General features: G+C 37.4%; 1 protein-coding gene and 2 long non-coding RNA genes across 3 annotated transcripts in view; 2 read left to right on the top strand and 1 right to left on the bottom strand.

The window, feature by feature from the left end:
- Nucleotides 1–492: 492 nt before the first annotated feature.
- Nucleotides 493–2924, top strand: LOC141385835 (uncharacterized). Its single transcript, XR_012406916.1, has 3 exons — nucleotides 493–558; nucleotides 674–908; nucleotides 1064–2924. It is a non-coding gene; the product is annotated as an uncharacterized lncRNA (long non-coding RNA).
- A 33336-nt stretch (nucleotides 2925–36260) lies between these two features.
- On the bottom strand, nucleotides 36261–38328 carry LOC141385834 (uncharacterized). Its single transcript, XR_012406915.1, has 3 exons — nucleotides 37989–38328; nucleotides 36746–37729; nucleotides 36261–36695 (listed from the first exon to the last, which is right to left on the bottom strand). It is a non-coding gene; the product is annotated as an uncharacterized lncRNA (long non-coding RNA).
- A 33760-nt stretch (nucleotides 38329–72088) lies between these two features.
- Nucleotide 72089, top strand: part of ntmt1 (N-terminal Xaa-Pro-Lys N-methyltransferase 1) — a 46122-nt gene continuing 46121 nt past the window's right edge. The window contains exon 1 of the mRNA XM_073950093.1: nucleotide 72089. This exon is cut by the window's right edge and continues 128 nt beyond it. The gene's annotated coding sequence lies outside the window, so the exon portion shown is untranslated.

The raw sequence follows: 72089 nt of genomic DNA, 5'->3' as shown, positions 1-72089 counted from the left end.
AGCGGGACGGAGGGTGTGTCGCAAGTTGGGCAATACGACTAAAACAGTCATGGGGACTGCAGAAACACAGCACACTGTTCAGATTGATGCAGACATTGACTTTTACCACTCATGGCTTGTCCTCTCAAGTGGGGAAAAGACAATGCACAACGTTACCCACTGCTGTCAACCTGGGCCAAGTCATATCTCTGTCCCAGAAACCTCAGTCCCAAATGAGAGGGTTTTTTTTCTGTTTCAGGGGACATTGTACATGCCCAGAAATACCAGCTTTTACCAGATTATAGTTATATGATAATTTTCCTTAAAACCCATCTCTATCTAAGTGAGTGAGTGAGTGATTAAATGTTGAATGTGATGAGTTTTAAACAATACTAAATTGAAACTTTATTTTTTTACATGTTTTTTTGGTTAATTTTTTGTTATTAAAATTGAAAAATTGAAGTTCCTGTTTCAAAGCTTACAGATAGATGGCTAATTGGTATGTTATTGACACTTTTGGCACTTTTTTGAGGTATTTTCATTAGTTTTGTTTTTCCTGTAAATGATTCAATAAATACCGTACCGTGCCATTCATACCGAGGTATTACCGTACCATGAAATTCTGATACCGTTACATCCCTAGTGTCAAACGATGCGACAAAGTTGAGAATCCTTCAACTTAAAGCAAATAAAGGGCGACTTTCTTGAGCGACAGTCAATAGAAGCACCAGTAGAGCTCATGTGATCCTCTTTCAGCTCACTTAGAGGTTGGTTGTATTCATGCTGCATATACATACACAGACCTGCGTTTGCAGCAGGTCGCCACCCAGAGCAACAGGCAACAAAGTCGCTGCTAGTATGAATGAGACATTATCCAGACGATAACGACTACTGCCATTCTGATCCCAGCCTTGAAACTTAACTTACATGTAAGTAAACTCTCTGCCACTGTTAACTTCTATTTTCCGGCAAAACAATGCCACAGATATTGATTGTATTGGTTATATTATTTATAGTAACAATGTATATTTTAGAGAATTATCACGTAGTCTGACATGCACCTTCTTCTTTGTTATTCTTCAAGCCTACAACTTGTCTTTAGGTGTCAACCAAAGCTTCTGCAGTGTGGATCATAGGAAACTCTTGTGGAAAATCACTTGCCTCCTTTCAAAGTTTGCAGTTATCCACTGCACTGTCAGACTTAACATGGACATCAGGGACAGAGAGCTCCAAACATACGTGGTTAAACGTGTTGCCACATTGAAGCAGGCTTTGTTAGAACTACTTTTGTGAAGTATTTGCATTCTGTGTTTAAACAAAGCCTATAGAACACTCAAGACGTGTCACTCGTGTAATCTTGAATAGGGAAAAGTGTAACAGTTAAAATGGTGATTGAAGCCCTGTCTGCTAGTACAGGAGCCAATCATTGATTGATATAGACTGGTGATTCTAAGGGGGGAAAGCTCAGACCAGACGTGTGCTTTTATGAAAGTTTGGTGGTCAGCAAATGCACTGGAATCTCAGCGAATACTTGCTTCACAGACATAAGTAAATAAATATATCCACATAAAGCTTGAAATCTGTACTTTTAAAAGAACCAAGTGCACTTCAAAGCAAAAGTTTTCTGGTTTTGTAGTCTGTATGAAACGAACGTGAGGTACAGTACGTCCTGTCAAACGCACATCACATGACATCAATTACTTAAACGGCCACAAACTTGTAAACAAACAGTCGCTTTCGTTTTTGGAGGAGATTCGCCATCAAGACCAAGTTGGGAATTACCTCAGATAAGCAGCGCAGCCAGACAAAAGCATTATCCATAGGATGATAATGTGTAGAACGGCCATAAATGAGGTTGGTGTTGTGATCTCGTTCATTTAGAGTGCGCATCCTCAGAAACCCTGAAAATATGCAGATTTTGTTTTATTCAGACATTTAGAAATGAAATTTATGCCGAAGATGACCGCAGAGTGAAATGAATTGCCTTGAAGGGACTATAAAGTGTTTAAATCCAGTATTTTCTGTAACTGAAAGTGGCTGGTTATCAATGCTGTTAAAGTTCATTATCTTCATGGCTGAATTTATAGCTTTCTTGCTGCATTTTTGCACTGGCTTGTTCTTAAGGGCCAGGTTTGTGGTATCCTTTGGCAAATATATCTCTATCTGCAGTTTTTGGTTCAGTTTTCTATAGTAAATTGCTTTTTTTCAATGTTCCTCAAGATGATAAAATAGTTCCTCTGGTCATGATATATCTGTGGTGCTAACATACAGTGCTCAGCATAACTGAGTACACCCCATTTTGAAAATGAATATTTGTATTCAGATACAAGATAATACAATTAAATTCATGCAAAATGTTGAAAAAAAAATACAACCTACAAAAATGTAACTATGTTTTTAATTTTTGTGCTTCTCTTGATTTTTCTTCTTTTATAAAATTTGGATTTTAATATTTTTCTATAACATGTTAATTTGGGTGTACTAGTTTTTGGACCGTCATCGTAAATTATTTTGTTAGGTAAGCTCCAGATTTGGCTTCAGTACTCACTAATCTAATGTATATGCATGCACCAATGTAATATTTTATAGCTTCCTATTCAAAATATTATTTTAAAAGAGATTTGTGAGGGATGTACTTATATATGCTGAGCACTGTATGTCCTTGATCGTTATGTGATTAACTTGCGATTGTTTCATAATACCAGACAAATATTAATTACTACTAATGGTGTCATTGAATATAATTATCAGCTTAAACTGTTCGATGGCCAATTGATTGGAACATCGGTTATAAAGTGTGTTGTAGCTATGTGGGTCCTAACTTTTTCCCTGTTCCTGAATACCAAAATCTCATGTTATAAGGATGAAATCAGCAAATGATAGACTTAGACACTCTGTCAGAGTACTTAAATGTTTTTGAATAAAGAAAAATTAACCAGTTGTAGAAAACAAGCAGAGACGGTACACACTGCAGCACTTTATTTAAAATGCAGGCAAGAAGGAGCTATGAGGTTTTGCCAACAGTTTCAGGATCCAATGGAGTTACGAAATTTAGTCACATGCTCTTATAAAATACTTTTCATTGGTTAAATATTTGTATAAAACACAGGCTTGCGTAAAGAGTGAGCAGTAGCATTGATTTATGAAAAATAAATAAAAATGTCAAGAAATGGAGAAATATTAGTGAACGTGAATACCCGACGAAATGTCAGATCGATGAAATGGATGTGAGAAACTACTGTATAACAGATAGAGGACGTTCAGAAGAGTGAGAGAGGGGAGTCACGAAGGACATGGACAGCAAACGAGTGCAACTTAACCAGAGAAGAGATACAGAAACAGAAACAGAATGATACAAATACAGAGCGAATGAGAGACCGGAGTGAAAGAGAAAAAGCAACAGAATTGTAGAGAACAGAGAGTGATAACCCTGGCTCCTCTTCCATGACTGAGGAGGGAGCGGCCTCTGTGGGCTCCTGCTGTAACCATAGAAACGGTTGGAAGAGGAAGAGGAAGTGGCAGAAAATAGAAATGTGGCTTTGCTGAGCCCTGCAGTCCTGCAGCAGCGCTCTCCTCCCCGCACCAGAGAGAGAGAGAGAGAGAACGGATGAAACGAGGGACCGAGAACAGGCTAAATAATTGGAGGAAAGTAGGAGAGAGCGAAAAGTGAGAATTATAGTAGTTTAAGTCAAGAGAAGAGAAAAGAAATAAGATGAGACAAGCAAAGAAAAGAGACTAGAATAGAAATTACAAGGGTAAATGAGACAAGGTGAGTAGAAATGAGATGAGAACAGATAAAAAAAATAAACTAGAGTAGGGGAGGTGAAAGGTGGAGAGACTCGTGTTCGCAAACATATGATGGGAGAATAAAAAAGAAAGAGTAAAACAGACAGAGAGAGTGAAGGAGAAAGGAGTAATTGCAATGACCCTGGAGAAAACAGAGGAGAGGAAGAGGAGTGAATGTAGAGGAGACAGAAAGAGAGAGAGAGAGAGAGGGAGGGAGGGTGGAACGTTCCAGAGAAAGAAGGAGAAGAGCGAGTACACAGTGCAACCAAGAGGGAAAAGAGGGAAGGAGATAGTGAAGGACTGAGAAATGTTCAGGTTCTGGCTTTCTGAAATATAGAATTAAACATTGGTTCACCTTTGACCTGTGTGGCAATAATAATAGATAACATACTAATGAAAATGATCAGATAGAAAAAAAAAAAACAAGCAAACGTACAGTAATGAAGCTGACACATTTTCAGATGTACTTAAATAGTGGATTCTCTAACGGTCTTGCTTACAAATATATAGCATCATTTTAATACAACTGTTAGTCATGTTTGATACACTGTTGACCAAAAGATGTATATTTTAAAAGGACTGTGTTGTTCACAAATGCTTTGATTTGACAAAGAAACAATAAAGTTGTGAAGTATTGATCAATTTGAAAAACATGTTTGTTTTAAAGCTAGACTTTTGGCAGTCATTATTCCAGTTCTTGGTGTCACACTTTCTTTCTGGAATCATTTTTATATGCTGGTTTGTTTCTGAAGAAACAGGAACTCTTTTAGTTGCTGTTAGAAAGAGTTGTGCTGCTTGAAAGGTTTGTTCACCAGCAGTGGCAATGCTGATAAGGATCAAACTTCACCAATTGACAAAAGGGAAAATCTTGAGAAAAAATAGGCTCAGTTGGACACAACCAGATCTTCTCTGGCCAAACTTGTGCAAAGCTGCAGTCTAGGTGCCAAAGGCTGAACCTCAGTTGTGAAGGTGTGAGTAAGTCACCAGCGAGTGTTCAGACTGGCCCGAGGGATCAATGTGGAGACTCGTCTGTCACTGGTTTTTCAGGAATCAGTCTCACGCCTCCATGGCCACCACAGCATCTGCTCAGGATACGGGCCAGGTCCAAGATTATGGAGACCTCAGGATAAGGAGTAACAGACTAACATAAGAATAGATGCCGTTCAAATTATAATGTCTTTTTGGGAAGTGTTCCTGGCACATGTTGCCTTTATTCGTGCAGCCTAACAATCCTTTTGAGGATTTAGATTTCCAAAGCATTTGTGTTTTATGTGTATGTAAGTGCAAAGAGATGTGTCTTTAGTCTAAATTTAAACTGACAGAGTGTGTCTGCCTTCTGAACTGGGCTAGTAAGGCTGTTCCAGAGTTTAGGTGCCAGATATGAGAAAGATCTACCAACTACAATCGATTTTGATGTTCTAAGAATGATCATTCTAGGATTGTCCAGAATTGAATAAGCATAATGAACGCGTGGGGCTGAGCCTCATGTTGTCCCAACCTTCTAAAACTTTCATTAATCTTAAGAACCCAAATAAAAATATTTAAGATGAAATCCGAGAGCTCCCTCATCCCCAAAGCAAATGTCCTGAGATTTTTAACATCCAGAAAATTAACAAAAACCTGGTCAAAACAGACCATGTGAAAAGTGGTTCAACTGAAATCATACAAAGCTCCAAGACAAGAAAACTGTAAAAACAACTTTGTTCACCAATGTCTTCTCTTCCACCCAAAGTAACTGTTAAACCTGACCTGATGTGGAAAATAGAGATTTAGAGATAGAGATAGAGATTTTTTTTCGGTGTTTTTGGGACACAAATGTGTTTTGGAGTTTTGTATGATTACAATTGAACCACTGAAGTCTTGTCAAACAGAATGTTTAGACAATGTTTTGATTCATTTTCCCTCCTTGACTTTAAATATCTCAATATAGTTTCTAGTAATTTCCTTTTAAATATCTAAATTTGTATTGTGATGACAAATGGAGGTGGAAAATTAGTATTTTTGGGTGAGGCGACGTGGTGGCACAGTAGGTAGTGCTGTCGCCTCACAGCAAGAAAGTCGCTGGTTCGAGCCTCGGCTGGGTCAGTTGGCATTTCTGTGTGGAGTTTGCATGTTCTCCCTGTGTTAGAGTGGGTTTCCTCTGGGTGCTCCGGTTTCTACCACAAGTACAAAGACCTGTAGTACAGGTAAATTGGGTAAGCTAAAATTGGCCGCAGTGTACAGTATGTGTGTGAATGAGAGTGTATGGGTATTTCCCAGTGATGGATTGAAGCTTGAGCTGATCCGCTGCGCAAAAAAAAACATATGCTGGATAAGTTGACGGTTCATTCCGCTGGTGGCGACCATTGATTAATAATGGGACTAAGCCGAAAAAAAATTATTGCATGAATGAAAGAATTTTTGGGTGAACTATACCTTTAATATTTTCAAGGAAACATTTTTAAAGAATTTTTGACAAAGTTGAAATAGAAGACCTGTAATATTGTAAAATTAACTTCTGAACAATTTGATGCATTATTGCTGAACAAAACAGCGGATGCCCTTCCAGCCGCAACCCATCCCTGGGAAACATCCACACACACATTCACACACACACTCATACACTACAGACAATTTAGCCTTCCCAATTCACCTGTACCGCATGTCTTTGCACTGTGGGGGAAACCAGAGCACCCGGAGGAAACCCACGCGAAGGCAGGGAGAACATGCTAACTCCACACAGAAACGCCAACTGAGCTGAGGTTCGAACCAGCAACCTTCCTCCTGTGAGGTGACAGCACTACCTACTGCGCCACTGCCTCGCCAACAAAAGTATTATTTTCAATATTTTATGAGACTAGATGTTTTTAGGAAATGTAGCGAATCTACAGCTCAGCTGATAAAAGAGGTGAGCTTTATACCATTCACTCTACTTTCAAATTGATAATGCACAAAAGAATGCTGTCTGAATTCAGCAGTTCCCTTTTGATTGGCTGGCTTTGCACAGTTCCACAATCCACAATTTCCTTTTTTGAATGTTCATGAAGTTTATTTTTTTCTCCCAGTCTGGTTCATTGTGATGTAATCCATTTCAGATAAACCAACTTCTAAAAGCCATGTAATGTGAAATAAACAGTTTTGTTGCTTTACATGTAGGTCAGAGAGTCATTTCTTGTCTGAAGTCTGACTATGTAAGTTGTGAACTTTTTCTCACCCCTTATTTTCCACAGATATGGTGCTTGTGTCGATGCTGTTGCTCAGCCTGGAAAAATGGTCCATGTTTCTTCTGATTGGGTACGTAAACAATGGCTAACCTTACTAACTTGGACATAATTCATCTTGTTTTATACATGTAACGATACAAACCCCTTTAATCTTTTAATTTGCCACCTTTGTTTCATTGTAGACAGGCATTTTAAAGTTGTATTATCATATAAGTTATTCATGTGTGTAAAAATTTCTGTTAGATGGATAAAGAAAGCAAATGGACTGCAGTAGCTGTTCTGTGTGACAAAAAATATATACAGCTTGTCAATCATCTGGCATAGAATTGGTTTTAGAGAAGTTTAAGTAGACAAAATACATTTTTTGTTGATTAAATCTATGGTATGGTAACATATTTGGATAAATTGTAATGAATTAATTACCCTTTTCTCTAAAATGCCCAAACTATTTATTCAGCTTATTTATATTTCATTGTTATTATCGAATACTAAGCAAATGTCTAGATTGTGTACATTACAATTTATAAAGTTATATTTACTATGTCTTATCGTGGATGTATTATATGGGACTTAAGGGGTATTGCACAAAATTAGAATTAAGAACGCCAGGATAACAGAAAAAGTGCAGCTTGACCCTGTTTAATCAGGACATCCTGGCTTAGTCCATTGCACATTTGCTGATCCAGGTAGAGAAATTGTTTTAATGACTGATTTTAGGTTTGAACCGGTAATATAGACACAAATTCAACGGCTATGACAATATTTCCCATAAAGACACAAAAACATCTTCAATAGTTTTTCATTCAATAAAACATTTATAAAAATGTTTGCATTCTTTATAGCATACAACCTTCTTAATTATTTTAAGCAGACATATTTATTTACATAAATGAAAGATATTAATTGCCTATAAATTGTAAGTTATTACAACTGAAATGATTTACTTGAGAGCAGCGTTTCTCTCTTTGCTTTTTTATTTAGTTAACATTTTATAGTTCACTATAGTTCACCTAAATGAAACTTTACTCACTATTAACTCACTCTTAAGTGGTTTCAAACCTTTGGAAAAGTAGAAGAAAGCTGAAAACGTAACCATTTGCTTCCATACTAGGATAATAACTCAGCGGAATAATGCTGGCACATGTTTTACACAGCCGATGCGGTGAACTTCCACCCAGAAAAAAACGCACACAAATGGGGAGAACATGCAAACTCTTTTCTATGGTTATAGGTTTCCAGCCTTTTCAAAATATCTTCTTTTGTGTTCATTAAAATAATGAAAGTAAAATCTGTTTTGAAATAGCAAAGGATGAGTAAATGATTTCAGAAATATCCTTTTTGTTTAAACTATGCCTATAATACACATTATTTGGCAATTGCACTGCAAAAAAAAAAAACGCTTTTCTTACTTTGATTTTTTCACTTGTTTCTAGTTTAGGAGCCAAAATAATTCAAAATAATTTGCATTTGAATCGGATCATTTCTGTTCGTGTTAATATGTTTTAGTAGCCACAACAACCGAGACAATCTCTTTAAAAGAACGACTCACAAAGTGATATTTTGAAACAGTAGCTCAGTGGTTAGCACTGTTGCCCCACAGCAAGAAGGTTACTAGTTCGAGTCCTGGCTAGACCAGTTGGCATTTCTATGTGGAGTTTGCATGTTCTCCACATGTTGGCGTGGGTCTCCTCCGGTGCTTCAGTTCCGCCACATTCCAAAGACATGCACTATGGGTGAATTGAATGAACTGTGTAAATGAGAGTGTTGGGTTGCTGCTGGAAGGGCATCGCTGCGTAAAAACATATGGCGGAATACTTGGTGGTTCATTCCGCTGTGGTGACCCCTGATAAATAAGAAACTAAGCTGAAGAAAAATGAATAATTGAATGGGGTAAGCAAATCTTCAGTTTGAAATATTTTGCTTACCCTATTTGCATATTATTTTGCTTGTGTTAAGGAAAAAGTCACTTAACTTTATTACTTATTTCGGAAAACAAGACAATATTTTGAGCTCATCTAGAAAATGCTTCTTGATTTAAGAATTTGTAGATATTTGTATGACAAACAGAAAGAAAAGAAAGCTACTAAGTATAAGAAAAGCATTTTTGCAGTGTTGGTTTAAGTGAAAACTTAGCAAAACAGACATTTTGCTATAAGTTTGTGCGTATTTGTTCATTCAAGTGCTAGACCTGAAATGTAATTCCTTATGCTTTTAAAGGCAGCTCTTTTTATATTTTGTTTGTGAGAAAAAAATATGAAAAATATTCTTCAGTGAAATTAGCAGTGCTCAAAACTACTTTTTCTTCTTTGCAAGTTCACAGAAGGGGTCTGGATTGAGCAGCAGCTCTGTCACCCGCAACATGTATATAAGAGTGTGTGTGAAATCCAGTGCTAATCCAGGTTGCTTGTGTCCCATTGAGCTGCGTGTATGTTTGTCTGCTGGCTGGTTTGGCAGACTGATGTCTGGTCAGCTGTCTGGACACTTGGCCTGCACACAATCTTCAACACTGAGACACGTGGCTGTCAATGAGTGCTTTATCTCAGTGAGACAGTGTTGGGTGGTGACCACACGGGGGGTCTTATTGTGTAGACGTGTGCGTGTGCAAGCGATTGGAAAGGAGGGATTAAACAGCTGTGGTCAAAAGATGGATAGAGGGAGGTACCAGATTTAGCTTGGCAGATGGATAGACTGATGACCATTTTTTTCTTTCCTTTTGCCATTTCCCTTTCCTTTGTGGAGTTTCACTTTTCTGTTTCGCTTTCTAAGCAGTTTATGGAGAAAGATATTTTCATTTTCCTATTATATTTGGTGGGAGTATAAGTTAAAGAGTCTGAAAAAACATTCTGAGAAGACAAAAAAAAAAGTAATTTATGGCTAAAAATAAAAACGCTTTTTTTATATTTTGAAAACTTCAAAAATAAATTGTACTTGGTAACTTAAATTAAGTTATCACATCAATCTTAATGCAAGTTCTCATACATACGGTCAGATGTTCGTGGACCCTGGGTATTCAAAACAGAATTTATTCATATATGTGTTTTTGATCCAAAAAAACTTTTTTGATCCAAGCAAACAACAGACAAACTGTAAAAGCAGTAACATTGTGAAATATGTAAAATTTTACTTCTTTCTGATATTTTTTATTTTCTATCAGAAACCAGGACAGATTTGTTTTACAGAGTTTAACAAATAAAAAGTTCAATAGAGAGCATTGCTTTGAAATAGCAATTTTTTTTTTTTTAGCATTATGAATGTCGTTACTGTCACGTAATTTCCATGAGAATGAGGAAACAATGGTGTTGGTATGGCCCATGGTATGTCCATGTTCACATACAAGCCCAAATCAGAAAAAATTTGACAGTATGGAAAATTCTAATTAAAAAACAAAAGTGGTGATTTTCAAATTTACCTTGACTTATATTTCATTAAAGACAATACAACAAACATTATTTAATGCGTTCTTCGAACAATTTTTTTTGGATTGTTTTTCCTAAATAAACACACATTCCAATTTTGGTTCTTTCAACACATTTAAAAAAAAGTTGGAACAGTGAAGCATTTATCACTTTGTAATGTTGCCATTCCTTTCCATAACACTTAAAAGACGTTTAGGGACTGAGAACACCAGGTGATAAAGGGTTTCAGGTGTAATTTTGTCCCATTCTTTGACAGCGTCTTCGTTGTGGCATTTTGTGCTTCAAAATGTGCCACACATTCTCTGTTAGACACAGGTCGGGACTGCAGACAGGCCAGTCAAGTACAAGTATTCTCTTCCTCCACAGGCAGGATTTGTAATGTGTCTTCCTCCACAGCCAGTATTTGTAATGTGTGCAGAATGTGGTTTTGCATTGTCTTGTTGAAATATGCATGGGCGTATCTCTATGTACTGTTCAGCAATAATGGCGTCATCACAGAAATACGAGCTATCTTTGCCAAGGGCACTGACACAACTCCATACCATGACAGAACCTGGCTTTTGCACTGGTTGCTGGTAACTGTCTGGATGATCATTTTCTTCTTTGATCCAGAGCACATGGTGTCCATTTCTCCCAAAAATACCCAAAATACTGATTGATCTGACCACAGTACACATTTTCACTGTGGGATGGTTCATCCAAGATGCCTCTCAGCCCAGAGAATTTGATGGTGCTTCTGGACACTGTTATCATAGGGCTTCCTTTGGCACAGTACAGATTTAAGTGGCATTGGTGGATATAACTACATGTTGTGGTACTTGACAAAGGTTTGTCAAAGTAGTACCTGAGCTCATGTGGTGAAATCATTAATAGATGAATGACAGTTGTTGATGCAGTGCCACCTGAAGGATCGGAGATCACAGTAGTTCAGCTTAGGCTTCCACCCTTTATACACTGAAATTTCTCCAGATTTCTTGATTTCTTGCATATGTTGTACAATGTTGAAGCTGAAATATCCAAATGTCTTCCTATCTATCTTTGAAGAACATTGTTTTAAAACATTTCAATAATTTTCTCCTAAATTGTTGACAAACTGGCGATCCTTTTGTACCACATCCTTATTACAGTCAGCTGTTGACATCACCTGTTTCAATCACATGATTATTTAATCAATTTGCTAATCCGAAATTGCTCCTGTCCCAATTTTTTTGGAATGTGTTGTAGGTCTGAATGACAGGAAAGTATGTATATTTACTAGGGATGCACGATAAATCGGCGGCCATATCAGTATCAGCCGATAAATGCTATTTTTTAAGATTGTCACCACACACACACACACACACACGCTGATCAGACAAACTGTAAAAGCAGTAACATTGTGAAATATGTCAAATGTTACTTCTTTCTGATATTTTTTATTTTCTATCAGAAACCAGGACATATGTATCAGCCGATAAATGCTATTTTTAAGATTATCATTATCGGTTTGATGTCTAAATTAGGCCGATATCATTAAGCCGATAAATTACGTAATTGTTCAGAACTGTTTGCATAGCGCATGCATGGACAGAACTTGTTTAGACTTGTCCAGTGCACTACAATGGAGCTGTTCTCACACTGTTTATTCCTTCAGTGTCCGTCTTTACTTCATGTGGTATTACTGTGCATTAATAACTCAGTAAGTAACCATTTTCCTTTTCATTGTAGATATGTTTGATTGAGTGCCATTGTGTATTTTGCTTTAAATCGCCTTAGGAAAAATATTTCATGTGTAAACATAACAGCAGCGATGCACACGTGCTAAACAACTTGTTGGGTTGTTTGTAATCTAAAATTATTATTTGTTATTATCAATGCGTTGCTTGCCATGTCTTGTTGATGTAAGATTGTATTCAGTTTGGTCGGAATATTCATATTCATTATAACGAGCGTACATGAGGACTGTCACCGCACACACACACACACACACACACACACACTGATCTGACAGCCTTCACAGCAGCATGAGGGAGTGGTGCGCAGGTCACTGAATCCAGCACAGGGGCTCTCAACTCGCGTCAAGTCTGAAGAGTTATTGGTTATCGATATCGGCCAAAAATCCATATTGGTGCATCTCTAATATTTACAAACAAAATTTTTGAAATCAAGTTGACCAGACAAAACAAAATATTTTGTGTTCATATTGTCTGTAATGAAATCCAATTCACTGAAAATTTGGAAATCGTATACTTTCTTATTTTGTTTGTGTTTTCCATACTGTCCCAATTTTTTGGCCAAGCCAATTTGAGTTGCAGAAACTAAATCAAAACAAACATCATTTTGGCCTGTCTTTATCTTAAATGAAATTGCACCCATTCTTTGACTTCACTTGAACCCTTGTCAGAGAGTTCAGTGATATTTGGCTGCTTCTGTTTGTGTCCATTGAAAATGCAAGGATTCTGGTTTGATTTTGGCTTCATACGGCATTAACCTCAATTAATTTTAGCTATAATAAGTGTTTCATTCAATCACAAGACCAGCTTCCTGGAGTAAAAGCAAAGGCCTCCTTCATCTTAAGCTGTGGCTTCTTGAACTGGGCCGCAGAAGAGAGTTGCTGGGAAACCAGGCATACACAGCCAAATTGCTCCGTTTTGCCAGATGTCTTGCGGAGTGAATCATGTAGCACTGGTGTCTGAACCTCCCCCTGCACACGCGGAGGCACGAACACATGCACAGAGCTGCAGCTTCAACTTCATACGCTTCTGAGGCCCTTTCATTGTCTGTCATAGACTTGAGCTCCAACTCTTGCCAGAGGCTGTAGTGACACAATGGAGGCTCTGTTTTTTTAAAACCGAATTGCGTAGGGCACTGAATAAGTTCTGTGTCTCTCTTTACATACCTATTTCTCTCCGTTACTCTCATGAACACGCACAAGATAATCAATTACTTTTCCCCAGCTCCCCGTTGGCCTTCAAAGTGGATCTCTCTCAGTCAAGGAGATCTGCTTTTTAATGCCGGTGACCTTGTCTGGTGTCAAAGAGTATCTGGTCAAACAGATAGGCTGGCAGACAGACGGGTTTCCATGTAAAATATCCATTGTTTGATAAAATAACAGAACAAACAGTAATATTTCAAATAAATATTTATTGATGTCATTTCCAGCAGTCATTAATACAGGGTTTAGCGTGCATGACCCCTCGGAAGTCATCAAGGTTATAATCGTTTATCATTTTTTGTTAGTTTTAGTTGTTATTTTATTTTGACTTTTGTTTTAAAATTCATTTATATTTACATAATTTTTAGACGTAGATTTGCTAGTTATTTTTAGTTTTTATATTTTGAAATGGCTTAGTTTTAGTTTAGTTTTTATTAGTTTCAGTATTAGTTTAGTTTTTTTTTCTAAATAAGGGTATTTGATAGGTTCATATTAGGTCATATTGCATAATAAAACTCAACAAAATATAAAAAATTTTAAACATATTCAGAGGACAAATAAACACTACCATTTATTTCAAGTCAGAGGGGGGGTCAGGCATGTTAAAAAGTAAGTAGTTTGTGGATAAGTTCTTACTGGAAACGCAAATAATTTCAAATGATTCAGTTCGATTCGGTGAACTAGTTCAACCAGTTTACTTAGAAGTTCCGATTAAAAAGAACGATTCGTTCACGATCGCGATCACTAATACAGAATTAAATCCCATTATTGGGTCTAAATGTGTTAAAATATTAATTTTAAGTCTCTGTCTTTGATGTTGTCACCGTGCTGCTGTCATGTTCACTTGTTGTTTTTGTCGCGGGAGCAACAGTGAGAACTGGTTTGATCTGGCCAATGGCATCACAGACTTTGAGGTGGCTTACAGGTCAAACAACTGGCAGCGCGTAGTAAACAGATTTACTTTTAAAAGGCATACAGTAGGCTCATGTTTTAAGTACATTTACAAAGATGAAAACGAAGGATGTTTTTGCTATAATTTTAGTTACTTTCAGTTTTGTATCTACACAATAGTTTCATTTAGTTTTTTTTTTTTTTTTACTCTCGATTTTATTTTTATTTTAGTTACTGAAAATGATTTTAAATTGTAGTTTTTGTTTTTTGTTCATTTTCGTTACCTATAGTAACCTTGGAGATCATTCTAATATACTGTGTTGGAAACATTTCTTATTATTTCTTCGGTGCTGGAAACAGTTGTACTTCTTAAAAATTATGACAAACATGTTGATTGTAGCTCAATTCCTCCAATTACAAACAGTGAAATCCTTTTTAAAATACAATGAATCTCCACATAATCTCCTTGTGTTATTCTGTAATTCTTATGCCATGTCTATCTTATGCCATTATCTTATGCCAAGTTTGAGTAAATTGCTGATTAATTGGGTGTATTAATGTATTAAGTAATTAAATTAATGAAATTATTGAGTATTAAATAACTAAAATATAGTTACCATTAGACTGGTTGCCTAGTTTTCTGCAATGGCGACAATTGTAACACTGATTTCTTGGACTAAATTAAATGTTACAGTCTTGCTTTTGTTATTGCAAACATGTCAGCAGAATTATTTATTAGTGCACCATATTTGTGTTCTGTATAAAAATATAATTAGTGTATTTTACGTCATTTATGAATTACGTAAATTGTAAAACATTTACAATTGCCTTTAGTTTCCCCTATTTATTTGAAACAGAAATTTCATTACTTAATTTAGTATTAAGACTGCACGATATTGGAAAAATCAAACATTGCGATTTTGTATTCTGCAATATATATTGCAATATAAAAACAAGATGAATAAGTTGAATAACTATTTGGTAAGAATTGATAATTTTAGATTGATTGGGAAGATTCTGTAGGGAACTGTAAAAAATATAATAAACTGTTTATAAATGTAGATAAATACAATAAACAAAAGTCGAACTGTATTCAGGTAGAATAATCAAATGGAAAATAATACTACATTGTCTTCGTTTTATTAACAATTCAATAAAAGTAATCATTGTTAATTTGTTGTTAAGTTACAAACAGTACATTTTATTATGCCTGAATGCTTTTAAAACCCTCACAAAGTCACGTATACTCGTGATGTGACTATTGCGAATGCTAACATTTCATTGCTGAAACAATATGTTGTACAGTCCTATTTAGTATCATTAATATTTTATTGCATTTAAAAAAATAAATAAATAAATTAGGGTTTTCATTTGATGTTAACCATGTTCATTTTTATTTGAAAGTTTTAGTATTACTTGCTATGTTTGTCAATGTTCGTGGTTCATTATTATTATTAATTTTAAGTATTTGAAAATGTAAAATATAAAAGTTTTTAATTTTTAACATCAGATTATATAAACGGATAAATAATAAAAAAAATCTCTGCAACTAACAGAAAAAATAGTTATATATATTTTAATAAATTTAACATTTATCATACATAGCAGATATTGGGGTTAGTTAATATGCATGTGTGTAAGCGTTTGTTTTATGGTATAATCATACTATAATCAACTAACATGTATAGCTCTGAATTTTTTTTTAAATTCTGCCTTCATTAAGTATGGCTTAGAGTGAAATATTTTTTTTATTGTATACTATATGGGTCTGAGAACCTTTATTCCAAATTATGAATAAAATAAAAATATTGTCATTAAAGCTGTTTGTTTTTGTGTGTTTTATTCCACCATATATCAATTTACCTTTAAATTATAAAATGAACTTTAAATTGGGAAGAATTGCCATCATATGTTTACAGAATAAAATAACAAATGTAATTTGACTCAAACACCTAACTCTAATTTGTAAAGTAAAATGTAAATAAAAACACACAACAGATATGTGTAATATGTATTACATGTATTTTATAAATACATGTGTACCGCATATAGTATTCATCTCTGCTGGTTAGCTTTTGTCTAGGTGAGGAAACTTAGACTAGCAATTACCTGCCAGCAGAAGGCCTGAGAGGAGAGCTATTGATTTGGCCAGGAGGTCAGAGGGGGTCGACAGCTGCAGGGGAAGCAGGGACGGGGGAAAATACTGCAAATGTGTTGGAGGAGGGGTGGCCTTCAGGTGAGCTTACCCTCAACAATGTCAATGAATAGCTCCTTATTCAGACCTTCCTGGATATATGTGCAGTTGTGGTTATGGCAAGAAAAAACAATTTATTACGTTATCCGGTTGATTTAATAGCAGTTTATAGGTCATAATAGACGGCTTACATAGTACATAGAATACAGAAAAAAAAACTACTAACCAGTACCAGTGGCTATAAACATGTATCTTACCACTGTAGCACTTGAACAGAGTCTAAATTAGATATTGTACACTGCCAACAAAAGTCACATCAATAGCCAGGTTTCCATCTTAAATGGAAGACCAAGCTTTTCAATGTTTGCAAAAAAACAAAAACTGATTAGTTGGGCCAGGCAGAATCTGAAAATGTTCTGTGCAGAATTTGCAGAATGATATTGGGAGTAAAGCAACTAACAACATAACACATGGAATAAAAATTTTATCTTTTAAGGATTATTTAAGATCCACTTGTTTGTTATACAAAGCAAGTTTCTTTTATAACATAAACAACACAGCTCGTTCTAAAAAACGTAGACCTATATATGTTTCTGGAGTTTGCAAATTATGTAGCCAGAAGTACTTAAGGCTACTTACTCTTTAAATCGAACGCCACAGGGTGGTATGATGTGTTTGCTTTTCATGCTTACCAGTTGACTGCTTACCTCTGTATGGACGGCTTTCCCACTGTTACCAGATTGTCCAGTTAGCTCGGAGTTGAGCACGCAATGGGGTTCAAGTTTGGTGAAGAACGGTTCCAGAAAGCGGGTAAGTCAAAAACAGAAGCCAAAAAATAAAGTAAACAAGTAAACAACAGGGTGAGAATGTGGTAAACTCTGAAAACGTGGTAAAAATCAGACGAGGGCTTTTCTTTTTCCGGATTGCTTTTTAAAACTGTCAATTGGGTTTAGGAAAGTGGAGAGGTCAATTGGTGCTTTTGAAAACACTACTAGTTGGGTTTCGGGAAAGGAGAGAGTGGGCCAATCCATCAGTCAGTCAGTAAAAGCGAGAACAGCAGGTGCAAATAGCATTCATGAGAGAAATTTGAGATCTCAAAAAGCGTACAGTATATAGTGGCCTCTGGTGGATTCACAAAAACAAAAACTGCAAAACAAACATACCTCCTGGGATGTAATTGACGCTCTCCAGAAATGTATATAGTGGTACGTTTTCTGAATGAGTCTGGGTTGAACATATCTCTAAAACACAGTAAATATTACTTTGCATTACATTACTTTACACTGTAAATATATCTATTCAGTTTTTATATTAATTTCAATAATATAACTAACTCACATGCAAAGGTTTATATAGTTTATTTGCAATACAAACACATTTACATATGTAAATAAGTAGATTCAATGATGAGCTAAAAAATTGGGCTCCACTGATTAGTTATGTGGGTTAGGGCTGAACAATTGATCATTTAAACAATGCAATGTACATATGCGCAATTGTAGGCCTAAAATCAAAATCTCGATTAATTGAACATTTAAAACTCAATTACAATTAATGAATGATTATTTTGATTATTTATTTCCTGTTTTTGCCTTCATTATTCACTGACAAGTTTTGTACAGTCAATATGCTCTCATATTACAAATACGATTTTTGAATTAAGGGTGCATTACTTGATTTTAAAATAATTGAAGTTAATGCTTACTATCTACTATCTATGATTATTAACAACTAAAATTAAAACACACATTGCACAAAATGCAGCTCTCCACGGCGCTCACCCTCGTCACCACTACCAAACCGATCAATCACAAAGCTCCCGTGATGTGTCGTTGTGACATGTAGTTGCATTTTTTTGAGAGGTGCGCACGAATGCTAAGGCTACTCCAGACTGTACGCATGCGCTTGGCTGTAGTATAATTTTAGAATATTATAATAAGTATAAATCATAATATATTAAGTATAAATTAGCCTTAACAGAGTGGGGTCATGTGACTCCACAAATGGTAGGAAAAGTAATTGAAAAAATTGACCTGGAAAAATTAGATCGATTAAGGTTCTGAATGTCGAATTCCATTACTTTTTGATTAATCACCCTGCCCTTCACAATAGTCACATCTTAGGATTCAATAAAGATATTATTATATAAAATTGTTTATACAACAATGATCCCGTTACTTTACCGTTGATTTTTCGATTCCTATATTTGACTCCCTCTAGAGGGTACTCCACACATCACATCTGCCACTGAACCAGACTACATACTCCATCATGCACTTCAAACACACCAGTTCCAGTTCACCACTGATTACAATCACACAGCTGAATCTCATAAGGACTGATTACCAGGACTATATATACACCTCATCTTTAACACATCTTTGCTCAGTCTTGTATCACTGTTAGTGTGCATCACCCAGCACTTTCTTGTATTTGGTTTTGATATTTACCTGTGTTATCATTTTGGATTGTTTTGGGATTTTTTAGGTTTTTCCTGCCTGCTCTGACCATTGCCTGTCTTTATCGATTTCTCTACTGAATTACCCATGTTGTTTTGTTTGCTCCTGTTAACCCTGCTTGTCTGACCATCCTTTTGCTTCAATAAAAACTGCATTTGGAACTTTACCTTTGTGTGCACACTCGTAACACTCCTATTATACACATTAAACCTTTTTCGCAAGTCCAACTTACCTCATGGGAATGTAAAAACTTTTTGGAGAATTACGGATTTTTTATCTGTCATTTCTCTTGTGATATTTCAAAATGTGCATTAACACGGTGTGATAGAAACCCAGCCATTGTATAGCGCTGTGAGCCATGTGAGTGCTGGGTTGGCCAGGTCATGTGGTAAAACTGCGAGTAATGCATGGAGGGATGTCGTCTCAACCTTCAGCAAGCCCTTCTCTCCCATTATTGGAATATTAATCCCATGGATCTGGAGGGACAGGTGACGTCATGTGTGTGTGCCAGCATCGTCCTGTATGCTTTACCGTGGATTCAGCTGTCATGGCTAACAGAACCATTTCTGTGATTAACGGTCTCGCCGACCCCATCAAACACCCAACCGCTCTACTTCCTGCCCGATATTCTCCCTCCTTCTTTCTCTCTCTTTTTTACTGAGTGTCCCAGCTGGCTGGTGTGTCTTTTTAGATAGGCAGAACCTCTGTGTGTGTGTGTGTCTGTCTGTGTGATTTGTATGGAAGAGAGTGGACGCTTGTGTTTGTGAGCAGAAAATGAGCATGTGTTTGTCAAGGAGCATGATAGAGAGCAAGAAAGAAAGAGTGTGTGTGTATGTGTGTTTTAGTGTGTGCATAGTGCATCTGATTGGTGTTCAAGGAAGGTGCTGTTCATTCTCTGGAGGTCTGGATGGTGCATCCTTACGTTTCTGTGGTCTTAGGGAAGATGTCCTTGCCGAAGGCTGAAGCGCACAATGGCCTGCTTACCATCAGCAGTCAAAACTCTACAGGAGACAGCAGTGTGCATCTGTATCCTTCTGTGTCCTAAAAATACAGCCACGGCAGCTTCTTCCATAAAGTCTGCTGGAGATAAACTGACTTATTATGCCTGTCTGCCTTAAAGGGCTAGTGTGCAGCAAAATTCTGACATTTACTTTTTTCACACTCAAATGACTTGGAGAGATGTCTGTGCCTTCACTGAATTTCTCACAATTTCAAATTTATTTATTCTCGAACTTATTTAATGAGCAGTTAATATTTTTAGAACTTTTATTTTGATTTAGTGATACAATTTTAACAATGCAAATTAAAAAAAGAAAAAAATTATCAAAACAACAAAAAATGAGAAATTGTACATTTGCATGTCACCTTTGAATTATACACTGTACACATTCCAGTTCATTCAATTATGAAACGAAAAAAAAACAAGTAAATAAAGTTTTTTTTATCTTGCAGTTTTTCATCACGCAAAACAACAAAGTCAAATGGGTGAGGTTACCATTTTTGTAACAATTCTCCAGTCATGAACACTCTCGGGATTTAGTATGGTAATGAATATGTATGTCGCAGTGTTGATGTATTTGGTCTTGGTGGTATAGATCTGCTACGCTGCTGCTGCTTTGATTCATATGGTAGAGCAAGTACAGAGGCTTGCTACTGCCAGTACATATGTAACCCCGCCCGTCCTACGCCACCCAACCCGCTCCGAGCTAGTATCGAACCGGTGACTTTCCACATGGGAGTCAGTTGCTCTAATAAGGAGGCTAAAGACCATGGTCCCTAGCATCTATCGCTAGAGCACCTTTAGTGGTCAGAGGAGTGAGGTTTACCTGCACAGCACTTACTAGCTGGCCTACGTTACACTCACCCCTCTAAATCTTACTCCCATCTGGGTCACGGCACCAATGTAACTCCGCTGGTCCTACGCCACCCAACCTGCTCCAAGCTGGTATCAAACCAGCGACCTTCCACATGGGAGTCGGTTGCTCTAACAAAGTTCAGTTCCAACCCCATCAGACACACCTTGCTAATCAAGCTCTTGTTGTGTGTTAAGGCAAGTTGGAGCTTAAATCTTCTGGACACCTGACCACCAGGACCAAGTTTGTCAACCTCTGTTGTATATCAACCACTTTTCCCAGTCCTTTCTAAAGGACTTTTCATCTCAATATACTGTATATATATATAAGCTTTTTCGTTGCCTGTATTTCTTTAATTATCTAGTGGTGCGAGGCTTCATGAAACACTGAAACAGTCGAAGCAAATGTGTAGACGCTTCGAAATGTTTTGAAACCCGTCTCTACAGTGACACCTAATGGTCATTTTTTTATAAATTGCTCTAATATAGCTTCAGCAAAAAAACAGTTAAGCAAATTGAGATGTTAGTTTTTAAATGCTCTGTTTGTGTAACGTGTTTTGTTTTAACATTGATCTGACATCCGAATGAACACTTTGTGAATAAATATGTCTTGTCCACTAGGCTATGTGAAACAAAGGTTTTTTCCGACACTGACAGTCAAATGCTGATTTTTCATGTCTTGAAACACTTCTGAAAGCTTTGAATCGCTTTAGTCACGTGACGTGGTGTTTCGAAACACTTTAGTCATATGACCTGGGTGTTTCGCATCATGCTTCGGTGCAGTGTCTCAAAACACTTGCACTTCAAGATCTTGACACTCAAAATGTGTCAACGTCAATTTCATGTCAGATATCCCTACAGTTATGTCAAACTGTTCATATGTCAAAGTAAAGTTTTAATTTTATTGATTTTTTTGCATATTTTGATCGGCAATCAGCCATACCTGCTTGACGCATGAGGACAAACCTCATTGGTTCTTCAGAAGCTCAAACATGGTGCATGACACTCAAGAATGACCCTCACTTGTTCTCTCACATCAAGCAAGCCTGGTTGAGCTTCCATAATCAAATTTGAATGCTGTAAACATCGTTCACTGATCGGTCATTATGTGTGAATAAAAGCCTTAATTAAATCTGGTCATCTTAAAGGGATTGTGTTTCTTCAGCAGACTTGGATTAAACAACTCATGGATTACGTTTTTGATCTCTTAATGAATGATTTGAAGCTGCAGAGTTTTGGCAGAAATAAGTGTTTTACTTTAAAAATATAATCTGCTATTCCAAAGACGAACAATAGGTGTTTGAAGTGAAATGAGAGCAAATAAACAATGGCAGAATTTTCATTTTGGAGTGAACTGACACTTCAAAGCATATAGTAAATTTACTCATCAATGTGTCCAAAACCATTCAATTTACAGTTAAAACAGCTGTGGTGGCTTGAATCTTAGCATTGTAAATATGCAGAAACATTTATTAATTTTACAGTTAATCCACTACAGTATTTAATTAATTTTTATAGATTATTTAAGGTTTAAAAATGTTATTAAAAATCTACTAAAATGTAAAAAATGTTCAGTATCAGTGAAACAAACACCATGATGGTAACACACGACACTAAAGTAGGGAATAAAGATTATTTAGCAACATTAGATATAACAAAAAACTGATGAGAAACAAAACTAAAACTAATCAGTATTGTCTAACAAAAGATGTCAACAAGTAAAGTGTCATACAGTAAATTTTGTTTTATTGTGTGTATTCACTGCAGAAAAAAGATAGTTATGTAATGTAATGTGGATTTATATAGCGAATTTATTGTGTATGGCCATACACCTAAAGTGCTGCACAATCATTGAGGAGGGGTGTCTCCACAACACCACCATTGTGCAACATCCACTTGGATGTTGCGGCGGCAGCCACAGGACAATGGTGCCAGTGCGCTTACCACACACCAGCTATAGGTGGAGTGGAGAGACAGTGATAGAGCCAATTCGGTAGATTAGGATGAATGGGGTTATACCCCTACTCTTTACAAGAAGTGTGATGCCTTTACTGGGGCATTAGGACACAAACAGCAGGTTGAGCACCCCCTGCTGGCCTCACTAACACCACTTCCAACAGCAACCTAGTTTTCCTGTGTATCCCATCCAGTTAAGGACCAGGCTCAGCCCTGAAGCCTAGCTTCAGTGAGTAACTGGTCTTGGGCTGCAGGGTGACATTATGGCCTTTTTGTTACATTTTCTTTTCTGGAAGAAAAACAATTGTCCATACTTTGTCAGTAGGGTCAATAAGTAATCCCTTTTAAATGTTTGGTCACTCTCCTCTCTTAGAGTAATATTAGTGTCGTTGATCAGTGATATTGTACTCATAGGACCTGTCATACACCCAGCGCAATAAGGCGCAAGATGCCCCAACCCTAATTTTCCAGATCTGCGCCACGTTGTTTAAATAGCAAATCCATTGGCACTGCTTTGTGGACTCATGAGTGCTCCGGTCTACAAAGGAGACGTGTTAAGGCACATTGTTTGTGTGTTGCTATTTTGAGGAACTAAAATAGACTGTGCAATTGACCAGCTGAAAGTAGGTCTAAAGTCCAGCACAGAGGACGTTAGTTGTGTGCCTTAATCGTGTACACATTGCTATACACACAGGATGTTCAACAATACACAAATATCTTTACAAATAAAAAGAATTAAAGGATTGAAATGTTGCAAAAATTATTATTCTCTAAATATGGAAAAAAGAAAAAAAAACTCCATGCCTTCTTCACCTTGTGGGGCTTATTTTGGTTTATTGATGGCAGTTTGCATTTGTATAATGTTATTTTAATGTTATATGTTTATTATATACGTATTAAAATTTGTTTTAATAAAACAAGCTTAGATTTGTCCACCTGTAGGGTTTTGGGGATGTATACATTACCATATGGGACATAAGAATATGACGTGTGTTTGGATATAACACTTCATTATTATTGTTTATTTGTTTGTTTGCTCGAAATGAAAATGGAATTTAGAAATAGTTTTGAAACAAATTTTGGAGCTTAAGCAAAACTAAATACATAGGCTATTGGATGTCTTCAGTGCAGTGCGTACAACACCGTTTTCTTATTCACTAAAGTAAACGAGAAAAGTAAAGGGTTAAAGCAAAGTAAAGAGAAAGTAAAGAGGCTAAATGGAGGAGGCTCATTCTTTATCCACGCTGCAGATGGTCTGTTTAACTCAGTAGTTCACTTATTCAACTTACAAAGTCGGCAAGTAAATAGCAATTGCACCATGGCGTGATGCAACTGACTCTTAAAGAAAATGGGAGATGAGACTCTGATTGGTTTAATGCACGTTATGCTCAAAACACAACCATTACTCATTAAGAGAATAAGCACAACCCTGTTAGACTGCGCTACTGCACAAACCATATTTTTCAGTCCTTAAAATAGCAAAAGTGGATTCAGACAAGCCCTTAATGCTTTTGCGCCTAAATCATTAAAATAGAGCCCATGGTGTCTCTAATCTCTTAAGGACTAAATAAAAATATTAACTTTCGATTGAAACTAAAGCTCTCATAGCAGCACTTTATCAAACATCACTTCAACATTCTTGTGTCTCTTCTCAACTGACTCAAAAAGCCATTAAAAAAGATGTAGGAAAAGTGGACTACTGCCCCCTTCAGAAAGGAGTGTAAATTGTTACTTCACTTTTAAGTAATGATCACTCAAAGCAAAATTGGGATCTCATGGGAATAAACACTTCATTCAGCATTTTGTGTTAAGAGAACACTCTATACTGTATACATACGAAAACTACTTAGAGAGAAACAACACGAGATCCTCTTGAATCTGTGAGCGCATGTGTGAAGAGAGCTGCTAACTGAATTTCTTTTTTTCTTTCCTTCGCAAAAGCATTAGCATAATACTCATCAGAAAAGGGCAAAGCAGAAACAACTAAGCGAAAAAAGAGAAGGAATGAGAAACTCAGTGACCCAAACATGACTGAGCTTAGACTGTCAGCATGTGTCATCGGTGCCGGGCTCATTCTGTACGACGGCTACAACGTAACCGGGGAGTAGCTGTAAACAAAGGTGCTCATCAGCAGCAACCATTTAGCATGTATTCCACCATTATCATTATTCATCTGTGAGGCATGTGTGGGAGATTTCAGAAGTGATTATCCTGACAGAGTTTGTGCAGTCATTGGTAGACTATTAGTCTTGAGCCCGAGCCGCATCCAGCGCCGGTTTGGCATCGGATCTTTTGCTGCTAGCGTGTTTTGCTTCAACGTGGGAACCGTCAGACCATAGAGAGGCTGCCGTTGGGTTTATAAGGTTCTTTCATTCAAAAGCTCATTCCTCTTTTCCCACAGTTGGCCCGTCTCTATCTGTAGCTATCTCTTTCAGCGCGGCTGCATCCCTCGTTCCCTCCTCTCCCTCTCAGCCTGTTTTTGCGCGCTCTGTTCGTTATCTAACCAAACCCAACGGATTCTTCTCAGTACTGCTAAGAGAAAATCAGTTTGCTTTTTTCCTTCTCCTCTTTTTCTTGTCTAGGTCCCCACTGCCTCGCTCCGCTGCTCACCAGTTCTCCCCCCCCCCCTCCCTTCCTCCCTCCCTCCGCCTCTCTCTGCTTTTGCTGGCTCTGCTTTCATTCTAACCTCCCCCTCCTCTTCCCTCAAGGGAATAAAGGTCATTGCGCAAATGATTACTCAGACCTCGGTAGCCATGGAAACGCGGTCATGTGACAGGGACAGGCATGCATCGAGCACAACAAAGGAGCCGATTAGTAAGCCAGCGTTGGAAAGCTAGCGCCCGCCTTTGTGTGCCTGCGTTCTCGGTATTTCGCTCTATCTCTCCCTTTCTCTCCCTATGTGTTCGACTTGCTGGGGGATGGAGGAGGGAAGTACAGCGCAAAAGAAAGCCTAGCATGCTGCTTCCACCAGCGTTTGGCTTTGTTTAAACTAGCAGTTTGTCTTTGGGTCGTTCATTAGAGATTAACGCTGACATTTTGGCTCATTTGCACGTGTCCAACGTATCCGGTAGACAAAAGAAGTGTGTCCTTCTTTTAGACCTGAACTGAGAAGGCCGCCTTATTGTGAACAAGGTGAATTCATGGTAGAAGGTGACGTCAGTGGCGGCCATAAATTTACTTTTACTTTTTTACATTTTTGGCACCTATTTTGTGTACACAAATCACAAACTATCTGCTTGAATGTGGAAATAACTGCCAGACAAACATGCATTTAAATAACATATATTAAATCAGCTAGAAAACGTAAAATGCATAAATGCTAAAACACATGTCCCTTTGGTTCGGATGGAATCGATAGCAGCTGTTGATTGGCTCTTTTTTTTAGAAAGTGGGACTTGTCTTATGGACTTCAACAGTTGGGTTCCGGACATTAAAAACTAATTTACATTTGATGTTATCCTTTTTTTGTCATGTATAAAAGAAGAGCTTGTGAGCTCATCAAGAGAATGCCAAGAATGTGCAAAGCAGTAATCAAAGCAAAAGGTGGCTATTTTGAAAAACCTAGAATATGACATATTTTCAGTTGGCAGTATGGTAGAGTGGCCAGACAGGAAGCCACTTCCCAGCTGGAATTTGCTAAAAGGCATCTGAAGGACTCTCAGACCATAGGAAACAAAAATTCTCTGCTCTGATGAGACTAAAATTGACACTTTTTGGCCAGGCGTTACGTTTGAAGAAAACCAGGCACTGCTCATCTCCAGGCTAATACCATCCTTACAGTGAAGCTTGGTGGTGGCAGCATCATGCTGTGGGGATGTTTTTCAGGAGCAGGAACTGGAAGACTAGTCAGGATAGAGGGAAAGATGAATGTAGCAATGTACAGAGACATCCTGAATGAAAACCAGCTTCAGAGTGCTCTTGACTTAAGACTGGGGCGATGGTTCATCTTGACAATGACCCAAAGCACACCACCAAAATATTAATGCAGTGGTTTCACAACAACTCAGTAAATGTCCTTGAGTGGCCCAGCCAGAGCCCAGATGTAAATCATATTGAACATCTCTGGAGTGATCTGAAAATGTTTCACTGTTGCTGTTCACCGTCGCTTTCCATCCAACCTAATAGAGCTTGAGAGGAACTGTAATGAGGAATGGCCAAAAACTCCCAAAGACACGTGTGCTAAGCTTGCGGCATCATTTTCAAAAAGACTCGAGGCTGTAATTGCTGCCAAAGGTGCATCAGCAAAGTATTGAGCAAAGGATGTGAATATTTATGTACATGTGATTTTTCAGGTTTTTTATTTTTAATAATTTTGCAGCAATTCAAAAAAACTATATATTGTGTATATATATAGTTGAAGTCAGAATTACTACCCCCTTTGAGTTTTTTTTATATTTACCAAATGCTGTTTAGCAGACCAAGGTATTTCACAGTATGTCTTATAATATTTTTTCTTCTGCAGAAAGTTGTATTTGTTTTATTTCGGCTAGAAAAGCTATTTTTTTAGATAGTTTAGAGAACAAACGATTGTTATACAATAACTTTCCTAATTACCCTAACCTGCCTAGTTAACCTAATTAACCTAGTTAAGCTTTTAAATGTCACTTTAAGCTGTATAGAAGTGTCTTGAAAAATATCTAGCCAAATACTGTTTACTGTCATCATGGCAAAGATAAAATAAATCAGTTATTAGAAATGGGTTATTAAAACTTTATGTTAAGAAATGTGTTAATAAAACAGGGGCGCTAATAATTCAGGGGGGCTAAACCTGAGATAAAAGTTTTATAAACAACATTCAATCAACAACATGAATGTTTTTATATTTCTCTTATTTAAATTTGATTTTGTCATTCTAAGTGCTTCAGTGGATTGTTCATTAAATCCATTCAATACAGTTTTGTCTTTTTTTAGCCAATTTTCATGTAGTTTTCATATAGTTCTTTCTACAAAAGGCAGCAGGTAAAATACCCCCTTCTCCCAGGTGCTGTTTATCTTGGTATAAATAGCATACTAACATACTGAAATGCAAAAAAAAAAAAAAAATGTTTTAGTGAAACACTGCAGGAACCCTTCCTTCACAGAGGAACATCACAATTTTGGTATCTTTTCTCATTGTCAGCAGTGGCTTTGTTTAAATGAAACTGTCAAGGCTTTGAAACTCGCACCAGCTTATCTAATACGAGTTACCTGCAGTTAATGAACTCCAGCCAACAGAACCCAATTAAACACATCTGAAAATGACTGGGAGCTCATAGAAATCCTGTAAGCCAGTAAAAGGCATGAATCAGTCTTTTTAAGTCTACTCTACAAAGTAATCTCACCTATTTCATACCATTTTCTTAGAAGGAAAAGTCATTGCCAAAACTACATTTAAGATGTTTCTAAACTGAATGCTTATGTTAGTCACACAAAGTTAAATTATTCGATATACATTATTATTATTTTTTTGAAATGTATACCGTTCCATTTTAACCCAGGTTAAATAACAAAGGGCCTATTTCAATGTTTTCACAGAATGATATATTGATGCTTGTTATATGTTTTGCTAAATATTCAAAGAGGAATGTCAAGTGGGTGTCTGTAAAAACATTGCACAGCTTCTTTTGAGAGCATCTGTTCATCGAATCACTTATATGTAGTACATTCATTCCGACAGCTGCATGAATATATAGAACTGTGCACATGTAAAAATACAGTATTATAACAATCCATGCATATATAAACTATTTGTTTGTGCACCAGTAATAATAGACCATCTGTACCATGACAAAAATTATTATCCATTAAAACTTTATTTTGCTAGGGTTGCACCAATTAACCAGAACCGGATGATTTTTGTTAAAAAACGCACAATTGGCAACCAGACATTTGTTCCATTCTTACACAATTTCTTAATAATCTCAACACTAAATATAGATCATACTGTATGTATGCAGTTGTCCAGTTTTCATTACAGCTCATTCAGGCGATCACTTGAGGCTTATATTCAAATGTTTAAAGCTTGAGTAAACACCTTTACTTAATGTACAGTACATGGGACTCATTCAGTATAATCATGAACATAATTTCACCTTATGCGTCAATAATAATAAGTTAGTAGTATTTAATAAAAACTTACCGGCACACATACTGTTCATAATAAGTGAAATATTGGAGGAAAACCCTAATATTTGTTGTATGGGTTTTACTAAGGCATTTATGAGTGAAACCTACTGTCATAATAAAAGTTTAAATGGTAATTTCTTCTTAGATTATCCTTGTATAATTCATATTAAATACGACCAGCTTTGTATACAGCGGTTACTTCTGCTGTTCTAAAGGTGCCAACTGATGGAAGGGAACAAATTAAAATTTTTAACCAGCATTTATAACATTTTAGGTTTGTCCCAGTATGTTTTATGTTGCATTATATCTCAAAGCCAGATTGTTTTTTCACTTCGTAGTTTCAAATTAGCTATCTAATATAATGTATTTTGCTTCTGTGAATGTAAATTGCAGTTATTGCCGTTAATGTCACTGCAGATTCAGAAATTGTTATTGAATCAGCCAATTTGCCAGCAGCTAGTTCTCTGCAACTCTTAAATGGTCCCTCACTGAAGCTAAGTAGGGCTGCACCTGGTCAGTACCTGAGTGGAAAACCTCATGGAAAAGCTAGGATGCTGCCGGAAGTGTTGAGGCCAGCAGGGAGTGCTCAACCTGCAGTCTGTGGGTCCTAACGCCCCAGTATATTCATGGGGACTTTATGCTCAGTAAATGTCGTCTTTCAGATGAGATGTTAAACCTGATCCTCTGTGGTCATTAAAAATCCCAGGATGTCCTTCAAAAAATAGTAGGGGTTTAACCCCGGCATCCTGGCCAAATTTGACCACCAGCCTCTGTCCATCATGGCCTCCTAACCATCCCCATGTCATAATCTGCTACATCACTGCCTCCTCTCCACCAATCAACTGGTGTGTGGTTTGCAGTCTGGTGCGAAATGGCTGCTGTGGTGTCAGTGGTGAATGAAGAGATTCCCCCAAAAAATGTGTTAAGCGCTTTGAGTGTGCAGAAAAGTGCTACATAAATGTAAGGAATTATTATTATTATTATTTTTAAAAATTGATTTGGAATCACATGGAAATACATAATCATGCATCACTACCATATGCTGTGTCAAACCGAGAAATGTAATTTGTGCATCACATTTCTGCAGCAGCTGTGTGTTTGAGCCACTGTTCAGTTTGCATTTCACCAAACGCAGCACCAGGTGAGCTGCTGAGCAAGTTTACTATCATGCATTACTATCGTGCATTTATACTTAATAATTGTTTTGGGGTCATGATATAGTATTGAACAACATAAAAAAGCTAGCTGTAGTGTCATTTTCAGAAGGAAACTGCAGTGAATTACATGCAAGTACTTTTTTGGAGAAAATGTTGTCAAGTTCATATTATGTTGTTTAAACTTGTGATTTAGATTAAGAGAATTTCATTCAATTACAGGATTTTAGCTTTTGGCAAGACAGAAGAGTGTTATCCTGACCATTTTGTTTTAGCACTGTTTGCGCACTCTGTGAATATAGATGTGGGCAAGCATGTGCGTGTGACTGTGTCTGCGTGTTTCAGAGGATGGTGTATCAGATTGCCTTTGAAGCAACAAAAAACATGAGTTGAGTCTGGGCACACACTCTGTTATGACTGCACAGCTGTTTCCAAAGCTCAGCAGCAGACAGAGAGGCCTATGGGTTAGTCCGGGGGGCTGCGGGTGGGGGCTGATGGGTACGGCTGCAGCCAGTGCTCCTCATGTTTGGCCTTCTCGTTTATTGAGAGTTTCAGTGGAGCTGGAACCAGACTGTCCAAGGCTGAAGGGCTGGATGGACAATGAATGTGGAGTGTTTGAATTTGTCTATAAGAAAGTATGATGGATGGAGGCCTGCAGGTGAATTGTTTTGAAAGTGATAGTCTCACGTGGTACATGTGAACAAAGACGCTGTGCGCGCGTTTGTGTGTGTGTGTGTGTGTGTGTACGTGTAAGAGATTTGTGATAAGAATGAAGCTAATTTTAGCACCGCTCTGAAATTAACATAACTGAAAATAATGTATGTGATGTTAATATTAAAATAGTTGTAACACTACTTTAGTCATTTTCATAAGGAAACCTATATAATAATAGCCATGATAGCTTAATAATAGCAGAAGTAATTCAGTTCATTGTTTTATTACAGTCTTCGTTCATTCATACATTTATTTTCTTTTTGGCTTAGTCCCTTTATTAATCAGGGGTTGCCACAGTGGAATGAACCACCAACTTATCCAGCATATGTTTTACAAAGCATAGGCCCTTCCACCTGCAACCCAACCCTGGGAAACAGCCACACTCTTGCATTCACAGACACACTACAGCCAATTTAGCTAATTCACTTCACCTATATCGCATGTCTTTGGACTGTGGATACCAGCGCCACCGTGACACCCTTCTTTACAATCTTATGTTGTGTAAACAGCTGTTTGCAGTTGCTAAAATGTAATTGGGTGAGCAACTTCTGAAGCTGATGAAAGTTGTTTTCCATCTTAATCTGATTTACTTGCAACTTTTTTTTGCCCTTTTTGTATACATTTTTTAAATATATTTTATCCAATTTATAATCATCTTCAAAAATATAAAACATATTTATATAAATATTATGGGTGTAATGGTACATTTTCATCCTGAACTGTCACGGTATGGGGGTCATGATTCAGTTCATGCAGTCTGATGAAGAATACCATCAGTCCAGATGGTCATTCACTGGAGTTAGGCAAAATAAAAATAAATGACAGATTTTAGCATCTGCTACAGCGTTTTCAAGGGGGTGGGACATATCAAACTCTAGAGAGCCTTTGATTGGTCAAAAGATTTGATGAGAAACTGAAGTAGGAGGAGACATACCAAAAGCTTTGAATGTTTATATCTTGTAAAAAAATATTTTGTCACAGTTTTGTAGCCCACTAGCTTATAGATAACCTTAAGACTAACATAGTGATACTAACACCTAATAAACTTTCATTTTGATTTCATGGAGACTTTAATGTTACAGGAAAAAGCACTGTATTGTCTGATGTGTCCACAAGAGGATGTAAGCGAGCACAATGAGCAGATAAAAACAGATCTTTTATTAAAATGAAATTAAACTCACTTTATAAAATGCAAAACCTTTCAAACAACTGTTCTTAAATTAAATATGATTCCCTTATTGTGCATGTTAGGTAAATCAAGGAAAACTGAGTGCATTCATAACCTGAGAAAACACGCTTTAACAGATAGCGTTTGTACCTCCACACGAACGCATAATAGCATTGAAAGTCAAGCTATTCACAATCACTAAAGTACTGCAGATCTACCTTATCTACCTTATAAACATTAAAGTTTAGAACCATACTATTTCTAAGATGTTATCTTTATAGAGAGATATATAATATATATATATATATATTTAATATTCCGTCAGCTGTATTCTGACGTGGTGAAAATGTGACTGATGAGCAATTTAGCCCTTTTACACATACAAACATTTCCAAACATACAAAACGATCATGTGTGAATAGACCCTTTTTTTAAATACTGGTAAATTTATTCAGGCAATTTTCTGGGAAGAGAAATTGTAACATTACCGGTAATATGCCGGAATGCTGCGATGTGTGAACGCAGAAAGAAGATTGCCGGAAAGAGCGAGTTAGATTAGACGCTTAGACCGCGCTGACGTGAGAAGTGTACTCCAGCCAATCAGAACATTCAGACACATTCACATCTGCACTGTTTATGAAAATAAAAGCCTTTAATTACTTTTCCAGAAACATTTAGCTGCTAGATGCTAGTCAGATAATGTTTCTATGTTCCTTCTTAATTCCAACTGTTTAAAAGATTATTTATAAAATGCTTATGATAAACTGCTGTTTGTTTACCTTCAAGCTCTGCTTCAGTTGCTTGGCGCGGGTGAAGAAGTGCTCCGGTGAGCACCAGCACACACATATTATGTACATCTCCACATGCGACACACCATCAAATGTTTTCATCGAAGTTGTTCATAAAAGAACCACATAATTTGTGATGTAGTCAAGTGTGTAAACATTTAGCTGCAGTTCGCGCTTCTGCTTTTGGATTTGGACAAAAGCAGCTGCATGAATGCTTAAGCTTCAAATAAAAGTGAAACCATCAACAAAAGTCTGATACCTATCATGTTTACAAATACAAGCATGGCCGTTTTCAGGCCATTTTTGGTTAATGATGTCAGAATTTACCGGTATTTTGGAATAGATGTGTGAACGGTCTTTTCTGGAACAAATTTCGGAAAGTCCTTGCCTGTTTGAACAGCGCTTTTTTAATAAGTTAAGCACATTTTTAAATAGTCGATTGTGAAATTTTCGGGTTATTTAACGGTATCACTGTGTGAAAGGGGCTCTTGACTGGAATGCATTGAGTTCGGAAGTGTAACATTTCACTGCTGAAACACACCTCTGGCTGTTTGGAATGCAGCATTAAATTATTTATATTTTTCACATAAGGTTGGTCTGTGTTCATTAAAAAAATAATCGCTTCAATTAATATATATTTTTAAAAATCCTTAATATGCATGTATATACACCATTCAAAAGTCTTTTTATATATGAATTTGATAAATTTTTAAACGTTTGTTTTTTTTAAGCACTAATATGTAGGTACACCATTCCAAAGTTTGGTCTGGGTCTGTAAGATTTTAAAAGATATCCATTATTCTCATCAAGGCTATGATCAAAAATAGCAAAATTGTTATAGCAAATTTCTTAATAATTTTATAGCTTTAAATAAGACAAGTTTTAATTCTTACCTTCTGTATTCTAAAATGTAATTCTGCATTCTTCAAAATATCATCTTTTGTGTTTTACAGATGTAATAACTTGAAATATTTTGAATCAAAGTCAATTTCTTTTACAAGTTCATGTTTAAGAAATATTTGTTAAAAATGTTTATTTGTCATATAGTTTGTAATATATTGTATATTTAGTAGCACAGATAAATTCATTTTCTAGTTTTAGAGAATTTCCAGATTAGAGTTTTAATGTGCAGGCTAAATTCCTTTTTTTTTTTTTTTTGCACTGTTGCTTTATTTGCATAATTCTCTGTTACAACAACACAGACATTGCATGCAAATAAATGGTGCAATTCAATCTTACTGAATTCCCTCATAGTGTTTCCAAAATGCCTAACCGATCTGGCAAAACACTGGACACTGTAATGGCCTCTTTGAGTCAAAACTGAGAAATGCTGAAGCTCTTTTGTGTGTCTGTTTGTGCCATGAGGCAAAGAGAACAAACAAACCAGACGGACAGACAGAAAGAGGCGATTTTGTGTCCCCGGTGGATTTACTGATTGACTGAGTGCTGTAGTGACCGGTCTGAGACTCGGTCCTTTAGGGAGAAGGGCAGGGGGAGGCTCAGCTGGGATACGCTCCATGTAAAAGCCAATTTACAAATGAAGTGACTGTAATGGGGACAACTGAGGGCCGACTCAATTTTGGCCGCAGAGTTTGGACCCATGTTCCTTGGTTTGAGATAAGAGCAAGAGGATATCAGAATGGGCCAGCAGTGAAAGGGTGGTCTGAGTTTGATGGGATGATGAGTAATTGACATTGAGGGCAGGGGTGGAGTCAGATGAGGTTTGGTGGTCCCATGTCACCTTTGGCTCTGCTGCTGGTTGGTGGAATGCTTGAAGGGGGTCATGATACACTCACCTCCGTATTGATATGACCAAATCTTTGTGACTGTTTGTGGAAATTGAATAACATTTTAAAATTGTTGGCTTAGTTTGGTTTGTGTATTATGACACAGTAATAAAGTATTAAAGAATTGTCAGTTAATGGGATATTTCTTCCAAAAATTATCCTTCTTATATCTTTTATTCTGTCCTAAATCATTGCAAACTCTATTATTTTTCCCTTTGAAATGTAGAACAATATATTTTAAGCAATGCCATCAAGCTGTTTGATTTCCAAGATTCTTCAAAATATACTGTAGTCTATATTGTGACATATCGTAACAAACATGTTTATTTTTTAAATTTTATTTTTAAAATAACAATTCATTTTTGTTCAATTAAAGGTGCAGTATGTGATCTGCTAAAATGCTAACCAGTTAGCATAATATGTTAGAAACACAGTCCCTCCCCTGCTTTCAAAGCCATGCCTCCTGATATCAGGAATGCACAGCTTAAAGATGAAAGTAGACAATCCACTACATACATTGGATCATGCTATTTGCCAGTTAGAAAACGTCATAGTACTTTGTAATACTACAATTCCGAACAAAAAAACTGTATTATATCTATATGTTTTCAGTCGTGTAGCAAGCAAAACTTGTCATAATGTGCAATATTTGATGCATAAGGATCACTGGTCTCACTCTCTCACGCACTTTGTCCTAAAGCCACTGCTGTATGCTTAGTGGTTGGCCAGCGGGGTGCAGGAATTACACCTATTACTAAGCTATATACATGCTATTTCAGACAGAATATTCAGAGTAGCGAGGTAAACAACATAGGGAGCCCGTCACATGTTGTCATTGTTCGAAAATGAACCAATGTGAATATAAAACCAACTTCAGCTCAGTAAAGCAGGCTAGGCGAAATAGTGCTATTTACCTATGTTTTGTTGTTAAACTAAACAAAAATCTACATTATTGATGCTGTAAAAGGGTCCCTTAAGAAATTGAAAATTTGCCGGAAGGTTTTTTTTAAAACTTCTTTGCATATAACTTATTCGTAACACAACAAAATCTACACAAGCTTTGCGTGACTAAAATAGATTTAAAACATAACATCACCTGTCTAAAAGAAATACTTCAGCCATGATGTCATCCTTCCTCCAGCATACAAAAAGTAACTTCAATATTGATTCAGGATTTTCAAAAATTATGATTTTGCATTTGTTTTTACCGCTGTCACTCTCCCTCTCGGGTGCACATTATAAATGCGGTGCATGTGCAGGCTCAAACAGCGGTTCTATGTGAACATCTGCGCAGATGTACAAATCTACATTTCTTGACAGACAGTTTGAGCTACTTTACAGAATTATGGAAACTGTCACCCTGACCAGTTTTAATTGGATGAACATTTTTTAGTCTTATGCCTTACCCAGAATATAAAAATATGTAGTAATACATTTAGACCATTTACTTTAATCATGACTTTTAACCAGCACAACAGCAGATAATCACCTACTGCACCTTCAATATTTCTTTTCAATTAAGTTCAGTCAGTCAGTTTAACTGATCTATCTATGTCTTTCTTTTATTTACTAAAAGGAACCATAGTGTATATTTCTGAGTAACTATAAATGACAATTCTCACTAAAAACAATCATTTGATCAAACCAGTTAAACATTTGTTTTTTGATTCCCTTCAGAAATTGGACCCCACTGTGTTGGTCTGAATAGTAGTATAGGGAATACAGAGTGTTTAAGTACAATCTACAGTGTGAAAGGAAAAAAAATATTATGACCACCTGACTAACAAGCTCTTGATCCTTCACATTTTGCCATAACAGTGCAACAGACTCTACAAGACCCTTAAAGGTGTTTTTTTTTTTTTTTTTTGTTTTTTTTTTGGTATTTGGCACCAAGACATTACCAGCAGATACTTCAAGTCCTGCAGGCTGCAGTGTGGAGCTGGCCTGGATCTATTTTGTTGGTTCAGCACATCCAACAGATGCTCAATTGGATTGAGATCTAGGGAATTCGGAGGCCAGAGCAACACTCTTAAACTCTTCATCATGCTATTCTAACCATTCCTGAACAATGTGTACAGTGTCTCAGCATGTATTATCTGCTGAAAGACACCTCTTCCATCATGAAAGGACACCTGTTCTGCAACAATGTTCAAGTGTGTAGCATGTCACATTTACACCCATATTGATGGCTGGACATCCACATTGATGGCAGAGCCCTAGCAAGAACATCACACTTCCACAACTAGCTCGACATTGTTCTGGTGCCATTACTTTGCCTGGAAAATGCAATTTGTATACATTGATCCATGCAATGTTAAAAAAAATGGGACTTATTGGACCTGATGACCATCTGTCACTGCTCAGAGGTACATTTCGGACACTCATTTGCCCATTGTAAGTAATTTTGATGGTGAACAGGGGTCATCAGGCATTATGACTGGTTTGCAGCTATAAAGCCCCATAGTGTGATGCACTGTGTGTTGTGACACATTGATCTCAACACCATCATTAAAGTTCTGTGTGACTTATACCAGACAGGATGTCCTTTGTTACCCACATGTATCAATGAGGCTCGGTCACACAGCATTCTGTCACAGAATTGCAGTTTGTTCCTTCTCAGATCACCTTTGGTAAATTTTCACCAATGCTGACCAGAAACATTCATCTTTGTGTTTTAGATATACTCTAACCCAGTCACATTACCTTATGCCAAATTTTTTTTATGGTGGATCTTATAGTTGGATCTTACAGTTGGATCTTTATTTTCAGTTTATGCCAAAATCCCTTGAATCTTCCTCTTTGCCCATTTCCACTGCATCGAACATATTAGTTATGAGAAGTATAACTCATGTATCTCAGTATTTTCTGGTCATATTGTATTGCCTACTCAGTGTAAACTTATTCTGTAAACTACTGATGACATTTCTTCTAAATTTAAATACAAGTGTTGTTATTTAAAGGGCACCTATGATGAATATTTTGGCAGCTGTTTGCACTGACCTGTGTGTAGGTATAGTGTGTTCACAGTCATATTGGGGTGATATAAACACAAAAATTCTCTTTTTAAATTTCCTGACATTTAAATAGGATCCAAATCCCTCCCATTTTTAGGCCCACTGTAACGTGACGTAGAAGTGCGGTTTCACCGCCCACCAAATTAATTGACAGTCGCGTATTAATATGTCTCCATAGTAATGCGTATAATCCTATCCAGACAGGATGTGCGCAAAGCAACTGGGATCAAAAATCTGTTGAGCTTGCTTTGATCATCAATCATCATCAAATGTGTTCAAGAGTGAGGTTTACAAGTTTAAAACGTTTTTAAACAGTGCATGTTTATAATGAATAACAGCAATATACCATCTTAAGAATGGTGGACAGTGTTAACTATAGCATTAAAAGCACAGGCAACAAAAACAGCTACATGGTGTTAAAGCAGACAATTTCTATATTCTGAAAGGTTTAATAAATAATCTGATGGGTGTTTTGAACAAACTTTACAGACACATTCTGGAGACACAAAACACATATCTTAAATCTTGAAAAAGAAGTAAACTCGGTGCATTTTAAAACTTTTTTTTTGCATAAAAATTACATGTTTATATTAAAATTCAGACAATACAATGTCAGTGTTTTACTACGGAAGGGTTAGAAAATCAATTGGTGGAATAACACTGACTTTTTAAATCAAAAATGTATAACTCAAAAATTTTAAATTCTAACCAAGTGTCATTTTCTGAGAAAAAATATAGTAATTTAAATGAAAATATTTCTATTTAAAATGTAAAAAAATGATATCAGGATAAAGCAAATATTAATATTTTACTCAAACCCATACCCAACATATATCGTTAATACTGAGAAACTGATATTTTTTATATTTATATATTCAGTGTAATATATTTGAAGTTTTATTATAAAGATAATGCTTGCCAAAGCGGTCAATCAGCTCTGAGAGATGTGTGTGTGTGCAGTAGGGCGTGGAGTGTGGGCCTATTTTGTGAGCGGTTCAGAAGGTGATAGGGGCAAAAGGTTCAGATCAGTCGGCAAAAATGTTCTATTATGTTCCAATTACCGTTGCAGCTAGTGCGTGTGGCGGCCTCAGACTCAGTCCAGGCGATGGAAAGAAAACGGGGTGGGCTGTGGGGAGACGGTGTGGGGCAAGGAGAGAATATTCATCCTCTCTTGTGTCTCATGGGAGCTATGCCTCTACACAGGACACACAGGGGTCGTCCCGTCCAACAGAAGCGGCTGCAGCGCTCAGCATTGGTCTGTGTGAGAACAGAAGCCAAAGTCACTTATTGTTTAAGAAGAAATGAGTAACATGCTTTTCCAACCCTTAAGTGTGTGTTTCCTGTCTAGTGCGTGCTCCCAAGGATGATTTGAATCACTAGAAGCTTTTGGGATTAGTATTGCACAGTTTACCGGTACTATGGTAGTATCACGATACTGATAAAAATACTGGCGGTGCCACTGTAGTTTGTAAACAGCAGTATCGTCATTAATGGTTTATCTACAATAGATAATGTTGCATGTGGAAAAGTTACTAAAATGCACCCTTTTGTGCAACAATAGATCATTTTATTTTAATAGTCTGTGGAGACGTTTAAGACTAGGAAAACTTTGTAGAATTCCCACCTTTTATGGTAACCTATTGCACTTATTGTTTTCTTACGCTTCAGTTTGAACCAAGCAACAACCTTCTGCTCTCCCTCGTGAAGCCAATACAGAAGTAACTGAAACTGCAATTCATTGACTCGCCTTTAGGGGATGGCTCCCGGAAGTCCAGATATTTACTGACTGCAATGCTAAATTGGCCATTTTTATAGCTGATGAAAACATGTTTACAGCCTGGTAAAAAAGAGGGTTTTGGTGCATATAGCTAATATTACCCTTCATGTAAAAATGTGAAGGGGGTGAAATTATTATAACTCATCCGTTTCGTTTTTATTAAGCTAAAATAAGTCTGCATAATTAGGGGCATGGCCACTTGAGTGAAAGCTAGGTCTCTCTGGTCGCCGTCATGTCATTCTGGCTGATTAGCAGCTGAAATTCGACATAAGCATCATATTTTTGTTTTGCTTTATGTGGCTTTACACAGTCAGTTGGCTTTTGAAATTATTTCCCACAATTATCTGTTAATATAGCATGCTATGTGCACTTGATTGTGATCACAAACCGTTTAAGTAGCCTCCATTTCCCAGGTGAGTAAAATTATATGCTTATATACCATATCTTTAAATGTATTTATTTTATTTAAGATCAACTGTAATTTCAAAATTTATGTAATGCAGAACTGTAAGAGCTGTAAAGCACTCCAGAATCTAACAGATTGATTAGCCGTAGGCTCTAGAACAGTCATCTGAAACGTTGTCTTATAGTGTTATGCCTGGATTTCACAAACAGCCTTGAATTTACAAACACAGACTATCTTTGAAGTATTTGGACATTAGTCCTCCTGTAGAAAAACGTCATAAGAACAATGCTTAGTGACTCAATGTGTTACAACAGTGTTTTTAAAAGTATAAACACTTCATTGGTATAGTGTACAACCAAGCACATGGGGTCAGAACACAAACAAGTCACAGGTAATGAAGTATTAAGTGTTTCTCCCAAAGAAAAACCCATCTAAGCAAAATGCTAGCAGGAGTCTGTAGCTCCACTCACTCTCCGTCGCTTTGCCCTTGTTTGGATATCCCCTGGTCGGTGCAATGATGTATGAACAAAGTGGCGACGGTTAACCATGCCTGCTTGTAGCTTCATTTGGGCTCTTCAGCAACCTATGGATGACGTCACGGATACTACGTCCATAGCTTTTACCAACCCAAGCTCATTCTGGAAACGTAGCCCCGCGGACGTTTCTGGAGACCGCGATTTACGTGGCCGGAGGTACGTAAAGGCCGCGTTTGTTTTTTTTCTTGAGCGAACGCCGCGGGGCAGTGTGGCGCCGCTCCGCCCCTCCTCTTCACGCTCGCCGGCCGATGGCTCGCCTCCGAGTGGAGGGCTTTCCCGACGCAATCAGTTCGACCGCCTAGCTCACAGCGTTGCGGCGGCGGAGTGGAGGCCCCGGAGGAGGAGGACGAGCCTGAGCCGGCCGCGGTGGACGACGACCGGGATCGAGTTCGGGGAACGGCAGGTTCCGGAAATCAGGTAAGACGAAAAACAAAATCCGGAAAATGAGGGCGAGAACGCGGCGGGATCCGAAAACGCTGTTGAGATCTAAGACGGGGGCTTTTGCTTTTTTTTTTTTTCCGATCCGGCGGCTATTCGCGCGAGAACGGCGCAGGCGCGAAAAAGCGCGCACAGCGGCCTCTCGCGGATCCGCGAAAACAAAAATCCGCTCGAATACCTCCCGGGATGTAAATGGCGGTCCGCAGAAACGTCCGCGGGGCTACGTTTCCACAATGAGCCCGGGTTGGCTTTTACAGTCAATAGTTTGAAAGCATATCTGAATCGCTTAATTTCTGTCCCTGTTAATAATTTATGTAGCTAAACAAGCGAGACAATCTCTTTAAAAGAATGACTTACAAAGAGAAATTTTGAATTTCTTTGGATTGTTAATTGATAGGGCGACACACTGGTTCTGTGGGTAGCGCTGTTCCCTCACAGCAAGGTTGCTGGTTCGAGCCAGTCAGTTGTGTGGGTGTGAATGCAAGAGTGTATGGGTGTTTTCCATTGTTGAGTTGTGGCTGAAAGGGCATCTGCTGCGTTAGACACATGGATAAGTTGGTGGTTCATTTCGCTGTGGTGATGCCTGATTAATAAAGGGACTAAGCCAAAAAGAAAATGAATGAATGAATGTTACCTGATAAAACTGAAAAACAAAATAGATGAAAAACCCAAAATAGCAACAGGAAACATTGAAAATATTTTGACGACTTCATTTAGCCTAATTTCATTGGAAAAAAAAATGCTCTTTTGTAACAAATTTCATTGGGTGTAGTTTGTATCTTTGTTTTAATGTATTTTTTGTTGGTCAGTTATCTACAAAATAAACAAAAAGAATGAATAAACTTTAGATGAAGTTTAAATAATAGGTAGATGCAAATAATACCTTTTGGCCTTAAGAGAATTATTAATTAATTTTAAGTAGGCCTATTTTAACATAAAATAAAATATTTCTGACAATTTTCTTCATAACTTGAGTTATGAACTACAGTATCGCAATACTACTTGGTATAGTGATATTTCAGCTGGTATAGTATTGTAAATTAATGATATTTGGGATGCTCTGTCTTTTTAAGTAAACAAGGGTGCGTATATGTCACGCGCACACATGGAGGACAAAAGTAAGAGAGTGTGAGTGAGTGAGGGATTGTAGGAGAGTCTGATTAGGGAGCGATGGAACACTTGTGTCGCAGACTATGCTTGTCATTTCTGCCTGTTTGCGTCACATGACTAGACTGCTCATTAAGACCTGAAATAGATGGGCATGGTATCATCTGCTATATTTAGCCCAGTTTAAATGCTGACAAGTTACGGCAGGTCCTCCATTTAACTTTTGGAACTCTCTATACAGTTTGGCAAAGGCTGAATTGGACGGTGTTAAATTTGGATGGAAAAAAGAAAGTTTAGTCCAGGTTTAAAACATTCGCTTAAGTTGTCTATATTGTAACTCATTTTAAAAGGTCAATAAAACTAGCTAAAAAAATATCACAGAGTGGGATTTTATAGCATTGACCAGTTAAAGGCAGCGGAAAAATCAAAGAGTGTGAGCAATGGAGGGGAATGGAGTGAGAGAGAAAGATTAAAACAAAAGAGAAAAAAGAAGGGAGTGAAAAAGAGGAAAAATATTGGGTCCTGAAAAGTCCACCCACAGCTGCCTCTTAAAAAAAAAACTTCATTCTGCTTTTTCGGCCTGTGTATGTGCGTGTGTGTGTGTGCGTGCGTGTGTGTGTGTGTGTGTGGCTCTGTCGGCTTTGTCCCTCAAAGAGCTTTTTTTTCTTCCTTTGCTTTTTTTCCCCTCTCTCTTTTTTTCCTGGAGAGAGAGGCTGGCGCCAGCAGTCTGGAACAGGGCTGACAGGATTTGAATTATAGAAGCTGAACGGGAGGGGGGGTGGATGGAGGAGAGAGAAGGAGCAAGAAATAGGGAGAGCAGGCGAGCGGGGAGAAAGAGAGAGATTCGGTTGGTGTGTGTATGTGTGTGGGTGATTGAGTGTAGCAGAAAAAGGGCTGTTATTTCAAAAGCGACAGCCACACAGGCGAAGCGGGCGGAGGTGTCGGGTGGATGCTAAGCTAGCTATCTCGCTTTCTGGCCAGCATCAGAAATTAACAAAAATAAACTAAGCAGACAACTGTAGTTTTAATCGTGGACGAGTCCCAGTATGCTTAATATTATTGACATTTTGGGTTACTCAGTTTAGTTTAACTTAAGGTTATTTTCGATGGAGAATTTTGTACAGTTTTATGCACACACTTCCCACACAGATTTGATCAAGAACTTTTAAAGAGACAGTACACCAAAAAAATTTAATCTGTTATATTTACTCTGGGCAACGCAGTGGCACAGTAGGTATTGCTGTCGCCTCACAGCAAGAAGGTCTCTGGGTCGCTGGTTCGAGCCTCGGCTTGTTATACCTGCGTTTGTGTGGGTTTCCTCCGGATGCTCCGGTTGCCCCCACAGTCCAAAGACATGTGGTTCAGGTGAATTGGGTAGGCTAAATTATCCGTATCTGTATGAATGTGTGTGAATGTGTGTGTGCATGTTTCCCAGATATGGATTGCGGCTGGAAGGGCATGCGCTGCGTAAAATCGTGCTGGATAAGATGGCGGTTCATTCCGCTGTGGCGACCCTGGATGAATAAAGGGACTAAGCCGACAAGAAAATTAATAAATAAATATTATTTACTCACACTCACCATGACTCTCTCTTCTGTCTTGAAATAATAGAAGATATTTTGAAATTATATTATTATTATTATATTAAATTATATTTGATATTTTAATTATTTTACTAGTCATTTCTTTTCATGCTGTTACAATTACTCGGGATGTGAGTTGTTCAAAGTTTTTTTGTGGTAATCATTCAAATGTACAAATTAATAACTGTTTAACTCTTTGTAAATACTTTATGCAGAAGTCTCAACCCAAAATGTTTGGATCACAAATTTTGTATCCACTTTTGCTAATATGAGGACAGAAAAATGTGGCGCAAAGATTTGTTTGAAAACTATTTCTAAATTCAGTTCTAATTTCCAGCAAACGAGTAAATGAACAATAATAATGAAGTGTGTACAAAAAACTGAGTTATATCCAAATACACATGCTGTGCTACATATGGTCTAAAACCTGTCAGGTGGGCAAATCTAAGCTTGTTTAAAACAAATATAAATATGCATATAATAAATAATACTACTACTAATAATATTAAACAAAAGCTAATTGTCACAAATAAACTGAAAAAGCCCCCCGAGATGATGAAGGCATGAAAGTATGGTTTTTATATTTATGTAGGCTAGAAAATAATAATTTTTGTAATATTTTAATCCTTTATATTTATATCCTATATATATTCTTATTATATGATATATATATATATATATATATATATATATATATATATATATATATATATATATATCCTTAACATTTTAATTCTTTTACATATGTAAAGATATTTGCGTATTGCTGTACATCTTGTGTATATTAAGCAGTGTGTAAGCGAGACACACAACTAATCTGCTCTGCGCTGGACAATAGACCGGCTTTGTTCTGGTGTATAGAACAGACTATCATCCGCTTAAGTGTGACGCCACCCGAAACAGCTTCCGGGTCCAAGCGCTCTATCAAAGTGTATGGGGAGACTCGTAAAATGTTAATAATAAACATTTACAAAGCGCTGTAATACTTTCGATAATCACGATAGCAATATATATGTCCATGCCTAGTATCCGATAGCCAGAAAGTGATTCAGTTTTTTATAAATTGTAAAAATTTTGGTATTTGTGATGCAGCAAGTCCAGAGACTGTTGTGTACACTATGATTTTATGTAAAATTACCTTTAATGTGTGACTATATGTGAATGTGAATGAACAAACCAGCAGCAGACGCTTTGTAAAACATCTGAAATGTTGTTTTGGTCATTCTAAAATCCCAGTATTAGTGTTATTATATCATTAATTACCTCCAGAATTGTCCAGAGCGTCTATGCTCTGTGTCTCACGCCTTTAAATGCCAACACAAGTTCATTGCATGTCGTCATTTGTCTTCTGAGGTTCAAGTCATTTATTAAATAAGATTGACGCAGCTTCACCTACCACAGCAAACTCTGTTTTTATCTTTGATATTTGGCACCAGTTAATCAGGAAGTGATGATTTGTTTGAGGGACACGCTGCTTTATTCGCAAATCTTTTATGTAATATTCCAGTATTGTGCATAAAATTTGATCTGCATCCTTGGATGGAAACATAGCTATTTACTCGACTATCTCAAACGTTTATGACTTTCTTTCTATTGCTGAATACCAAAGAAGGTATCTTGAAAAAATCTGAAAACCTGTAACCATTGACTTCTTTAGTATTTGTTTTTCCTACTACGGAAGTCAATGGTTACAGGTATTCAGCTTTTCTCAGAATGTCTTCTTTTGTGTAGAAGAAAGAACCTCATAAAGGTTTATAACCACTCGAGGGAGAGTAAACAGTGAGTCAATTTTCATTTTCGAGTGAACTATCCCTTTAGGTACTTTGAGCTAACAAGTATACAAACAGTGCTAAAAGTAATACTACTAAGCAAAATATCAGTATAATCTCACCCCACAAACGTATAGGCTTTTCTGAACCTATAAATCCCCCATACATCACACATTCCTCCTCATTCGGCCTGTCAATACATCCCTCTCCAGCCTTTCGTTCCTCTCCACCCTAAAATTGTTTCAGGCTGCGCAAGGCATTCCAGACCCAAGCATCTGCTTTTCCCCCCTGTTCATTTCATCACCCACAGTGTGCCGAGGCCTGATGGAGCAAACATGAACACAGTGAACTCTCACTGCACAGCGCAGTCACATCACAGCAAAAAAAAAAAAAAACCTCACGCTTCTCACTTCTCCGTACCCACTGCACTACAAACCAACATGCAATCGAGTTTAGAGAGGCTTTTGTGTGGGCAAACGTAAACAGAATCTAAGCAGAGCGCCGTGTGCTTGTGTATATGTGAGAGACGCAGAGGAGCGAGCGAGGGAAATGGAGTGAGAGAGAACAGCCTGTGCTGGAGAAGGAAAGAGTGTTTGAGTGTGAAACGCCCCGGACCAGAAGTGGTTCCAAATGTTGGGCTCCGACTGAATTCAACCGGAGGAAAACAGAGGGAATGGAGAAAAGACACACAGAGAGAAATGGATGTCATAAAAGTGGGCCGATGGTACCAAAACACACTCTTTCTGTTTGTTAGTTTGACTTTATGTTCTTTTGCTCTCTCTTGTTTATTCTCTTTTATGTGCAATAAATACATGTATTTGCAGCCCGTATTGTTCTTCTTTTTATTGCCTCCTTGCAATGCGTAGTGCAGTGGCTGTCTGACAGATATATTGAAGTAGAGCGGAATGGAGTGAGAAAACCAGAAGTAAAGGGCCTGAAAAAGGGAGAAGGAAAATAAAGAGTGAAAGGAGTGAATGAGAGGAAGTTTTATAGAACGGCTGCCGTGTCTCGTCTTGGCTGTTTCAATCTAATGAGACAGTAAGTGGTCACCTGAGAGACGGCCATACAGACCAAGGGTTGAGGTCAACGTATCACCATTATCAGTGTAAAATGGGGTCAATTCTAGATGCTCACACATTCACTTGTGTGGATTCACCAAGCTAACATTTCAAAGATGCTTGGAAACTAAACTCAAGGTGGAAAAAAAAACAGCTTCATTATTTTACTCGAGGTTAAGTCCTCTAATTTTCCCCTTTTTTGAGATTCAGGTACTTAATGGCTGCTCTATTGGTTTTTGTCATGTAGCTAATTGGGTCGATCTGGTGATTTTAACCTGGTCATTATACATTAAGGAGAGCAAGCTGCAAATCAAGCAGTTCAAGTTCACATGAAGAGCAGATTTTATGGACAAACAAAAAGACCTAAAACGGGTTTCTTCAGACAGCTCCTCCTGAGTAACATGATTTGCCAGAACTAAATCTGCTTTAAATCCGCGAGGCACACCAACACTTTACTTTATGCCAGCCATTTGAGACTAATGCAGAGAAACTCTCGTAATTGAAATGTTCTGTAATCTCTTCATTCCAGGGTTTTCCATTTCCACACTTCACACACTTGTAGATTTTGAGTCACTCCACGTGTTAAGAAATAATCAGTGATTTTTGAAAGTAGAGTCAAATTTAGAAATTGCTAATATTTGAGTTCGTTTTGATCAAATGTGTTCTTAACCTCAAGTCAATTTAGCTGAGATTATTTTATATTGGGAGGAAAACATCGTGCATGTTTACATATTCGTGTAATCGCCACACTCACCATTGTCTGAATGCTCATTATCTGGATATTACTTCTATTTACTTACAATCATAAAACAGAAAAGAACTTATATAAAGTATACAGGGTCTTTAAATATTGTTCATTCTCGTGTATTTTCAACGCAACTTCACTGCAATTTATAACTTTTTGATTTTGTGGCTAACTCATTAGCATTATACAATTTAGAATGATTTGCTCATCCTCCAGTGGCGGTTGGGTTAAGGGGTGGTGTTTGGTGCTACGCCTCCTATCATAAATGTTTAAATTTTAAAGAAGTGAACTCGTATGAATTCGTACAAATTAGCCAATAAACTGACAAAACGAAATGTTTACGATTCGTCGTGAGATGAGACGGGTATTTTACATATACACCAGTGTAAACATTAGCATTAAATTGATTTAGCTAAAAAACGAAATTTTGCCCTCACTTGTACCCAACATGTTTGAGTTTCTTTGTTTTGATGTACACAGAGGAAGACATACTGAAGAGCGCTGACATGATAGCATCATGCATTTGCTTTAAATTTGTCGGCTGCACATCTATTATACCAATCTCCTGTTCCACCACATCCCAAAGGTGCTCTATTGGGTTGAAGTCTGGTGACTGTAAAGGCCATTTGAGTACAGTGAACTCATTGTCATGTTCAAGAAACCAGTCTAAGACAATTTACACTATGACATGGAGCATTATCCTGCTAGAAATAGCAATCAGAACAACCCAGGCTCATTCTGAAAATGAGTTTTTTTGTTTTCGCGAGTCTACGAGGGGCTGCTGTGTGCGCTTTTTCTGATCTCAAATGTCTCTTGCGAGTGCGGTTCGCACCCGATGTTCTCGCGTAAACCCACCAGAGGCCGCTGACTGATTGAATGGCCGACTGGCTGACCGACCAATCGACTGGCCCACCCTCCTCCTTTCCTAAACCCAACCAATTTTATCGATTGATCAGCCCACCCACTTACTTCCCTAAACCCAACCACCGTTTTAAAAAAGCTGTTTTCACCACGTTTTCGCATTTTACCATATTTTCCCCCTGTTATTCACTTGTTCAGTTTATTTTTTTGTATACTGTTTTGTCTTACCTGATTTTTGGAATCGCTCTTCCCTGGACTTGAACCCTGTCGTTGTCGTTGTGGTGGTCAACTCCTCTTTGTGTCTCAAGTCTGCCGACGCACATGACAAGCTAACTGGACAAACTGGTTGCAGCGGGAAAGCCCTCCACATGGAGGCAAGCAGTCAGCTGCTAAGCGTGAAAAGGAACGGCGACTTACTGCCCCGTAGCGTTCGCTTAAAAAATAAAATGCAGCCATACATACCTCCGGCTACATAATTTGCAGTCTCCAGAAACGTCCATGAGACTATGTTTTCAAAATGAGTCTGTGTTGCATCAGAAGATGGATACACGGTGGTCATAAGGGGATGGACATGGTCAGCAACAGTACTTAGGTAGGCTGTGGTGTTGACACGATGCTCAATTGGTACTAATGGGCCCAAAGTGTGCCAAGAAAACATCCCCCACACCATCACACCACCACCAGCAGCTTGAATCGTTGATCCAAGCAGGATGGATCCATGCTTTCATGTTGTTGGAGCCAAATTCTGACTCTACCATCTGAATGTCTTAGCAGAAATCAAGACTCATCAGACCAGGAAACGTTTTTCCAATCTTTTATTGTCAAATTTTGGTCCAGTTTCCTGTTCTTAGTTGACAGGAGTGGCACCCAGTGTGGTCTTCGGCTGCTGTAGCCCATCTGCCTCAAGGTTGGAGGTTTTGTGCATTCAGAGATGCTCTTCTACATACCTCAGTTGTAACGAGTGGCTATTTGAGTTACTATTGTCTTTCTCTCAGCTCGAACCAGTCTGAGCATTCTCCTCTGACCTCTGGCATCAACAAGGCATTTGCACCCACAGAACTGCCAGCTGTGCAAGAAAATCCCAGTAGATCAGCAGTTTCTGAAACATTCAGACCAGCCTGTCTGGCATCAACAACCATGCCACGCTCAAAGTCTTAAATCACCTTTCTTCAACATTCTGATGCTCAGTTTGAACTGCAGCAGATCATCTTGACCATGCCTACATGCCTGAATGAATTGAGTTGCTGCCATGTGATTAGGAATTTTTGTTAATGAGCAGTTGGACTGGTGCACCTATTAAAGTGGTAGTGTATAGCCGCTTTAAATCATACAAATATGTACTGACCTTTTCTGTGAGAAATAGTAAAATAACACAAATGTCAAATGACTGTAGGGAAAGGTTAGATTAGAAAATCACCTTAAATTTTAGAAGGTGCTTGAAGTAATTCATTCCAGTCATAGACGTTCAGCTGGATAAAAACTGGTTGGGATTCCCTGCTGTACTGTATATTACTCTATATTTATGTTTGTATTTCCTGTTCTTTTGTACTTCATCTTTTGTTGTACTACACAGTGTTTGAAGACACTGAAAAAAATGTTAGTCATTTCCCTTGTGACATACAGTATGATGCTGTGGTTCTATTTGATCTTGTTTTATTCTGACTATAATGAGAAGAATGACAGACTCACATGACAGTCAAAATTCAAATATATGATTATTCTATTTAGGCAAACTACATCTTCGCAAGAACAAAACATTATTTGTTAGAGAGAAAATTTTGGGTTGATAATCTCTTTTGTGTGCCAAGGTTGCATGCTTTCATAAAAAATACAGTAAAAATTGGAATAATGGGACTTTTTTGTATTTAAAATAGCTTTTTTATGTAAATGTAAGTTATTCATGTAATGTCAGAGCATCATTACTCCAGTCCTCAATGTCTCATGATCCTTCTCAAATCATTTTAATGTGATGATTTTTTCAATCAACAAACATTACTTGATAGATGGCAGTATACTTTTTGGCCACTGTTGTCACTAATAACAAACGTTTCTGATTAGACATGTTCAGATCCGATCACGTAATCAGAAATAGGGCCCAATCACGAGGTTTCAGACTCAATCAGAATCGGACATTACCTCTTGATCAGGGCTATGCAGTGGTACAGAGTTAGGCCTCTTTCTTGACCACACAGAAACAGACATCACTTTATTGCAGAGACGCTGTTGGTTAAATGGAGGCAAAGTAGAACACAGAAGCAGCTTGATGCAAAAAGCCTAAGTATGTCTACGGTCTGGAGGTAATATAAAGTTGATGACATCAACATTGCCATAGCAAACTGTGAGATACAGTTGAAGTCAGAATTATTAGCCTCCCTCTGATTTTTTTCTCTTTTGTAGATATTTCCCAAATGATGTTTAACAGAGCAAAGAAATTTTCACTGTATTTCCTATAATATTTTTTTCTTCTAGAGAAAGTCTTATATGTTTTATAACACTATTTTAAGGACAAAAGTATTAGCCCTTTAGGCTAATTTGTTTTTCGATAGTCTAAAGAACAAACCATCGTTATACAATGACTTGCCTAATTATCCTAACCTGCCTAGTTACCCAATTAACCTAGTTACGTCTTCAAATGTCCCATCAAGTTGTATAGAAGTGTCTTGAAAAATATCTAGTAAAGTATTATTTACTGTCATCATGGCAAAGATAAAATAAATCAGTTATTAGAAATGAGTTTTTAAAACTATTATGTTTAGAAGTGTGTTGAAAAAATCTGCTCTCTGTTAAACAGAAAATGGGGAATAAATAGCAGGGGTGCTAATAATTTAGGGTAGCTTATAATTCTGACTGCAGCTATATGTGAAAATAGTGTAGAATTGATGCTATTATTACTTGATTGCTCAAGCTATCTCCAAGATATGCTTTGTATGTTAACAGAGTTGTTGAATGCTTAAATAAGGTGAATTAAATAAAAAACAAGGAACATCCTGAATTGTTTCTTCACTCTATCTTTATCTTTTTTTATGTATTATAGAAGTATTGGATTAGGTTTCGGTATTTGCACATACTCAAAATCAAATGACTTACACTCGGATTTGAGGGCAAAAAAAACCTGATCGGGACATTTCTATTTCTGAATTCTACATAAAGTCACTTAAAATTATACAAATTTGTACTGACCTTTTACTGACCTTGTACTCACATCCATCTGTAAATACCACCATAGTTTTTCTTCAAGTGCACTTTTGAACTTATACCTATATCCTGCAATTGCTGCTATTGCACTCCTGGTTTGACCTAAACTACATTTCGTTGCCTTGTACTCGTACATGTACTTGTGTAATAACAATAAAGTTCTAATCTAATCTAATGACTTTTTATAAACAGTTAGGCTGCCAGATTTTATTGTTAGAATTTCTTTTAAACATCTACAAAAGAAGAATTTACATATCCAGTAAAGATGCCCTGTTGATATCAGGGCCGGTAGGATGAAAGCAGGATCTCTGCTGTCTGTGGGGTTAAAAGTTCCTCATATTGACGGATCTGAATCAAGAGGCTACCCATAACCCCCTGCTGCCACTAACAATCCCCCACATGCACACACAGTTGGAGTGTGAGGATAAAAACCCAACACTGTCTAACACACACACACACACTGCAGAGATCCAGATACTTTAATCTGCGACCGCAATCCTTTTGTAATGCCATAATCCAAAACTCAGGCTGTTTGTTTATTGAGAATGTTGTCTGATCAACGACAAACCTAAACATGTAAAAAAAAAAAAAAAAAAAAAAGCAATCCACATTGTTCAAGGACATGCCATGTCTAGCCGGTACACTATAGTAACGGCAACAAATACTGTAGTATAGTATTAAATAGGGGTCATTAAGTAGAAAAATAAAATAAATTTGTACTTTAAATATTTCATATTCCAGGATGCGTAAAATGGATTAAAATTATTGGCAACAGAGAGATTTGTACACTCTTTAATTTTGGTACTTGTTCAAACTACTTTTTAAAATGAGTTGATACGACATAATTCTTACATTTCTGTGGGACAGCTTAATTGTTTTATGTTCAAACACTTGTATAAACAATTAGGTTAACTTAATTGATTTGTGTTGAGACAACATGAAGCATTTGCAGCATTTTTTACAGTGTATGTTACACATATTTATGTTTCAAACAAATGGCGTTTTGTGAACTGTTTACCATTTATTCATTTGGCCAATTTATCCAAAGCAAGGTCATGTTAAATTGGAAAAAAAGAAAGTAAGTGATTATAGAGATATAATAAAAGCAGGGCTTGTTATTATAAACATTAACTTTTCTGATCACCAGCCAATGTGGCGAGTAGTTTTCCAATGTTACTAGCCACTTGTTAATTTGACTTTGGCATTCTAAAATTACTTGATTTAAATTTTTTTGTTATGCCCACATGGCTCCTCATTCATTCAACTTTTTTTGTGTGCTGTATATGACCTTGCTCAAAGTGAGCTGGGGTTTTATAGTGTCACATAGCAATTAGTTTTATTTTTCAGAGCTTAACACTAAGGATTTACCTTTCTTTTTTGGCCACACCAAACAAATTATTTTATTGCCACAATTATTAAATAATGTGTTTTGAAAAAAATCTTTTCTCCGTTAAACAGAAATTGGGGAAAAAATAAACAGGGGCTAATAATTCAGGGGGATTAAATATTCTGACTTCAACTGTATACTGCATCAAGTTTTTTTCTAGAAAATATTATATTATATATAATTATATATATATTATATAATTTAAAACTATACTGTTTTGACAATTTTTGGAACAAATAAATTGCACCTTGGTAAATGTAAGAGATTATTAAAAAAAAAAAAACCTTATAAATACAACAAGAAGGTGCAATGCTCATACTTCTCTGCCACAGTGAAGAAACAGATGTGAGGCAGGTGTTAGACCTCTTCTTTTTTGGACACCATTGGGTCCATCATTGATCCTCATTAATAACTGACTGCCGGCTTCCAGGCTTGTGTTTTTAATTGCTGCTGGTGCGTCAAAGTGGGTTTTGAAGAAGAAAAAACAGATCAAATACAGTACCTTGCTTCAACCAGCAAATTGTCTCACCAAGGGCTTAGCTGCCATCCCATAATGATCTTGCTGAATAGGTGAGAATGAGAAGATATTTGAAGGACAGAGAGCAGAGTCTGAGACATGACCAACATTGAAAGGACAAGCAGACATTCTCTAGAAGGCTAGAAAGTGTTAGTAAAACTAATTGTACTGTAAAAATGGTCTTAAAGTATCTCTCAAAAACATGTTTGAATGAAAGAGCTGCACTAGTGTTACTAAAAAAAGACTGATCATGATGGTTGAGGTTTTGATGGCTTAAGGATGCTGTTGACGCAACAGACACAATTTATCTGTTTTGTTTGTTTTTGTTAGATTGTGTGTAGCAAAAAATGATCTGCTTCAATTCTTCCAGTATATTACAAATCTATTGTGGTGCATATTTCAATTTTTTTTTTTACATTTAATTGGATGAGCTAAATTAGCCATAGTGTATGAGTGTGAATGTGAGTGTGTATGGGTGTTTCCCAGTCCTGGGTTGCGGCGGTGAAGGCATCCGCTGCATAAACATATGCTGGAATAGTTGGCGGTTCATTCCACTGTGGTGACCCCTGATAAATAAGGGAATAAGCTGAAAGAAAATGAATGAATTTTTTAATTGATTTTTTATTAAATATTTTTATTATGTCTACAACTAAATTGTAAACAATTAAATTAAACTGTAAATAAATATTTGAATAATAAGCTAGTAATAATAGTAATACTCTGATTTGGCAAGATTTTTTTATTGTTGAAGTAAAAATTTTTGTTGTTGAAGTTTTTTTTACTATTTTACCTAAATATGCAGCCTGATCTCACGAGAAAACGTAAGTATTTTACGTTTTGCCAGTTTAGTGGCTAATTCGTACGATTTTAAAAAGGAGGTGTGGCACCTTACCCCACCCCTAAACCCAACCGTCATTGGGGGATAAGCAAGTTGTACTAAATTGTACGAATTAGATCGTACGAATTCATATGAATTAGCCACTAAATCAAAAAGTTACGAATTGCCGTGAGATTGTGTTGAAATCTCCTTATTTATTTCTTAGTTTATGACCACATAGGTACCTGATCATTTCTACAAAATTATTACTGTGTATAATTTGTTTTATAATATATATACAGCTATAAAAAATCAATTTCTGTGATATATTATTGTTTTGTGTTTGAGTAAAATGATATTTGTTTGCAAACTACTGATGAAATTTCGGTAGTGTTTTTAATTTAAATTGGTCAAAAAAAATTACAATAAAGTTACACAAACACACTATTTTGTAGAAAAAAGCTTAATTTATTTAGTCACAACAAATAGAAACATTTGTTATTTTTGATTTTTATTTTTGGGGTGTGGCGGCGCAGTGGCTATGTTCATAGCACTTTCACTTCACAGCAAAAGCCCTGGCTGAGTCAGTTGGCGTTTCTGTGTGGAGTTTGCATGTTCTCCCCATGTTCGTGTGGGTTTCCTCCGGGTGCTCTAGTTTCCCCCACAGTCCAAAGACATGCGCTGTAGATGAATTGAATAAACTAAATTGGCCGTAGTGTATGTGTGTGAATGCAAGAGTTTATGGGTGTTTCCCAGTACTGGGTTGCGGCTGGAAGGGCATCTGTTGCGTAAAACACATGCTGGATACTTGAACTTGGTTATTCATTCCATTCTGGCTACCCCTGATTATTAGAGGGGAATTAATTACTTTTTGGCATGTATTTGGAATGAGACCTTTATAGAATAAAACATTTTATTTGACTTATTTTTCATACCTAATAAATCCAGTAAAATTTAAGTAGCTAATTTGTGTTTTTATCCATTGCTGCAGTTGGCTTTTGTATATGTTCATTTGCACTTTTGGTATTTATATGTGTGTCCATCTCATCTTCATATCTCTTTCTCTCTCTCTTTCTGTGTGTGTGTGTGTGTGTGTGTGTGTGTGTGTGTGTGTGTGTGTGTGTGTTTGTGTGTGTGTGTGTGTGTGTGTGCATGGAGGGCAGAGGCTCTGGGAAAAGAAGGAAGTCATAGAGAGAGCAGAAGGAGAGAGCATTCTTTGCAGCTGAAGTCACCCTGTCTGTGGCTATGGGAGAGCAGTGCTGTCCACACACACACACACACACACACACACAGCCGTCTCTGTGTGTCAGTGTCGGTTTGAGTGGGTGGGAGTACACCACTGCAGGGGTTTTGGGTTGAGACACAACCAGAGAGAGAGAGATGGTGAGAGCGAGAGAGTAGTAAGAGAGGATGGATAGAAAGAGACACACAAATAAGAGAAACATGAGAGATAGAGGCAGAGAAAGAGACAGTAAAACAAGTACAGGTGAGAAGACTGAAAATAGATAGAGGTGGAGGAGAGAGAGGTACAGTAAAGCCAGACAGATAGAAGAGTTTTTACAACTAGAGAAATGGAGATAAGGTATACTGCATAAATGAGTTTGATAAACGGGAAAGTAGAATAGGAAGTGTAATGTATGTACTGAGATATGTACTGTATGATGCCGCCTCATTACTGACATGAAGATATGTATTTTTATTGAGTTTTTGTTCAGAAACAGCTCTGCTTTTAAAGAAAAGTTTTATTCTTTATCTAGAAATTAAACTGATTTCTGTCATAATGTATCCACCCTGATGTTATTACAAAATAGTATGATTCGTTCTTGGAAACCCGAAAGAAGATATTTTGAAGAATGTGTCATAAAAATGAAGTTATTGTGTCCAAAGCATTGAAGTCATCCACTGATTGTGAATGTATGTTAATTCATTTTCATTTTGGATCTGGATACTGGAAAGTCTACATTCTTCCTAAGGAGAAGACAGAAGCCGAATGCTGGGTTCACGTCAAATATAAACTTTAGTATTAGTAGTAATTAGTAGTTAGTAGTTTAGTAGTAATTTAGTATAGTCAATGCAAATTAACAGTGCACATGACATGGTGTTTGCCAAAGATGTGCTGTATTCGCCTCAATTGGGTCTTCCACACAACTGTAAATAATTCAACTAATTCAGATGGAATATTTGTGTGAAAAACATCCTGTGAGTAAACTAGAGCAAGTGATGCAATGCATATGCTCTATTTGCGCTTGATGTAGTCTAGAAGTATTTCAAAATATTATAATTTATTGCTATAATATTGTTATATTTAATATTATATATAAAAAATCTATAATATAACGTAAGCACCCAATCTTGAGCCCAGCATGGTTGATAGATACTATAAATTGGATTTGCTTTCCATCTAAGAATTCTATATGTTTAGTTCTGATGTGTCGTTCTGATTGGTTAAAGTTCTGTTAAATTCGGAAATGATTTAAAACTTTGAATGATGTAAATGCATTTTGAAGTATTGTCTTTTATTAACGAAAGTACTTATTCATTTATTTTCATCATTCATTCATTTTCTTTTTGGCTTATTCCCTTTATTAATATGGGGTCGCCACAGCGAAATGAACCACCTGCAAATACTTAAAGAATTATTAAAACAAATGATTACAAACCAAAACCGGAATCCAATCGAAATCAGAAACATAACTGTTATATTTCTTTGTAACTTCCTTCTCCTGTGAGGACTGATATATTATTATGCTAGCACTGAACTCCCAGACTGAATTACAGAAAACAAAAACAGTAAAACCATGGGTGAAAACGTGACCTTGATGCTTATTTGGTCATTCCACAGGATTTTTTTGTATGATATGATTGACCAGATAAAATAGACAGGTGTATAATAAAATAATCATTTAGCTAAAATTGTCTATGTAAAAACTACAATTATTTGTATGTTTTTAACAGATATGGGTAGAGATAGACATGAATTATTTGTGAAATGAGAGTGGCACGGGTCCAACGTTTTTTGGTAGCAATTTATTTTGATCTCTTTTGCACATTTAGTTAACCACACTGTTAACCCTTACTGTAGATTATGCAGTAAATAACTGTAAAATAGCCAGTGTTTAGCTGTAATGAAAGAAAACAGTATTTTACTGTAAAAGAAGCAGGATTTGTATGAAATTCTGTAGTGCAAAGAATATATCACAGTAATTTGCTCTATGTACCCATTACAGATATTTACTGTCATAATAAATGGTTAATTACTGATCAATTACTGCCCCATCTACTCTGATGCTTTATGTTGCTATTTATATTTATTATATAATTTTATATATTTATATTTATTTACTGTTCAGTTTTGATATGTGAATGGTCAGTATTGAGGGGAGAGTGGGACATTGCATTGATGATAAGCTGAATTTCACTGCAGCCATGTGTTTTCTTTGGTTTCTTTTATGTTTTAACATTGAGTATCAGGAGTCAACCAATGCCACAGAGATCATTAAAAGCTAAGCATAAGATATGGATGAAATGCATTTAAAGCCAAAAATATTCACACAGAGCTAAGAAATTGTCATAATAATTCTTATAACTTTGTTTATGTTTCTATAATTAGTCTAATTTGCCTAATTTAACCTATAGTTCAGCTTTTAAATTGCACTTTCAACTGAATATTAGTATTTTGCTAAATGACTAGTAAAAATGTGTTATTTAAAAAAAAAAATCTTAAACAGCACGTACATACATGTTTGCAGAGACTCAATTAATTTGTTTGGAAAACTTCAATTAAAGTAAGTAAAAGTGGCATTAACAGTATAGTATAAAGGCTGTCCTAAATAAATGTATAAATCATGTAATTTTTGTGTTTTTTTATTATTACTACTGCTACAGATTTGGAACGACATGAGGATCAGATTATTTATTATAATTTTTTTTTTCCTATGGATGAAGTTTGCATATTTTAATTGTTTTTGTGCATAATTGTGATAAATGTAGGCAGTTGCTTTGAAAATATGCTATGCTCCAGGGGTGTCAAACTACTAGAGGGCTGCAGCCCAGCAGAATTTAGTTCCAGCCCTGCTTCAACACATTACCTTTAGATTTAGTTTGATCAGGTGTGTTTAATTTGGGTTAAAGCTTAACTGCACTCTTCCCCTGTAGATTATGCAGTAAATATCTGCAAAATAGTCAGTGTTTTGCTGTAATGAAAGGAAACAGTATTTTACTGTAAAAGGAGTAGAGTTTGTATAAAATTGTGTAATGCAAAGGATAAATTACAGTAATTTACTTTATGTACTGTGACAATAAATGGCAAATTACTGTTTAACCATTACTGTCCCATTTACTCTGATGCTTTATGTTGCTGTTTATAGAGACGTGCATTTTAAAGGCAGAAGACAATGATTTAGGCCTCACCACACTCCCACAGGCTGTCTTATTCTAAACCCAAAGGTATTAGAAAAAGTTTTCAGAAAATGCTGGCCCTTTAAGGGAGTCGGGTGTTTGATTTGTTTACTGCTGATTGCGCTCTATTCTCTGTCTATCAATTCAGATGTAGAGTCTGATGTTTTAGGCTTTAAATAAGAATCTACAGTGAGTAGGTAAATTGTGTCAAAATGTTTTTGAGGGTTTCTAAAATAAGGCTGTGTTTTAAGTTATATTGTTGTTATCTTGAACTGTGTACTTGAAAGCTACAGTGTTAGCCTCTCCTCGCTTTTAAGTATATTTATTTATTGGATATTGCATATTGCAATAATGTACAGATGCTAAAAGTTTATGCACATAAAAAACAAAAATTCCATCACCTCAGTAAGGTAACATGTACACAGAAATCATCACAGGGAATCACCAAAAATATGATACAAATAACCATCCACACACAAAAGCTCCACTGTCAGGTCCCTGGTTGTGAGTTTGTTGCTAAGTATTTTTCAGAGCTGTGTTTCCACCCATGAATTTATATTAGAAACAACAGAAAAGTTTGTGGTCATGAGATTTTAAAGTAGATAATAATTATAACAATAAAAGATTGGTTCCTTTGGATTTTTGGTGTTGCCGACTTTGTTTTAGTTTTTTATAATTATTTTAAACTTTTTATTGAGAATTGACACAATATCTGCCTAAGAGTATGTGTGTGTTCTTTTCATATGCTTATTTTTTAATTATTTGAAACTTTAAAAAATAAAATAAATATTTTGTGTATTTTGCTGTTTAGTTTTTTTTTTTTTTTTTTGCATGGTCAGCATTGAGGAGACAGAAACACATTTTACTGCAGCACTTTCTGTGTGTGTGTGTGTGTGTGTGTGTGTGTGTGTGTGTGCGTGTGTGTTAGTTCACACCCTGCTTCAACATTACCTGTAGGTTTCTAACAAGCCTTAATTAGTTTGAGCAGGTGTGTTCAATTAGAGGTACAGCTTAAAGTCCCGGTCACACTGCACTTTTCTCCCCTTAGACTTCCATTCATACGCATGTGAATGCTGCAGACCTGGAATGATAGCTCATGTGAAAAATGCCACTGTTCGTAGCATTGGAATGTTCAAACTTGGAGATCTCTGACCTGCGAAATCACATCATGTGATTGCTTGAGACCAATCAAAGATCAAAACATGACCTGTCTGAACAAAAATTTAAACTATGGACCAGTCGCTTGCTTTTTCAATCTCTAATTATTTTGTTTAATCCCACTTCTTTTCGCAGTGCCGTATGACAGAATTTTGCATGCTCAAACGTTAGTGTGACCGCAGCCTTACTGTGCAGACCTGTAATATGTAAGATGATATTTATATTTGCTGATTTCTTAATTTTGTTATACATTTTATGTTGTATATTTGTTTGCAGCCAAAACAATAAAATACATTTGTCTAAATTTGTATGCCTTCTTTTTTTAATAACAGATAAGAATACTAATTAATTTTAGTAAGACTATGACATACTATTAATGTGTATGCAGTATAATGCTGTGAGTTGTAACAGTACAGTAATTAACTGCACACAGTTTCCAGTTAATTACCACTACTGCTCTATTACAGTAATTAACTGGCAACACTGTTGCCAGCTACTCACTGTAATGGTTCGGTTACAGTAAATAACTGGCAACACTGTTGCCAGCCACTCACTGTAATGGTTCAGTTACAGTAATTAAATGGCAACACTGTTGCCAGTTACTTACTGTAACCAAAATTTTACAGTGAGTAACTGGCAACAGTGTTGCTAATATTCTACTGTAAAAACGCCCGGTAAGGTCTAACAGTGCATACCACTTTATTAGTTACACCTGTCTAACTGCTCATTAACTTAATTTTCTAATTAGCCAATCACATGGCAGCAACTTAATGCATTTAGCCATGTAGACATGGTCAAGACGATCTGCTGCAGTTAAAATCGAGCATCAAAATGTTGAAGAAAAGTAATTTAAGTGACTTTGAATGTGGCATGGATGTTGGTGCCAGACGGGCTGATCTGAGTATTTCAGAAACTGCTGATCTACTGGAATTTTCACACACAACCATCTCTAGGGTTTACAGAGAATGGTCCAAAAAATAGACAATATGCAGTAAGCGGTGGTTTTGTGGGTACAAATGCCGTTGATGCCAGAGGTCAGAGGAGAATGGCCAGACTGGTTCCAGCTGATTGAAAGGCAATAGTAACTCAAATAACCACTCGTTACTACCGAGATATGCAGAAAAGCATCTCTGAATGCACAGCATGTCCAACCTTGAGGCGGATGGGCTACAGCAGCAGAAGACCACACCGGGTGCCAGTCCTGTACAGGAAACTGAGGCTACAATTTGCACAGGCTCACCAAAATTGGACAATAAAATGTTTTCTCGATTTCTGCTGCGATAAACGGATGGTAGGGTCAGAATTTGGCATCAACAACATGAAAGCATGGATCCATCCTGCCTTGTTTCAACGGTTCAGGCTGGTGGTGGTGGTGTGATGGTGTGGGGGATATTTTCTTGGCACACTTTGGGCCCATTAGTACCAATGGAGCATCATGTCAACACCACAGCCTACCTGAGTATTGTTGCTGACCATGTCCATCCCTTTATGACCGCAGTGTTCCCATTCTCTGATGGCTACTTCCAGCAGAATAACACGGCATGTCATAAAGCGTGAATCATCTCTGACTGGTTTCTTGAACATGACAATGAGTTCACTGTACTCAAAAGGCCTCCCCAGTCACCAGAACTCAATCCAATAGAGCACTTTTGGGATGTGGTGGAATGAGAGATTTGCATCATGAATGTGCAGCCCACAAATCTGTAGCAACCGCGTGATGCTATCATGTCAATATGGACAAAAAACTCTGAGGAATATATCCAGTACCTTGTTAAGTTTATGCCATGGAGTATTAAAGCAGTTGTGAAGGCACAAGGGGTCCAACCCAGTACTAGTAAGGTGTACCTAATAAAGTGGCCAGTGAGTGTATGATGCATTTCAACCACATGCCAATTAATTGTCATTACAGTATTAGTAGACCCTCTGCCTAATATTGGCTGATACTGCTCCACCAACAGACACTCTCCTTTGCAAAGAGAACATCCTATATTAGTAAACAAAGAAAGAATAAGCAAGATCCTGGCGGGTGAGTGCTAATCTTGCAGTTGTGTGCTTTTATTTATTAATTTTCCTTTGGCTTAGTCCCTTATTTATTGCAACAGCAGAATGAACTGCCAACTATTCCGACATATGTTTTAAGCAGTGGATGCCATTTCAGCCGCAACCAAGTATTGGGAAATACCCATACACTCTTTCATGGCCACGGCCAATAAAGTTAATCCAATTCACTTATACTGCATGTCTTTGGACTGTAAGGGAAACCAGAGCACCCAGAGGAAACCCATGTGAACACGGGGGTATTCTATGCTGTCAAGGGCAGATGTAAGGACTCTGAAACTGAGATTAGTCCAATCCAGCACATGATCAAACTAAAAAAAACAGTCCTTGGTTAGTCTTTACTTCAGTTTCTAACAGTTGCCAAACATTTTCAAATCATCACGATACGATCCAGGATGTCCTATTGCATTAGCAAAGCAGCATACTGTGAGGATTATTTACACACTGTGTTTTGTTGAGTTTGGGCTCATTCAAATAGAGAAAACCTGCACTAAATAAATAAACGTGGTCTACTGTGGCTTACTAATGCTTGGTGAAGCTCCAAACCAAAACACACACAAAAAAAGCATGTGCATACTGTTTACATACATGTGGTATTGTTTGGTCACTGATGTCCCTAACCCTAACCCTCATTCAGACAAGAACCCTGAAAAAAATTGTAAACGCTAAGATTTTTTGTATCTGTAATTAAGAGGTGGTCTTTCTGAAGCTTCATAATGCGTATAAATCTTACATGCCCCATAACGAGATGCTCGTGATTAAATATTTATGTTACTTTTCTCAATCTCACAGCATCATATTTATATTCAGAAGCATTCCTCCATTTCTGTGCAACAGGGAATTTCCAGCATGTGAAATTTAGCATTTCTGCTTCTAACGCAGTACTGAGGATGCAGGCTAGGCCAAGCAGGTGAAGCCCTTTATATGTTTCACCTCTTCATCCTCATTTCCCCTGGACAACGTAAGCGAGTCCTGATCTTCTAAACAGCCGATTCGGACGTGCGATGTACAATAAGAGCTGTTCTTCCTACCATATGAGCAAATGGGATGTTTGGGTGATAAGGCCTTCCAGTAAACCTCCTCCCTCCCTGTTCTTACTGTCCGCTGCCAGGACGGTCCCAGGGCCCTCAAACGTCAGGCCGCGGCAAGGCGCTCAAGCGCTGTCTGTAATTGCTTCGGTCTAGACACTGTCTGGTATGGGAAACAGACACGCACATTGAGCATGAGGGGGGAAGGGGGGGGCGATGGAGAGAGCATGCAATGGGATTAAAACGAGTTACAAACGGCCCGGATCCCTCCAGTGAAATAAAGGATGTCAGAGCCTGATTGCAGTGGGAGGATGATTTACAGTACGAGAGTTGCGCTATATGGATGTGTTTCATTCAGCTTCAGTTCTCGTGTGGTCTGTGGAGGTGATCAAATGAGTTCTGCTGGTTTACTAACCTCAGATCAGCTAGGGTTTCTTAAAGTTGGTGTTGTCAAGTTAGAGTGTTATTAGTCACTTAACATTGTTTTACTTTAATACTTTACATTTTCTGTAAGTAAATTGCTGATTAAATTGTTTACTTAATTAGGCTCAATAAAAAAATTAAATGAATGAAGGATAAAGCAATTAATGAAAGAACTTATGTTAGGGATGCTCCGATCAGGATTTTTGCAGCCTAAGTAGGGTTGGGCTGATAGTCGATGCCACGACCATAGCCGATGGCCAATAGACAACACGATGCTGAGCTGGCATCGCCGATCCTCCACCCGGATGTCATTCCAGCTGCAACCCATCACTGGGCAACATCCATATACACTGATTCACACACATACACTACAGACAATTCGCCTTACCCAATTCACCGATACCACATTGGACTGTGGAGGAAACCAAAGCACCCGGAGGAAACCCACATGGATATGGGCAGAACATGCAAAATCCACAGAGAAACGCCAACTGCACACAGGGAGCCACCGTGCAGGCGATTTGCTGTCCTATTATGATCAACTATTATTGGTAATAAATCACTAATTATTCTTACAATTATCAGTGCTGAAAATGCTTTGTCTTGCTTCATACATGTGGCATCATGGAAACATTTTACTTTTAGAAATGTTTGATTTTTAAAAAAGTATTCAAAGTAATAGAGTTTATTTAAAATTGTTTTTTTACATTATAAATATATTTACTTTTACTCTTGATCAATTCATTGTGATCATTAAATGTAAATAGATTTTAATGATACTTTTGAATGTTACAGTAACAACAACAACAATAATAATAGTAAATGTTTATTTTTTTCTTTAGCAGATCATGATACTTTCATATTTGAAGCATTATCTGACAGTGAAGTCTAGTTATTGTTAAACTTCAGCTTTAAACCACAACAATTAATAGAACTTAAAACTCATTCGTTCATTTTCTTCTCGGCTTAGTCCCTTTATTAATCCAGGGTCGCCACAGCTGAATGAACAACCAACTTATCCAGCACGTTTTTACGCAGCGAATGCCCTTCCAGCCGCAACCCATCTCTGGGAAATATACACACACACTCATTCACACACACTCATACACCACAGACAATTTAGCCTTCCCAATTCATCTGTACCACATGTGTTTGGACTGTGGGGGAAACCAGAGCACCCAGAAGAAACCCACGCAAAAGCAGGGAGAACATGCAAACTCCATACAGAAATGCCAACTGACCCAGCCGAGGCTCGAACAAGCAAACCCAGTGGCCTTCTTGCTGTGAGGCACTACTGCGCCACTGCATCGCCAGAACTATATTTAATAAAATAACAGTAATTTAATTTTGCAATAGCATTTCACAGTTTTACTGTATTGTTCATTTAATGCCGCCTTTGAGAGCAGAATAAGCTTATTATAAAACAGTAAATAATCTTATCTGACTCCAGCCTTTTGACTGGCAGTGTATATTATTACAATTTTTGTTCATTGGTATAAAGCACAGGTGTCAAACTGAGTTCCTGGAGGGCCGCAGCTCTGCACAGTTTAGTTCCGACCCTAATTAAACATGCATTATCAAACTAATTGAGTGTTTTAGACTTGTTTGATACCTTGTGTTGCAGCAGGGCTGGAACTAAACTCTGCAGAGGATTGAGGATCCAGGAATCCAGGAATTGATTTTGACACCCCTGGTATAAAAGAATAGTTCACCAAAAAAAATTTAATTCTCGAAATTACAAAATGAAAAACACTTAAAATTGTGACTTTGTATACAGTATGAAACCCTATTAACAGATTATATTTTATGCTCACCTGATACTAGATTGTAGCCATTATTATTGTAGCCATTTTTATGGATTTGAATGGAGCATTTTGTCCTTAAAGTACTAAATGTTTTGTACCTACAGTAGTGCAAAAACAAACATACAAAAGCATATGAAGGTAAAGTATTAAAGTTACAGTAAAAACACACTGTTGACCTTAACAGCCAAAATATTTCAGGTAAAATGTAAAAGATAAAAATGTCCTTTATAGGACACATAAGGGTTCATGTAATAATGAAAGCTACTTCTTTCAATGGTCTTATTGATTTCCTTTATATAAATTGTCCTGTTAGTTGTAAACAAGGTGAGAATCCACTCTAAGCATTTAAATTTGTGGATAACTGTTGTTTTCTTTCTTTGTTTTTCAAAACAATTTAGCTAATTCATAAAAAATGCATTCATTCACAGTATGAATATTGCTAGTTCTGACTTCAAGCATCTATAAAAAAACAATGTTTGTGTTTGTGTGCGTGTAGGAAACAGAGAAAATGAAGTATACATAGGGAAAGAGCGAGTGTGCAGAGTCTTGTGGACGTGCCATGCTGTGCTAAACTGTACTAACCTCTCAGTGGGTGGCTGCAGTGCTGGAGCTCAAACAGACATGAAAAGGATTTGGGGGGACAATAATTTAGCTTTTCCTCTGCTTCATATGGAACTCTCGCCTTCACTCTCTTCATAGGCATTTCAAAGCCTGGCCAGAAAGGCAGAATGAAGTATTGTTCAAGAAGACTATCCATTCAGTATTAAGCTCAAAATGTTTGCACCGACACTGCCAGCCCCCCCATGAGTACGTACGGTTTATTTTTGGTTGTGCCAATTCTTTGAAGGTTTGCCAGTCCTGCCAGAATTTAGCAGTGTTCCTACTCTTGAAATACTGAGTGAGTAGGAGTGGAAAGGGTGTGGTGCGGTCCATTCTTAGCAGTGTGCAGTACGCCTGGCTTTAGAAATATCATGACTATCATCATTAGAGGAAGGCTATTTTGTCACAGATGACGATTACGTAAAAGATGAACACAGGAAGATCAGCGCATATCCATAAATAAATCTTCCTCTGTCCAAGAAAGACATATCAGAAACTTTTAATGCAATTTGCATATCAAGTTTCTTGTCCAAGTTGAGTCTAAAATCATTATCTCACTTATTCCTTTTATACCGTAAAAAAGTCTTTATGTCAGATTCAGTTTCTATCTGTGGGCTGAGGAACATCTACATAGACAAGGTTAAACTGTTGAACCTAAATATATAGCCAATCACAGATTGTGGATTGTATTCACGTATCTTTTTGAACTATAGACCATCACTGAAAAAAATAAACAGTGTTGCAATCTCTGTGCATCCAAAAGTTATCTATAGAACATACAAGAAGAAATTTTCATACCACAACAAAAGGATTACAACAAAATTGGATAGCACTGACTTGCATTGTATCGGCAAAAACATTTTTCAAAATATCCTCCTTTCTTTTCGGCAGCAACATCATAAAAGGGAGAACTTCAATAGAGTGAGGGAGAAAGTAATGACAGGATATTGTGTATCTATTCAGACCTGTCGGAAGAAAAATGGCAGGTGGGCTGAAGGAAAATTCTTTTTCTGACAGTAGGTGGTGCTTATGAAAGAGCTGAAAATGGCCACTAAACAAAAAGAGCTGAGCAATGCTTTATTTAAGACTTCTGGTCAGTCAAACAAAATTGAAATGTTCTCAAACAGCTCTGAAGAATTTTGTAATTTCAGTGTTTACTGCCAAATACAAGACTACACAGAAAAGGGGCTGGTTCCTGTAAAAAAATAGCAGCAAATGAACATTGGTTCGTAAGTTTTGTTTTGGTATGTAATGAAAATATATTTCAACATCTTCAAGGGATTTATAGATTTATTTATTCTTAATGTAGACAATAAGAGTCCCATTGAGCAGCCTCTTCTTCCAGGGAGGCCTGATTTACCTTTTCGTATTTGATTAAGAGGACACGGAAGCATTTCTTTCATTCATTCATTCATTTTGTTTTCGGCTTAGTCCCTTTATTAATCAGGGGACAACGGAATGAACTTATCCAGCATATGTGTTACACAGCGGATGCACCTCCAGCTGCAAACCGGAACTGGGAAACACCCATACACTCTTGCATTCACATACACTCTGGCCAATTTAGCTCATTAAATTCATCATGTCTTTTGACTGTGGGGGAAAACCAGAGCAACCGGAGGAAACTCACGTGAACACGAGGAGAACATGCAAACTCCACAAAGAAATGCCAACTGACTCAGCCGGGGCTTGAACCAGCGACCTACTTGCTGTAAGGCCACAGCGCTACCCACTGCGCCATCTTGTTGCCTTAAAAGCATTTCATTGGATTGAAAACTACACTTGAATACTATTGCACTTGTGCAGGACCTAGGTTAGTGTGATTAGGTTAGTGTGATTTTATTTTAAGTAGGACATCTGTGCTGATCCTGGAACAGTATTACAATAAGCGAATCAGATTTAAGTAATAAGTTTACAGTTTAAGCAAAGTTTAAGCTTACATTTAGGGTTTTAAACTTCTACATAGTTGTTATTTAACACCCCCCTGATTATGGTAATAATTTACAATTAGAGTTTGGTTTAGGGGTAGCAATTAGGTATGGATTAGATTTTTTGGAATAAAAATGATGTTCCAGGATCAACATATCACATCCACCATCAGGGATGCAGAAATATCATAATGAAGTATGACGTGTGATACGAGCTGTTGATTTTGGAGAATGAAATGTCATGTGTGACTGACACAAGTCAAATGTGACTGTCACTTTATTCTACAACAATTCAATTTGTGTAGTGGAGCACAGCAACGTTCCATCAGTCCTCTTTTGACAGCTAGCCTTGTAGTTTGTTTGCTTTTTGTCACAGTAATGTTCAGTTTTACTGCTTGATATATATACAGTTAACATGGCACAAAGCTACATGTGCTCATCTCTTAATTAAACAAATAAGTAATGGAAGGATAGTAGCATGTCAACACAGCTAGAAACTGCATATTTGTGCAATGTGTGCGATGCATGTGCACGTTATATTCACATTCATCACTCAGTCACTCACTTTAGCTTAGTTCCTGATTTATCAGGAGCTGTCACAGTGGAATGAACCGCCAGCTAGTCTGGCAACAGTTTTATGAGGCGGATGCTCTTCCAGCCGCGAGCTTGCACTGAGGGTGCACTCACACTATGCCATCCAAACCATATCCAGGTGTGTTTTTCAGTTTGTTTGACAAGTGTGAATGCCCCAAATCGTGCTCAGGCGCAGTTCAGTTAGCCGGCCCTGGCCCAGTTGGAAGAGATGTGCCAGATCCAGAACTGTAGATGCAACGTTACTTTTAAGCGATTGTTTCATATGGATTTAATAATCATTCTTACTTTTCAATAAACGCGAACTGTCGTAGTTTATTATAGATGGAAACCCTTCACTGTTTGTCAGCTGCACCTTCAGCTACTTAGTGGTACGGTACAGTACGGTATGATATGGCTGTTTCCACTGTCAAAAGGTATCTAAAGGCAAACTGTACTCTATAGGCAAACTCCACTTTTTGGGTACCCTTTGCAAAGGGTTCCTAGCAAAGCAAAAGGGTATCAAAAGGCGGAGCTAGATGCACAACTGAACGCTATTGGTTTACAGAAATATGGCACTCGCTTGTGGATAAGCCAGAATGAAAACAAAGTAGCTGCCATGTTTTAAATACACAGATGAGACATTACACCATAATAATGTATACATATAATAACGAGCCATGGTCGACCCGAGCTCAAACAAACCTTGTCATTATCTTGATGAACAATGTGCCCCGTAGTTTTTTACATGGTTGTCTAAAGCTCAAGCTGTTTCACTTTCTCCAAAGAGCGTCGATATTTGAAATAACAAACTTCTTGTGCTGATGATTATAACATGCATGTGATTATTGAAATGATTATGACAGCCGATCCTGTCAGAAATGAACAAACGCGAGAGTGACCTGCGAAAAAACAAAGGAGAAGCCAGAAAAAAACAAAGGAGCTAATGATTGTTTCAACAACCTAAAACATCGATAAACTGCCCTGTTTAACTATGATCATCGCCTTTTGGACTATTATGAACTTGCAAAGACGGAATTACTTTCTAACAAGAGGCTACACATGCTGCTGAAGATTAAAGACACATTAGAGGTTTGCTCTGACTGTAGTCTATGATGCGTGTTGTTTTTGAACCTAGATAGAAAGGTTGGTAATAAACATTTATACATAAGTATTTATGTATGAAACTTTGTCTTACACCACGCCCACCAAAAAAGTACCATTGGTACCCTTTTAGCATCGAAAAGCATTTATAGCATAGCATTTAGCGAGCCTGATAAAGGTGACCCATACCAACCCGTACAGTACCATACTGTACTACTCAATGTAAACGGGCCATAATATGTGCAGCACGAAGATTTTCGTGAACATTTATGTGCTTCAAAAGTGGTTGATCTGATCGGCAAAATATTTGACAGCGTGTCACTGCATCCTCAATTATTAAAGCAATATAACTAAAGCAACCTCTGCTGTCCTGAGCAAGACTGCTTCTCTTCCTGTTAAACTGAACAGTCACATCATTGATGACGTAAGCATGCTCAGGTTTGGAAGGCAAAATGCAGTGTGAGTACAGGCCGTCGGGGAGAGGGGAAGGGGGACAATCGCGCTTTGGCACAGTTCAAGGCAACTATACCTAGTGTGAGTATGCCCTGAGAGTACTCAACCTCAGGAAGCTCCAGTGCTGGAAACACCCATACACTCTCTTATTTATACACACACTCATACAGTAAGGCCAATTTAGTCAATTCAAATCACCTATATTGCATGTCTTTGGACTGTGGGGGAAATTGGAGCACCCGGAGGAAACCCACACAACTCAGAAATGCCACCTGGCCCATCTACACTGCAAAAAATGCTTTTCTTGCTTAGATTTTTTGTCTTGTTTCTAGTCTAAATATCTAAAATTTCTTATATCAAGAAGCATTTTCCAGACAATCAAAACATATTGTCTTATTTTGAGAAATAATATGCCAATATTAAGTGAGTTTTTTTCTTAAAACAAGCAAAATAATCTGCCAATGGGGTAAGCAAATTAATCTTGTTTTTTTTTCTTTTTTTGACGTAAGATTATTTTGCTTACCCCATTGGCAGATTATTTTGCTTGTTCTAAGGAAAAACTCACTTAATATGGACATATTATTTCTCAAAACAAGACAATATGTTTTGCTTGTCCAGAAAATTCTTCTTGATTTAGGAGTTTTTAGATATTTGGACTAGAAACAAGACAAAAAATCTAAGTAAGAAAAGCATTTTTTGCAGTGTAGGACTTGAACCAGATCACATTCATCAATTAACGTTATTTCATTTTAATTTCAACAAAAGATAACCATGTTAACACATGTTAACCTCTTAAACATGCTTCTGGGGTTAGGTACCAGCCACTGTGTATCACCACCAATATAATCCGTTTTTAAAGGTGCTGTGCTTGTCATTTGGTGTGCAGCACCCTTTACGTAATTTTGTATTTTTTGTTAATCCAATGCTTCGAAACCACTGCCTCGCTGACTCAAGTTCAAGTCCCAGCTTGGGGACCTTTCCTGATCCCGTACAGCTCTCACTATCACTTAATTTCCTGTCAATTCACTATACTGTCCAATCTCAACAAAGCCCAACACAGAGCAAAAATAAATCCTCAACAAAAATTCCTGACAAATGTTTGTGACAGTCTAGTCGTAGAACAGCTGTTCATTCAGATGAAAACATTCAATCATACTAAGCATTTATCTTGGTGTAACAACACATTTTCTCAGCCATTCCAAGCCGGATTCTTCTAACTAAGGCTTTAATTAACGAAATTACTTAACAGTAACTGTTCTTTATTCTATCTCCATTGCTCATGCTCTCTGTCATCACATTCTATGAATAGACAATGACAAGGATGCTTGTTTCCTTCGCATGTGAACCAGCGCAACTACACTGCAGCTCCAACCAACCAGCTCACCAACACACACCGGTGCATGAACACCTTTACACCAACTTCAAATAGGCTAGGCTCAAACAACCTCTCTCCCTGGCCCTCAGCTAGCCTCCCAGAAAGCCTTTCTATTTCACAGACGCATGGATAGGAGAAAAAGGAGGGAAAAATGAAGCTCGGATGGAGGAGAGGGGGTGGGTGGGGGGCTGTTGCGGGGGAGGGACCGAAAGGGGGTGAAGGGGGGTGTTAGGCAGCATTGTAATGATGGAGAGCAACTCGATACTCTTGCATGCTGAATATTCCCCTGGAGGGCTTTTTCCATTACCCGAGCACAGCAGAATGGTGGAGTCGTTTAGTTTAGCCCAAGCTGCCTAACGCTCTCTCAAGCTCCCCCTCCCTTTCTCTCACCCTCTCTGTTCCCCTGCTGCCCCTCCCCTCTCTCCTGTTCTGTGTTTTTCCATAGGCACATTGTGCAAATGTAACCTTTCAGTAAGCCCCTCCCCTCCAGGAAGTTGGCTGGCCCCTTTGCTGCCAGGAAATATGAAAAACTGGCAGGATGCCCATTTAATCTCCAAACAGAGAGCTAGCGCGCGAGCGAGAGAGAGAAACAGCGAAGCAGTTGAGATGGAGAAGGAAATGTTACAGTTTGACTCACCAGAAGGGAGGGGGAGAGAGGACAATTTTACTTTAGAGAGTCACATTAACGATAGCGCTATGAAAAATTGCCTGATTTTCTGTGTTGTTGCTGTTTTACAGCGAATGTCATCAGATCTTAAAACTTACCATTGTGTATTTTGGAGGTCGGAGATGTGTTGTAACGCACAGTAAATTGTTACGTCATCAGTTTAACTAACATTAAACATTTAATGCCCCATCCACACAGAGACGCAAAAAAACAAATAAATAAATAAAAACTAAATTGAATAGGCATTAATACATCTTTTGGGAGAATGAAACGAGGCCATAGCATTTTCATGTGAACTGCCAAACCGTATATTTTGTGAAACAATGGTGTCGTCAGCCCACACATCGACCCTAGTCAGACAGCACTACTACAAGTAACAGCGACAACAACATTAGTGGACAACTGTATATACACATTCATGCTGCAGCAGCTATTAAGCGTAATAAATTAACAAAAAAATATTCGCCATTAGGGCTGGGCGATTAATTGAAAAGTAATCAAAATCGACATTCAGAATCTATAATCGGTCAAATTTTTTACAGGTCATTTTTTTCAATGACTTTTCCCACTTTGTGTGGAGACACATGACCCTGCACTGTTATGCTGGGTTCACACCAGATGCGGATGAAGCATCAAGCAAGAGTGATTTACACGTTAAGTCAATGGAAAGATGCGAATAGACATCCTGTGTCGCGATACGCACTAATAAGGCGAATTGAATGATGCGATTCGCACAAATGGAGCTGCAGCAGTTGAAAGTTTTTTTGCGATTGAATCGCTCGAGTTGGAAAATCTAAACTTCAGTGGACATTTGCAATGCGTTATGTAGGGGCATGATTATGACGTAGTGCCTGTTGTTGGTGTCCCGGGGGAAAATCCTCTTGCCGACACCGGTCAATATCTAATCAAACTGGGCTTGGCTCAGTCTGAAGCACCGCTGAAAGCT

This window comes from Danio rerio, chromosome 5 (genome assembly GCF_049306965.1).
Source record: "Danio rerio strain Tuebingen ecotype United States chromosome 5, GRCz12tu, whole genome shotgun sequence".
Classification (NCBI taxonomy): Eukaryota; Metazoa; Chordata; class Actinopteri; order Cypriniformes; family Danionidae; genus Danio; species Danio rerio.
This window is presented reverse-complemented; position numbering and strand designations above follow the sequence as displayed.